The following is a 72089-nucleotide window of genomic DNA, read 5'->3' as shown; positions in this document are numbered from 1 at the left end:
GGGGTCAATGGCAGGACAGGTGAGAACGAGGTACAGTGAGGAGGTTAGAGGCAGAGGAGCGGAGTATGTGGGCTGGGCTGGATAAGGAGAGATGGGAGGTAAGGTAGGAGTGGGCGAGGTGATGGAGAGCTTTGAAGCCAATGGTTAGGCGTTTTTGCTTCATACGAAGGTTGATAGGCAACCACTACAGATTTTTTGGGGCGGGGGGTGAGATACCCAGAGCGTTTCTGTACAAAGATGATCTGGGCAGCAGAGTGAAGTACAGACTGAGGTGGGGAGAGACAGAAGGATGGGAGATCAGAAAGGAGGCCGATGCAGTAATCCAGTCAGGATAGGATGAGAGATGGAACCAGCAAGGTAGCGGTTTGGATGGAGAGGAAAGGGCGGTTCCTGGTGATGTTGTGGAGGTGAGACCGGCAGGGTTTGGTGACAGATTGGATGTGTGGGGTGAACGAGAGAGTGGATTCGAGGATGACACCAAGGTTGCAGGCTTATGAGACGGGAAGGGCGGTAGTGCCATTCACAGTGACGGGAAAGTCAGGGAGAGGACAGGGTTTGGGAGGGAACATAAGGAGTTCATTCTTGGACATATTGAGTTTTAGACGGTGGGCAGACATCCAGATGGAAATGTCCTGAAGGTAAGAGGAGATACAAGCCTGGAGGGAGGGAGAGAGAGCAGGGGCAGAGATGTAGATTTGGGTGTCTTCAGTGTAGAGATGATAGTTGAGGGCATGGGAGTGAATGAGTTCACCAAGGGAGTGAGTATAGACGGAGAACAGAAGGGGACCAAGGACTGACCCTTGAGGAACAAGTGCTCTGCACACAGTAAGCGCTCAATAAATATGATTGAATGAATGAATGAATGAGGAACCCCTACAGTAAGGGGATGGGAGGGGGAGGAGGAGCCTGTGAAGAAGACAGAATGAATGGCCAGAGAGAGATACGGGGAGAACCAGGAGAAGACGGAGTCTGTGAAGCCAAGGTTGGATAGCGTGTTGAGGAGAAGGGGATGGTCCACAGTGTCGAATAGGAGCCATTGGATTTGGCAAGAAGGAGGTCTTTGGTGACCTTTGAGAGGGCAGTTTGTGACTGATTTCTCACTGATTGCCTCCCTGTGTCCAGGCAGAGGAGATACTTCTAAAATATTTGCAGTCCAAGGAAGACATAGAGGAAACAATATTTCAAACAGATATGTCGCTCTTAGAAAAGGAGAAGGAGATTGCAGGTAAGGAGCTGATGAAAGGTAGTGTGGTCTTGTGGAGAAAGCATGGGTAAGGGAGTCCAGAGAACTGGGTTCTACTTCTCATTCAGGCTTGTGGCCTGCACTGTGACTCTTGCTAATCACTTGTTTTCCAAACCTCAGATTCCTCATCTGTAAACTGTAATGACGCCTGTCACGACCCGACCCAGTGAGTTTATTGTGAGGATAAATTGTTAGTGTTAAGGTGGAATTGCTTTAGAAAAAAAATCAAGATCTTTTTATGAAAGGAGCCTTAGATGACCTTGTTAATTCTTCAGGCTTTTGATTTACTGGAACTTGATTCCCTTGGGCTGCTTAGAATTCTGTCCTCTCCTTAACTCTGACTCAAGGCATATGCATTCTGTTGTCTACCGGTTATGGACTTTCTGAGGGAAATCTGTAAGGCCTGTCCAGAAAAGCTTGCTCCATCCAAGAAGGAGCTCTACAAAATAAAGGGATAGGAGGCAGGCACAATGGAGTATTTTTTAATTGTATTTGTTAAGCGCTTACTACATGTCAAGCACTATTCTAACCCCTTAGGCAAATGCAACTTTATCCCATTGGACAGAGTCCCTGTCCCACAGTAATAATAATTAATAATAATATTTGTTAGGCACTTACTATGTGCCAAGCACTGTTCTAAGTGCTTGGGGGAATACAAGGTGATCAGGTTGTCCCACGTGGGGCTCACAGTCTTCATCCCCATTTTACAGATGAGGGAACTGAGGCCCAGAGAAGTGAAGTGACTTGCCCAAAGTCACATGGCTGACAAGTGGCAGAGCTGGGATTCGAACCCATGACCTCTGACTTCCAAGCCCATGCTCTTTCCACTGAGCCACAGTGCTGCTTAAATAATGATGGCATTTATTAAGCACTTACTATGTGCAAAGCACTGTTCTAAGCACTGCGGAGGTTACAAGGGATCAGATTGTCCCACGGGGGGCCTCACAGTCTTAAACCCCATTTTAATAATAATAATGATGGCATTTGTTAAGCGCTTACTACGTGCAAAGCACTGTTCTAAGCGCTGGGGGGATACAAGGCGATCAGGTTGTTCCACGTGGGGCTCACGGTCTTCATCCCCATTTTCCAGATGAGGGAACTGAGGCACAGAGAAGTGAAGTGACTTGCCCAAAGTCACACAACTGACAACTGGCGGAGCCGGGATTTGATCCCATGACCTCTGACTCCAAAGCCCGAGCTCTTTCCACTGAGCCACGCTGCTTCTCTAACACTGAACGCAAGTGTTTAGAGTTTAAGTAGGCGCAAGCGATGTTTGATTTTTGTACTTTTTGTTTTCCCATCAGTGGAAAGGGCAAAGGCTGAGGCTGTAGAGCAGGCAGACAAGCAGCTCCAGGAACTACAGGAGCTGAATCGGCAAATGCTGGAGCAGATGGAGAAAAGTCACCAGGAACATGTGAAACAACTGACCCAGAAGATGAAAGAGGAGAGGCAGCAAATGATGGCAGAACAAGAGGAGACCTTAAATTTGAAACTCAAGGTAATTATGTCCAACCTGCTTATCTTGTATCCACCCCAGGTCCTAATACAGTGCTTGGCACACAGTAAACACTTAATAAATATCATCATTATTATACACAATCCTCATTCCAGCAATAGTCCTTTTCTTCCTCTTCTGGGTTGAGGGTGGTTTGAATTGGTTAGTGGTGAGAGACAAAGGGGAAATCCTATGGGGTTTTCTCTCTGCCTTTTTATCCCGAGTTCTCAGATTCCTTTCATGTTTTCACAGGACCAGGAAAAATTAATTCAGAAAGAGTTCCAAAATGAAAGAAAGCAACTAGAGGATCAGATTCAGAGCCTTCAGGAGCAGGTCGATAGTAGTCGCAAGTCCTGTGTCATACTCTGAAGATCTTTTTCATCTTTTTTCAACCAGTTCTACAGAGAAATTCCAAAGGAAAACTTGTAACACTCAAAATAAGAATAATCAGTATATACTAGGACACGCCAACCATGCATCATAATTACATTTTTCAATGCAGATACCAGCATCTTCCCAATCTTCTATCTTACTTCTATCTTACTATCTTCCCAATAGTAAGCCAATTATATTTACTGAACACTTACTGTGGGCCAGTCACTTCACTTCTCTATGTCTCAGTTCCCTCATCTTTAACATCAATCAATCAATCAATCAATCAATCGTATTTATTGAGCGCTTACTGTGTGCAGAGCACTGTACTAAGCGGTTGGGAAGTACAAGTTGGCAACATATAGAGACAGTCCCTACCCAACAGTGTAAGCACTGAGTGTAAGCACTCAATAAATATGATTGATTGATTAAGTTCTTAACAAATACCTCAATCATTATTATTGAATGCCTGTTGTATGCACAGCACTGTACAAGGCACTTTGGAGCATACAATAAAGGAGAAGCCATAATCCCTGCCCTCATGGATCTCAGGGGCTCAAAGTCTAGAAGATGGGAATAACATTGTGAGCCCGATGTGGACCATGGACTGTGGCCAACCTGCGTACTTTGTATCTACCCCTGAGCTTGGAACAGAGCCTGGAACATAGTAAGCACTTGACTATGAGCCTGTTGTTGGGTAGGGACCGTCTCTATATGTTGCCGACTTGTACTTCCCAAGAGCTTAGTACAGTGCACACAGTAAGCATTCAATAAATATGATTGAATGAATGAATGAATCACAAATACCATAATAAAAAGACAGAAAAAAATTCCCCTTCCTTGGTATCGCAATTAAATACTTTTCGGCACTCATCTCCGCAATGCCCAGGGAGACCTTCCTCTATCAATCAATCAATGGTATTAATTGAGTGTTTACTGTGTGCAGAGCACTGTACTAAGTGCTTGGGAGTGTCTAACAATCGAACAGACACTCCCTACCCACCAGAAGCTTCCAGTCTAGAGGCCTTTAGTTGTTGAGCTGATATAAAAGAGCAGCAGCTCCTGCAGCCGACCCGCACTTCTTGGACCAAGGACGGCAGGCGGTAGAGAGTGAGGATTCGGCGTAATCACACGCTACGATGTTTCCCCCGTGGCACGGGATGGGCCCGGATTGGCTACTATTTTTCTGTGTCTTTCTGAATTATTCTGCACCTGCATGAGCTCTCTAGTAAAGATTTGTAGTGTTGCTATGCTGGTCTCCGTGTGGTTTGTGCTATTCTCAGGGGTGCCCATGAAACCCAAACCCAACCCCACCGCCCTCGAGTTGAATGGGGAGGGAAGAGTTGGGGGGCAATTTAAACACTTCCCCAGCACTTAGCACAGTGCTTAGCTTACCCGTCTAGACTGTAAACATATTATGTGCAGGGAATGTGTCTAGCGACTCAGTTATATTGTTCTGTTGTAGTCTCCAAAGCAGTAAGGACAGTGCTCTGCACACTGTAAACACTCAATAAATATGATTGATCAATTAAGTTCTTAACAAATACCTTAATCGTTATTATTGAATGCCTGTTGTATGCAAAGCACTGTACGAGGCACTTTGGAGCATACAATAAAGGAGAAGCCATAATCCTTGCTCTCATGGATCTCAGGATCTAATGAAGAAGGCAGATAGATACCAATTATATATCACAAATATCGATTCAGATGCAACTGTTTAAAACAAAAACAAACAAAAATGAATGAACGAATAAATAAATGAATAAAGAAAGAAATAAATGGAACAGATCAATATATACACTAATGCTAAGGATAATAGCAATTATTATTACTGATCAACTACCACCTCTATGCTGATGATATCCAAATCTACAACTCCGGTCCTGATCTCTCTCCCTCTCTGCAGTCTCACATTTCCTCCTACCTTCAAGATGTCGCTATTCGGATGGCCTCCCGTCACCTCAAACTTAATATGTTTAAAACAGAACTCCTTATCTTCCCACAGAGAAGCAGCGTGGCTCAGTGGAAAAAGCCCGGACTTTGGAGTCGGAGGTCATGGGTTCAAATCCCGGCTCTGCCAATTGTCAGCTGTGTGACTTGGGGCAAGTCACTTCACTTCTCTGGGTCTCAGTTCCCTCATCTGTAAAATGGGGATGAAGACTGTGAGCCCCCCGTGGGACAACCTGATCACCTTGTAACCTCCCCAGCTCTTAGAACAGTGCTTTGCACATAGTAAGCGCTTAATAAACACCATCATTATTATTATTGTCCTTCCCCTGACTTTCCCATCACTGCAGTCGGCCCCACCATCCTTCGTGTCTCCCAAGTCTGTAACCTTGGCATTCCTTAACTATTCAAGAAACTCCAAGGGGTACCCATCCACCTCTGCATCAAAGAGAAACTCCTCACCATTGGCTTTGAGGCACTTAATCATCTTTCCCCCTCCTACCTCTCCTCACTACTCTCCTACTACAACCCAGCCCACACACTTTGCTCCTCTAATACTAATCTTCTCACTGTACCTCGATAATAAATAATGATTGTATTTGTTAAGCACTTACTATGTGCCAAGCACTGTTCTAAGCACTGGGGGATACAAGGCAATCAGGCTGTTCCATGTGGGGCTCACAGTCTTAATCCCCATTTTACAGATGAGGTAACTGAGGCACAGAGAAGTGAAGTGACTTGCCCCAAGTCACACAGCTGACAAGTGGTGGAGTCGGGATTAGAACCCATGACCTCTGACTCCCAAGCCCCGGCTCTTTCCACTCCCTCCCTCCTCAAATCCACTAATTACTCTCTCCTCTTTCAAAGTCCTATTGAAGGCACCTTCTCTGACTAAGCCCTTCTTTCCTCTTCTTCTTCCTTCGGCGTCACTCTGTAACCTCCCCAGCACTTAGAACAGTGCTTTGCACATAGTAAGCACTGTATAAATGTCATCATCCTTATTAGTATTATTATTATTATTATTATTATTATTATTAATGTCACCTCTTATGCAGCAACACCAACAGATGTGGCTCTTTTTATTTCCTTCATTTTGTGGATCATCTGCACTCTACCTTCAGAGCAAAGCAATGCATCCCTGCAAGTTACCCAAACCAAGTTTCTGCAGTGAATTTGAGGGTCAGTCACAGAGAAGTTAACTCAGTTGCCCCAGGTCACACAGCAGACAAGTGGCAGAGTGGGATTAGAACCCAGGTGCTTCTAACTCCCAGGTTTGTGCTCTATCCATTAAGCCACTGTTGACTGCCATCTTCAGCCTTTCATTTTCCAATGGCTTCTTCCCCAATGCTTTCAAATATATCTGTGTAACCCCTATCCTAAGAAAACCCTTCCTTAAGCACAGAGTTCTCTCCGGTTATATCCTCATCTCCCGCCTACCATTCCTCCCCAAAATTCCGGAGTGAGTTGTCTAAATTTGCAACCTATACTCCCTGTCCTCTAGTTTTTTCAACTCCAATCTCTCTTCTTCCACTCTCACTTGTGGTAAGCCTCAAACAAGCTGCCTTGTTAGTGACTGTTTGTGATCCCAGGAATAACAACATGGCAGAGACTTGGCAAAGGCAATGATGGGTTTTACCCGAGACAGGTGGGAGGCGCGGCTTTCTCTCCCTGTTTTACCCAGTCCTGGGCCAATCAATGACTGCTACATAGAGCCACAGCTGGCCATGCCTAAGGCAGATAAAAGATGGTTGCTTTGAGACCTCCACTCTCTTGCAGGAGGGAAGCACCTGCAGTAGAAGAGCGGAACAAAGAAGCATTGGCAGAATGGGATCCTTTGACCATGCACTGGTATTGGACCTGTACTGAAGTGAGTGTGTATGTGTCACTCCCTTGGTAAAGCTAAGTAAAAACGTTCCCCGGTAAGCTTAGTGATCTGAGGTGTGGTTTGACTTCTATTACGTGTCACCGAGGCTTCCCCCAGTCCAGGAGGGGCCTGGTTGGTAGGAACTGGGGGCTCGGGACACCACTCCACCAAAACTGCTTTCTCAAAGATTACCAATGATCTCCTTCTCTGTTCCAACCTAATCCTCCTTGACCTCTCAGCTGCTTTCAACACTGCAGACCACCCCCTCCTAATAGAAACATTCTTTAACATTGGCTTCACAGACACCATCCTCTCCTAGTTCTCTTCATATAGCTTCGCCCGCTTCGCAGAAACTCTCCCAAACCCTTCTTCTGCCTCCCACCTTCTAAGTGTGAGAGTCCCTCAGGGTTCAATTCTGTGTTCCCTTCTATTCTGCAGTTATGCTCACTCCCCTGGGGACCTCATTCGCTCCCAAGGCTTCAACTACCATCCCAATGCAGATGATTCCCAAGTATATCTACTACTTAATTATTCATGTACTGTGTGCAGGGCACTGTACTAAGCATTTGGGAGAGAACAATATAACAGTAAACAGTCACATTCCCTGCCTGCAATGAGTTTACATTCTAGAGGGGGAGACAGACATTAATGCGAATATATAAATTACAGATTTGTTATGGGGCTGGGAGTGGGGGTGAATAAAGGGAGCAAATGAGAGTGATGCAGAATAGGTTGTGGGAAGAGGAAAGGAGGGCTTAATCAGGGAAGGCTTCTTGGAGGAGTTGTGCCTTCAATAAGGCTTTGAAGGGGGAGGGAGAAATTGTCTGTCAGATTTGAGGAAAGAAGATGCTCCAGGCTAGATTCATTCATTCCTTCAATCATATTTATTGAGCGCTTACTGTGTGCAAAGCACTGTACTAAGTGCTTCGGAAGTACAAGTTGGCAACATATAGAGGCGATCCCTACCCAACAACAGGCTCACAGTGTAGAAGGGGGAGACGGACAAAAAAACAAAACAAAATATGTGGACAGGTGTCAAGTCATTAGAACAAATAGAATTAAAGCTAAAATAGAATTAAAGCTAAACAGATGCAGGATGTGGGCGAGAGGATGGTGGGAAAATAGACAAGATCCAGGTGGAGGGAGAAAGTTTGGCATTAAAGGAGCGAAGTGTGAGGGCTAAGTTGTAGTTGGAGAGTAATGAGGTGAGGTAGGAGGGGGCAAGGTGATTGAGTGGTTTAAAGCCAATGGTGCAGAGTTTTTGTTTGATATAGAGGTGGATGGGCAACCACTGGAGTTTCTTGAAGAGTGGGGAAATGGGTCCTGATCGTTTTGGTAGAAAAAATGATCTGGGCAGCTGAGTGAAGTATGGACTGGAATGGGGAGAGGCAGGGGAAGGGGAGGTTGGCAAGGAGGCTGATGATACAGTAATCAAGGCGTGAGAGGGTGAGTGATTCTATAAACATGGAGGCAGTTTGGATGGAGAGGAAAGGATAGACTTTAGCAATGTTAATCAATCAATTGTATTTATTGAGCGCTTACTGTGTGCAGAGCACTGTACTAAGTGTTTGGGAAGTACAAGTTGGCAACATATAGAGACAGTCCCTACCCAACAGTGGGCTCACAGTCTGGATTCCAGTGCTCTGCACACAGTAATCACTCAATAAATATGATTGAATGAATGAATGGATTGAATATGTACGTTGAGAGAGAAGTCAAGGATAATGCAAAGGTTATGGACTTGTGGATAGGAAGGGTGGTGATGCTGACTACAGTGATGGGAGAGTTAGAGGGTGAACAGGGTTTGGGTGGGAAGATAAGAAGCTCTGTTTCAGACATATTAAATTCGAGGTGACGGGAGGACATCCAAGTAGAGACGTCTTGAAGGCAGGAGGAGATGCGAGACTGCAGAGAGGGACAGGGATCATGGCTGGAGATGTAGATTTGGGTATCATCCACATAGAGCTGGTAGTTGAAGCCACATGAGTGAGTGAGTTCTCCAAGGGAGTGAGCGTAGATGGAGAATAACAAAGCAACCAGAACTAAACCTTGAGGGACACCCACAGTTAAGGGGTGGGAGACTGAGGAGTAGCCCTCAAAGGAGACTTAGAATGAGTGGTCAGAGAAATAGGAGGAGAACCAGGAGAGGAACGTCAGTGAAGCTGAGGTTGGATGATGTTTCCGGGAGAAGGAGGTGGTCAACGGTGTTGAAGGTAGCTGAGAGTTCGGGAAGGATTCTTCACCTTAGCCCTTGGAATTGCACCTCCACAGCACTGACATATAAGTGGCGGAGTGAAGATTAGAACCCAGGTCTTCCTGACTCCAAAGCTCGTGCTCCACCCACTAGGCCACACTGCTTCTACTTGCCACTTGTCTGCTGTGTGACCTTGGGCAAGTCGTTTAACGTCTTTGTGCATCAGTTATCACATCTGCAAAATGGGGATTAAGAGTGTGATCCCCATGTGGGACAGGGACTGTGTCCATCCTGATTAGCTTATTATGCTGATACTTAAGCTGACAAGCAAGGCTGACCTTGGCCAAGACACCTTAACTTCTCTGTGACTCAGTTACCTCAACTGTAAAATGGGGATTCATGCTGGGAGCCCCACGTGGGACAACCTGATTTACCTTGTATCTTACACCAGCGCTTAGAACTTAATACGATTGAATGAATGAATGCCCTTGATTACCCCAACCACATAACAAGCTATCAGCATAAGCATAACAAGTTATGCTTGTTACGCTGATTACCCCAGCGCTTAATACAGTGTCTGGAACATAGTAAGTGCTTAACAAAGACCATAAAAAATAGTACAATGTGTAAACTAGAATGTGCGTGAGTGATAAGAGTGACCGCAATCTCAGTAGTTGACTTGGAGAGAAGAAAATTAATCAGGGAAAGCCTTTTGGAGGAAATGTGATTTAAGAAGGTTTTAGAAGATAAGGAGGAAAGTGGCCTGATGGATTTGTTCTGATGATTTCTATTTGTTCTGATTATTTTGACACCTGTCTACATGTTTTGTTCTGTTTTGTCTCCCCCTTCTAGACTGTGAACCCGTTGTTAGGTAGGGACCGTCTCTAGAGGTCGCCGACTTGTACTTCCCAAGTGCTTAGTACAGTGCTCTGCACACAGTAAGCGTTCAATAAATACGATTGAGTGAATGAATTTGAAGGGTGAGAGTTTTCCAGGCAGGGGAAAATGGCATGAGACAAGAGCCAGTTGGGGGGTTCAAATCCCGGCTCTGCCACTTGTCAGCTGTGTGACTTTGGGCAAGTCACTTCACTTGTCTGTGCCTCAGTTCCCTCATCTGTAAAATGGGGATTAGGACTGTGAGTCCCATGTGGGACAACCTGATGACCTTGTATCTATCCCAGAGCTTGTATCTATCCCAATGCTTGGCACATAGTAAGCACTTAAGAAAAACCGTTATTATTATTATATATACTATAATAGTATAGGGGCAATGAGACTGGGCTGTTGTTCACTGTCCTCTGAAGGGAAGGCAGAGGCAATCCCAGACCACCAGACCTTTCGGCCGGGGACTCCCTTGCCGGTCTGGCTCGTTAAAGACCTGAACACCGGACGGGACTGATCATCTCATGGTAGGAAAACTGTGCCTGCGTTGGGCAGGGTACACTTGTGTTCTTTGCCATAGCTGAATTTTTGATTTTCTGCTGATTTCATGCAGTATATTAAAGTATCTAGTTTCTAAGCTATGGTGATCATTCCCTCGACCTCCCCAAGACGTGAACCCTCTAAGTAATCTCGGGGAACCAGATAGCAGCTGGAAAGTTAAGTTCTTAGTACAGTGCTCTGCACACAGTAAGCGCTCAATAAATACGATTGAATTAATGAATGAACTTGACATAGGCACACAGTACGTGCTCAATACATACTACTGCTCCTATTTTCTGCTTCTATTGTGAAGCAGCGTGGCTCAGTGGAAAGAGCACGGGCTTTGGAGTCAGAGGTCATAGGTTCATATCCGTGCTCTGCCAATTGTCAGCTGTGTGACTTTGGGCAAGTTACTTAACTACTCTGGGCCTCAGTTACCTCATCTGTAAAATGGGGATTAAGACTGTGAGCCCCCTCCCCAGCGCTTAGAACAGTGCTTTGCACATAGTAAGCACTTAATAAATGCTATTATTATTATTATTATTATAATTATCATCCTACTAAGAAGTATGGCAGGAAGATTTTTCTGAGAATTTGGCTCATTTAGGGATACCTGAAATTTACTGAGCACCTACTGAGTGCCAAATAGAAGCAAGGCACAAGTTCCCTGACCTCAAGGAGTTGAAACTCTCTATGGGAGACACAAAAAAATTGTCGAGAGAGAGCAGGAGGTAGAATAAGGAGAAAACAGGTACTAGAACTGAGGTCAGAGTAACAAAAGATGAATAAAAATTGATACCTGAAAAAATTTACAAACATGCATAAACACCATATCATTTACATATGCATACTCTGAATGGTGACTTGTCGGTCTTTTTTCAACCCTCATGTTCCGTCTGTCCCTCCATCCTGCCAGGTTTTTCTCCACATTTTCAGGATCAGCTTCTGCAGTTCTACTCAAACAGCCACCAGCCTGTTTCAAGCTCTCACCCTCTCCTGAGTAATTTATTATATCAGCCTCTTCACTGGTCTCATTGTATTCAACCTCTTCCCTCTTCAGTTTACACAACACTCTGCAGCCCAGATCATCTTCCTACAATTTACTGAAATAATCATAATTATGATCATTAACAGTAATAATGAGGCAGAGACAAGTGAAATGACTTGCCCAAAGTCACACAGCTGACAAGTGGCAGAGGTGGGATTAGAACCCACAACCTCTGACTACTAAGACCATGCTCTTTCCACTAAGCCACGCAATATATAATATTATATTATACTATTGTAAGATCCTCTCATAATAATAATAATTATGATGGTTTTTGTTAAGGACTTAGTAATAATAATAATGATGGCATTTATTAAGCGCTTACTATGTGCAAAGCACAGTTCTAAGCGCTGGCGAGGTTACAAGGTGATCAGGTTGTCCCACGGGGGGCTCACAATTTTAATCCCCATTTTTACAGATGAGGTCCCTGAGGCACTGAGTAGTTAAGTGACTGGCCCAAAGTCACACAGCTGACAATTGGCAGAGCCGGGATTTGAACCCATGACCTCTGACTCCCAAGCCCGGGTTCTTTCCACTGAGCCACACTGCTTCTCCTACTATTCTTGTTGGACATAACGCTGATCTTATTCCAGCTATGCCCTAATCTATCACTAGCAAATAGTTGTTTGGCCTCTGGCATTTGTGATTACAGTGCGGTTTTCTTTGTTCTGTGGTTTTCCTTTCTTCTCCTGATGGCTAAACCGGGGGTCCCTTCCAGAAAGGCAAACAGCAGAGTATAGGGCGAATCAAGAGCTACAAAAATATGAGGAATGAAACAATATCTATTATCATTTGGTCTTCACTGGGAGCCTATCTGTCTGCAATCACAGGAAGTGATATGCCAAAGGGCATTAAGTTTAATACATTGTTCGGGCAAATCCCGCCCGATGCCATCCCTACGTAAGGGATGACCCGGAAATTTTGAAGAAGGAGGCAGACCATGCCAGTTTGCTGATTTATAGAGGTTTATTTTGGGGAAGTGTACTCACAGGCTGGCCCTTAATAACAATAATAATAATAATAATAACAATAATAATAATAATAATAGCATTTATTAAGCGCCTACTATGTGCAAAGTACTGTTCTAAGCTCTTGGGAGGTTACAAGGTGATCAGGTTGTCCCACGGGGTGCTCACAGTCTTAATCCCCATCTCTATATGTTGCCAACTTGTACTTCCCAAGCGCTTAGTACAGTGCTCTGCACACAGTAAGCGCTCAATAAATACGATTGGTTGATTGATTGAATAGCACACCACACCACTCGACGCTATGGGCAGAGTTTATTTAGCTGCCACAAACTATGAGCTCAATCAATACCTATCAATACCTTACGTAAGTTGTTTATAGCTACATCTTGGGAACATGGAGAGAGCTAATCAATACGAGGGGGCTTCGTATAAGCAACCCACTGCAAGGCTACACTGCAAGGTTCATTCAAGCGTATTGAGCGCTTACGGTGTGCAGACCACTGTACTAAGCACTTGGGAAGTACAAGTTGGCAACATATAGAGATGGTCCCTACGCAACGATGGGCTCACAGTCTAGAAGGGGGAGACACAACAAAACAAAACATGTAGAAAGGTGTCAGAACAAACAGTTAAAGCTAGATGCACATCATTAACAAAATAAATAGATAGTAAATACATACAAGTAAAATAGAGTAATAAATCTGTACAAATATATATACAGGTGCTGTGGGGAGGGGAAGGAGTTAGGGTTGGGGGGATGGGGAGGAGGAGAGGAAAAAGGGGGCTCAGTCTGGGAAGGCCTCCTGGAGGAGGTGAGCTCTCAGTAGGGCTTTGAAGGGGAGCCCGCTGTTGGGTAGGGACCGTCTCTATATGTTGCCAACTTGTACTTCCCAACAATGTTGGCATTTGTTAAGCGCTATGTGCAAAGCACTGTTCTAAGCGCTGCAGGGTATACGAAGTGATCAGGTTGTCCCATATGGGGTTCACAGTCTTAGTCCCCATTTTACAGATGAGGTAACTGAGGCTCAGAGAAGTTAAGTGACTTGCCCAAGGTCACACAGCAGACATGTGGCAGAGACGGGATTCAAACCCATAACTTCTGACTCCAAAGCCCGTGCTCTTTCCACTGAGCCACGCTGCTTCCCAAGTGCTTAGCACAGTGTTCTGCACACAGTAAGCGCTCAATAAATATGATTGAATGAATGAATGAAAGGGAGGAAGAGAGCTAGCTTGGCAGATGTGCGGAGGAAGGGTATTCCAGGCCAGGGGGAGGACGTGGGCCGGGGGTCGACAGCGGGATGGGAGAGAACGAGGCCCGGTGAGGAGGTTAGCGGCAGAGGAGCAGAGGGTGTGGGCTGGGCTGGAGAAGGAGAGAAGGGAGGTGAGGTAGCGGGGGCGAGGTGATGGACAGCCTTGAAGCCCAGGGTGAGGAGTTTAGGCTTGATTTGTAGGTTGCGGAGTGGGAACTGCTCCCAATCAGGTAGACATCCTGGGGAAATGGCCCACTGGCCCAGAAGGATCCCCCTCTCCCCCTCGTCCCCCTCTCCATCCCCCCGTCTTACCTCCTTCCCTTCCCCACAGCACCTGTATATATGTATATATGGTTGTACATATTTATTACTCTATTCATTTATTTATTTATTTTACTTGTACATTTCTATCCTATTTATTTTATTTTGTTGGTGTGTTTGGTTCTGTTCTCTGTCTCCCCCTTTTAGACTGTGAGCCCACTGTTGGGTAGGGACTGTCTCTATGTGTTGCCAATTTGTACTTCCCAAGCGCTTAGTACAGTGCTCTGCACATAGTAAGCGCTCAATAAATACGATTGATTGATTGATTGATTGATTGAAGGATGAGACAGTATTCTAGGAACATATAACTAAGAAGCAGAGCAAGGCAAACTGGGTCGGGGCCGGGGCATTACCACCGCGCACATTGTTTATGCAAGGTGCAAACTGAACTCCTTAACATAGCACTGTAGTAAGAACTGAGGAAAAAAATATACAAGCAGTAGACTGCAAACACCTTGTGAACGGGGAATGTAGTCACGGCTGGGAGCCAGAGGATCTGCGTTCTAATCCCGGCTCCACCACATGTCTGCTGTGTGACCTCGGACAAGTCACTTAGCTTCTCTGTGCCTCAGTTCCCTCACCTGCAAAATGGGGGTTAATAATAATAATGGCATTTGTTAAGCACTTACCATGTGCAAAGCACTGTTCTAAGCTCTGGGGGGATACAAGGTGATCAGGTTGTCCCACGTGGGGCTCACAGTCTTAATACCCATTTTACAGATGAGGTAACTGAGGCTCAGAGAAGTTAAATGACTAGACTGTGAGCCCCACGTGGACAGAGTCTGGTCCAACCTGATTAGCTTGTAATGATAATAATAATAATAATAATAATGGCATTTATTAAACGCTTATTATGTGCAAAGCACTGTTCTAAGCACTATCTACCCTAGCACTTGGTACAGTGCCTAACAAGCAGCATGGCCTGGAAGCCAGAGGTCATGGGTTCTAATCCCGGCTCTACCACATGTCTGCTGTGTGACCTTGGGCAAGTCACTTAACTTCTCTGAGCCTCAGGTACCTCATCTGTAAAATGGGGTTTGTTAATCTGTACTTCCCAAGTGCTTAGTACAGTGCTCTGCACATAGTAAGCGCTCAATAAATACAATTGATGATTGATGATGATGATGGGGTTAAGACTGCGAGCCCCATGTGGGACAACAACCTGATCACCTTATATCCCCCTCAGCACTTAGAACAGTGCTTTGCACATAGTAAGCACTTAACAAATGCCATCATCATTATTATTATTATTATAGTAAGCGCTTAATAATTACCGGTAAATACCAGCTGTTATATTAGACTCTCCCAAGCACTCTGTAATCGTACTCTGCACACAAAATCGCTCAATAAACACCATTCATTCCTTCGTATTTATTTATTGAGTATTTATTATTAGTATTTATTATTTAGTATATATTTAGTATTTATTGAGTATTATTTAGTATATATTCAGTATTTATTGAGCGCTTACTGTGTGCAGAGCTCTGTACTAAGCCCTTGGGAAGTACAAGTTGGCAACATCTAGATACGGTCCCTACCCAACAGCGGGCTCACAGTCTAGAAGGGGGAGACAGAGAACAAAACAAAACATATTAACCAATTAAAATAAATAGAATAAATATGTACAAATAAAATAGAGTAATAAATATGTACAAACATATGTACATATATCCAGGTGCTGTGGGGAGAGGAAGGAGGGGGCTCAGTCTGGAAGGCCTCTGGTTGATTGATAGATACAATCTCTGGACCTCCACAGGGTTTACAATCTAAAAGTAATTGGGGGAGAGGATAGATGAAATAGTTTGGATAGAACTCAGACCCGGGAGTCAGAAGGACCTGGGTTCTAATTTCAGCTCTTCCACTTATCTGCTCTATGGGCTGGGTCGTAGTAGGAATTTAGTGAAATAATTTACGCACGGGGAGAGCTGCAGCATGGAGTAGTACATAGAGCACGGGCCTGAAAGCCAAAAGGTCATGGATTTTAATCCTGATTCCACCACTTGTCTGTTGTGTGACCTTGGGCAAGTCATTTCGCTTCTCTATCCCTCAATTACCTCATCTGTAAAATGGGGATTGAGACTGTGAGCCCCATGTGCAATGGATTGATTAGGGTTGTTTTACAACTCCTGCGAAGGATGATTAGAACTTCTACATCTATTTCTTGTTGGGCGTTAAGGACGGTTGATCACTCATGTAGGTGAAGGTATTTTATAAAAAGGAAGTCCTTGCTCTTGAGGCTCACTCCGCACTGGGCGCCTGGCCAGCTCCTTGGAGCGGGGCGGACCCTTGGGACCAACACCCTTGTGTCAACACGGATACAAAAATAACCAAAGCTTGTGTAAACTAAGTTAGAGAAGTTGTTTGTCTTGGACTATAAAACTGGGAAAGACCCGGAACTCACTCGAATCCTCACCTGGGAGTGGATGCACTGCCCAGGGATTTTCCCGATTCTAGAGACTCCGGGTGAGCTGTCCCGGGGCTTCCCAGCTGACATGTTGACCTGGATGTAGCTGATGAATTAGGATCGGTGATGTATGAACCCCTTTGACTTTCCCAATTCTGGAGACTCCGGGTGAACTGTTGTTGACCTGGATGTAGTAATAATAATAATAATGGTATTTGTTAAGCACTTACTATGTGCAAAGCACTGTTCTAAGCCATGGGGAGGTTACACGGTGATCAGGTTGTCCCACGGGGGGCTCACAGTTTTAATCCCCATTTTGCAGATGAGGTAACTGAGGCCCAGAGATGTTAAGTAACTTGCCCAAAGCCACACAGCTGACGGTGGAGCTGGGATTTGAACCCATGACCTCTGACTCCAAAGCCCGGGCTCTTTCTACATCGGTGATATATGAACCCCTTTCTTGTTCTTGTTCTTTATAATTTGTTATGGATTAGTATTTAGTGCTTTACTTATTGATTATAATTGGTTATGGATTAGTATTTAGTGCTTTGCTTATTGATTGTAATAAAGCCTTTAATCTTAATAAAAGGCTCCAGCTGTTTCTGCTTCCCAAACTCTTCTCCGCTTCCTCGGGCAAAACACCATGTGGGACAGGGACTGTGTCCAGCCCAATTTGTTTGTATCCACCCTAGGGCTTAGTACAGTGCCTGATACATTTTAAGCATTCAACAAATGCCATTTAATAGTAATAATTATAATTATAAATGTATATACTATAAATATATTGTATATATTATAATTATTTAATTATAATAATGATAATTGGGATCAGCATAATAATAAGCAGAAGCACGGTTTAGCGGATAGGGCAAGGGCCTGGGATTCAGAAGGTCATGGATTCTAATCTCGGCTCTGCCACATGTCTGCTGTGTGACCTTGAGAAAGTCACTTTACTTCTCTAGGCCTCAGTTCCCTCATCTGTAAAATGGGGATTGAGACTCTGAGCATCACGTGGGACAGACTGTGACCAACTTGATTTGCTCGTATCCACCCCAGCGCTTAGCAGAGTCCCTGGTACATAGTAAGCGCTTAACAAATGCCATCATCATTATTATTATTATTCTCTGTGCCTCAGTTACCTCATCTGTAAAATGGGGATTGAAACTGTGAGTCTCACATGGGACAAGGACTCTGACCAACCTGAGTTGCTTGTATCCACCCCAGTGCTTAGTACACTAAGTACACTAGTGGGTCATAGTAAGTCCTTAACAAATACCATCATCTTATCATGATTGAGTGCAGTCGTATTATCTCACCACCACAACAAAATCACTTATTTGGGCTGTAAGCGCTCAATAAATACTACTGAATGTATCATGCAGGGTTTAATTCATCCAATCATATTTATTGAGCATTTACTGTGTGCAGAGCACTCTACTAAGGGCTTGGAAACTACAACTGAAGCAGCGTGGCTCAGTGGGCTGTAAATCCTGAGCTCCCAGCCAGTGCTAGGAATATATGTAGACCAGGGGAAGGGACTCTGGGATAGGGACTTCTCATAAGTGCTTCATTCATTCAATCATATTTATTGAGCACTTACTGTGTGCAGAACACTGTACTAAGCGCTTGGGAAGTACAAGTTGGCAACATCTAGAGACGGTCCCTACCCAACAGTGGGCTCACAGTCTAGAAGGGGGAGACAGACAACAAGACAAAACATATTAACAAAATAAAATAAATAGAATAAAAGTGATCCATTTCCCCTCACCATCCACTGCTTTCACTTTCAATTTGACTAAGATGTTTACAGAAAACGAGGCTGGCTGGGCTCACAGAAATAACAGCCCAGGAAAGGATTAATGCTAACATCAATATGTTCTGTTTTGTTCTCTGTCTCCCCCTTCTAGACTGTGAGCCCGCTGTTGGGTAGGGACCGTCTCTAAATGTTGCCAACTTGTACTTCCCAAGCACTTAGTACAGTGCTCTGCATACAGTAAGTGCTCAATAAATACGAATGAATGAATCATGCAGGGTTTAATTCATCCAATTGTATTTATTGAGCATTTACTGTGGGCAGAGCACTCTACTAAGGGCTTGGAAACTACAACTGAAGCAGCGTGGCTCAGTGGAAAGAGCACAGGCTTTGGAGTCAGAGGTCATGGGTTCAAATACCGGCTCCGCCGATTGTCAGCTGTGTGACTTTGGACCAGTCACTTAACTTCTCTGTGCCTCAGCTCCTGCATCTGTAAAATGGGGATTAAGACTGTAAACCCCACGTGGGACAACCTGATCACCTTGCATCCCCCCAGCGCTTAGAACAGTGCTTTGCACATAGTAAGTGCTTAACAAATACCATTATTATTATTATTATTACAATTCGGCAACAGACAATAAGTTTTGCCCCTTATGAGGGTGCATAGAGTATTGGACAGAGTTTTGCATCTCAGTGTAATGGTGAGTTGTAGCATGTGGGGCTCTTGTCTGAAGTTGATTGAAGTGAGAGAAGGTGCTTTGGGCAGTAATGTCATTAGTCAACCAGTTTGTCAATCCTATTTATTGAGCACCTATTGTATGCAGAACACTGTACTAAGCACTTGGGAGAGTACAACATAATATAGCAGAGACGCTCCCTACTCACAAGGAGCTCACAGTCTAGAGGAGGAGACAGACATTGATATAAATAAAATTTCAGACGTACATAAGTGCTGTGGGGCTGGGACGGGGGATGAATAAAGGGAACAAGTCAAGGAGACAAAACAGGGAGTGGGAGAAGAGGAGAGGAGGGCTTAGACAGCACTTTCATCACCTTAGCTCCCATTGTTATCAAATAGATCCATTTGGGCCTAAATCCCAGTACCAATTTTCCGCTGGAATGGGACAAAGCCTGGTTCCATCAGGGAAAGTGAATGGGGTAGAGGGGGCGAGTGGTAAATGATTGAGCCCGTCTTCTAGACTGTGAGCCCGTTGTTGGGTAGGGACCGTCTCTATATGCTGCCAACTTGTACTTGCCAAACGCTTAGAACAGTGCTCTGCACTCAGTAAGCACTCAATAAATGATTGAATGAATGAACTAGATAGTCCCATAAAACAGAACCGTTTCTAACAATATTTTCTCCTTAAAGACTAACTGCAAGTTTAAGGTTGAAACCAAAAATTTTATCAACAGAAACTAAGGACTTGAAGACCTGGGTTCTAATCCCGGTTCTGCCACTCGCCTGCTGTGTGACCTCAGTTAAGTCATATATCTTAGTGCCTCAGTTGGCTCAATAGATGGGGATTCAATAACTCTTCTCTCTCTCACTTACTCTGTGAGCCCCAAGTGGGAAGAGGACTGTGTCCTACCTGATTATCTTCTAAATACCCCAGCCAGGCCTCTGGTTCATTGGGGCCTCAGCCAACCCCCAAAAGTGCATCACCTAAACGTATAGTAATACTAATAACAAGAATAACTACGGTATTTTTTAACACTTTGTGCCAGGCCCTGTACTAAAGGTTGAGGTGGATATAAGCAACTCTGGTTGGACACAATCCCTGTCCCATGTGGAGCTCACATTCTCAATCCCCATTTTACCCGATGAGGGAACTGAAGCCCACAGAAGTGAAATGACTTGCCCGCGATCACACAGCAAAGTGGTGGAGCTGGGATTAGAACTCATGACCTTCTGTCTCCCAAGCCCATGCTCTATCCCTACACCAGGTATGAGTCCTTAATAATAATAATAATGATGGCATTTGTTAAGCCCTTACTATGTGCAAAGCACTGTTCTAAGTGTGGGGGGGATGCAAGGTGATCAGGTTGTCCCACGTGGGGCTCACAGTCTTAATCCCTATTTTACAGATGAGGTAACTGAGGCTCAGAGAAGTTAAGTGACTTGCCCAAGGTCACACAGTAGCCACGTGTGACCTTAAATGAACTGCAGCAAGACTGCCTGGGCCATGGTTTGACTCTTAAAGGGGACACTGCCCTTTGACTTGCAGGGAATGAGCAGTAGGAGAAAAGAGTCTAAGTGTGTTAGAGTTTATAGGGACTGGGGAGGGAGGCTTAGACTATTTCTTTAAAATCACTCCCTCTTGAGTCTCCTCTTCCTTCTCAGCCAACCCTCCCCATATTCCTAATAATAATAATTAGTTTAAAAAGATGGTATTTGTTAAGCGCTTACTATGTGTCAAACACCGTTCTAACTTCTGAGGCAGACACAAGCTAATCATCTTGGGCACAGTCCCTGTCCCACACGGGACCCACAGTCTTAATCCCGTTTGACAAATGAGGGAACTGAAGCGACTTGTCCGAGGTCACGCAGCAGACAATAGGCATCAGGATTAGAACCCAAGTCCTTCCAACTCCCAGGCCTGTGCTGTATATTCACCAAGCCATGCTGCTTCTCTAAATCCTCAACTTGTGCTAATTACCACTCCGGCTCCCCAGCTCTTCATTTCATGACTCCATGAGGGTTATCTCTTGGTAGAGGTAGGTCACTAACAGATAATCAGTAGAAAGTGGATTTAGCATTTGAAGAGACAGTTTGGGGACGGACTGTAGAGTCAGACGTCTTTCCTTGGAGCAGAGGTGAGAGGGGGGTGTCACTATGACAGGGTGGTGAGGAAGAGGGACCCCAGCCACCCCACCTTTTCTCAACCACTCACACCGCTTCAGCCCCCTTCACTTTAGGAAAGGGAGTTGGGAGGAGAGGCCTGTCAGGAAATGGCACTCTGTCACGGCCAAGGCCCCCCCAGGCCCCGGCTACCAAGGCCTCTCCTCCATTTTTGCAGGCTCTTTACTCCACTGTCCCTCTATCTCGTCTATCTCACCAATGACCCCATGCCCCTCGTCCTGACTCCGGCCAGCAATGCCCTCCCTCCTCATATCTCGTGGCTCACTGGAAGGAGCCCGGGCTTTGGAGTCAGAGTTCATGGGTTCAAATCCCGGCTCCACCACTTGTCAGCTGTGTGACTTTGGGCAAGTCACTTAACTTCTCTGTGCTTCAGTGACCTCATCTGTAAAATGGGGGTTAAGACTATGAGCCCCATGTGGCATAATCTGACCACCTTGTAACCTCCCCAGTGCTTAGAACAGTGCTTTGCACATAGTAAGCACTTAATAAATGCCATTATTATTATTATTATCTGACAGACAATACTATCCCCTGCTTTAAAACCTTTTTGAAGGCACAACTCTTCCAAGAGGCCTTTCCTAAGCCCTCCTTTCCTCTCCTCCCTCTCCCTTCTGCACTGCCCTGACTTGCTCCCTTAATTCATCCCCACTTCCAGCTCCACAGAACTTTTGTACATAACCTGTAATTTTATATATTTATATTAGTGTCCACCTCCCCATCTAGACTGCAGTCTCATTATGTACTGGGAATGTGTCTGATATATTGTTTTATTGTATGACCTTGGGCAGGTCTTCTAGACTGTGAGCCCAATGTTGGGTAGGGACCATCTCTATACGTTGCCAACTTGTTCTTCCCAAGCGCTTAGTACAGTGCTCTGCACACAGTAAGCGCTCAATAAATATGATTGAATGAATGAATGAAGTCGCTTAACTTCTCTGAGCCTCAGTTACCTCATCTGTAAAATGGAGATTAAGACTGTGAGCCCCACATGGGACAACCTGATCACCTTGTATCCCCCCCGAGCGCTTAGAACAGCGTTTGCACATAGTAAGCGCTTAACAAATGCCATCATTATTATTATTAATTATTATTATTATTGTACACTCCCAAGCACATAGTACAGTGTTCTTCACACAGTAAATGCTCAATAAATGCACATGACTGACGGACTGGTGGCTTTGCAAAGACATCACTGAGGATTAAGAGAGGAGGGCCCCCGTTAGATGATCCATTCCCGGGCCCAGACTTACAGCCCTGAATGTAGCTGACATTGGTTTAAGAAAAGACTAAACCCTGAGTATTATAACTGTTTGAGGGAATTCTCTTCCTACATTATCGGTAACCCACCCTAGGCAATGATAGGATGTCAGTGGGTATTAGACTTCAGAATGAAGAGAGTTGCACAGTCTTTCTTCTCTCTGCAATCTCCAAGTTAGGCTGTAGGGTTAAACCATAGTTGTTAGCAATCACCACTTTTATTCCAAGTGCTCCCTGCTGGGACCATGTCAGCACTAAAAAAAAAACTGCATGGAGAAATGAAATAATTATTTCATAATTCAGGAAACACCCTGCTTCAGTTTCTTCTTCCTTCTTCTTCTTCTCCTTCTTCTTTGTGGCATTTATTGAAAACACCCTGGATATAGGCTTAATAATTACATAGAAAAGTACAACAGAAGCACAAGGTGTGTTCCCTTCACACAAAAACATACTCTATAACAGGGGAGGCAGATATAGACATACAAGTATTTACTATCTGCCCTGTCCTCCACACAACTTTCCTCTTTGTTTATTCAATCAATCATTCAATCACATTTATCGAGCATTTACTGTTTGCAGAGCACTGTCCTAAGCGCTTGGGAGAGTACGATATAAGGATAAATACATTCCCTGCCCACAGTGAGTTTACAGTCTAGAGGGGGAGACCGACATTAATATAAATAAATAAATTACAGATATATACACAAGTGCTGTGGGGATGGGAGTGGGGATGAATAAAGGGAGCAAGTCAGGGAGATGCAGAAGAGAGTTGAAGAAAAGGAAAGGAGGGTTTAGATAGGAAAGGCCTCTTGGAGGTGATGCACCTTCAATAAGACTTTCTTTGTCTTATTCATTTATTCATTCATTCAATCATATTTATTGAGCGCTTACTGTGTGCAGAGCACTGTACTAAGCACTTGGGAAGTACAAGTTGGCAATATATAGAGATGGTCTCTACTCAACAACGGGCTCACAGTCTATAAGGGGGAGACAGACAACAAAACATAAGTCTCATAAGACTGCAACCTTGTTATTTTGCTTGATTCATCTCTCTTAGTCAACTGGCATGTTCAATCTGTTCCCAGATCCTTCCAGGTCTAGCTTCACAATATTTCTAGAATCCATCCCTTCCTCCCCATCCAAATGGCTACTACACCAATCCATATTTATTCATTCATTCAAGCATATTAATTGAGAGCTTACTGTCTGCTGAGCACTGTACTAAGTGCTTTGGAAAGTACAATTTGGCAACAGATAAAGATGATCCCTTCCCAACAACAGGCTCACAGTCTAGAGACAGACAACAAAACAAAACAAGTAGACAGGCATCAATAGCATCAAAATAAATAGAATTACAGATATCTACACAGCATTAATAAAATAAATGGAATAATAAATATGTACATATGTACAAGTGCTGTGGGGCTGGGGAGGGAGTAGGGGCGATGGGGAGGGGAGGAGGAGCAGAGATGTTGCCCAGCTCATTTTTCTAAAGAAAAACCATTGTCATTATCTCCCCACACCTTAGAAATCCCCATCCACCTCCACGTCACAAAGACAGTCCCTACCATCCACTTTAAGGCACTGAAGTCGTTCTCAAAATGCAGTGCAGCAGGGCTGAAGTCAGTCGATTAACGGAATTTATAGAATGCTTGCTCTGGGCAGAACATTCTACCATGAACTAGGGGAAAAATATAGTAGTAGACACAATGCCTGCCCTCAGAGAGTTTCCAGTTTATCAAAGGAGGCAGCCATTATAATATATTACAGCTAGGTGAAGCGGCAGGGTGAAAGACTGTGTGTAAGTGCTGTGGAGGGGATGCAGTGAATAGCAAATGGCTTTAGGGAGGTTAGAAAGTTTCCAGTCCTCTACCAGTCTTGACTATGGGAAGGTGAGTCAAGCAGGGGCCTGCCCATTTCATTCCTACCTTGGCCAGTGGCTAGCGAGTGGCAGGCAATCTGCTACAATCAATCAATCAATCGTATTTATTGTGCGCTTACTGTGTGCAGAGCACTGTACTAAGAACTTGGGAAGTACAAGTTGGCAACATATAGAGACAGTCCCTACCCAACAGTGGGCTCACAGTCTAAAAACCAAACATATTAACAAAATAAAATAGAATAGATATGTACATCCCTACCCAACAGTGGGCTCACAGTCTAAAAACCATATTAACAAAATAAAATAAATAGAATATATGTACAAGTAAAATAAATAGAGTAATAAATATGTACAAACATATTACTATTGTAACCCCCCCAGTGCTTAGAACAGTGGTTTGCACACGGCAAGTGCTTAACTCATCCATTCACTCAACTTGAAGTGCTTAATAAATGCTATTATCGGGACGGAAAGGGAGGGAGGTCATTCATTCATTCAAACTCACCTGTGCTGGGCAGCAGCAGCGTGGGAGAGAGTCGCGGGTGGAGATTCGAGTTTACTGCACGGAAAGAGGCAATGATAAACCACTTCTGTATTTTTACTAAGAAAACTCTATGGGTACACTACCCGAACGATTGCAGATGGAGGTGGGGCGTTCTGGAAGAGATGCGTCCGTGGTGTCACTATGGGGCAGAGATGACTCTGGCATAAAACAAGACAAGACTTGAGTGCATAATTGACCTAGGAGGGAGAGAAAAATAGGGAGGAGAATGAAAGATTAGACAGGAAAGGCTTTTAATAAGGGCTTGAAGAGGGAGAGTGGTGGTCTGTTGAATATGAAAGGGGAGGGAGTTCTATGCAGGAGGGAGGGTGTGAATAAGGTGAGAGAGAGAGAGACAGACATGATCCAGGAGCACTAAGCAGATTGGTGTTAGAAGATCAAAATGAGTGGATGAGGGCTAATGGGAGAGGGAGGATATAATAATAATAATAATAATAATAATAATGACATTTGTTAAGTGCTTACTATGTGCAAAGCACTGTTCTAAGCACTGGGGACAATACAAGGTGATCAGGTTGTCCCATGTGGGGCTCACAGTCTTAATCCCCATTTTAAAGACGAGGTAACAGAGGCACAGAGAAGCTGACTTGCCCAGGGTCACACAGCTGACAATTGGCAGAGCCGGGATTTGAACCCATGCCCTCCAACTCCCGAGCCAGTGCTCTTTCCACTGAGCCACGCTGCTTTTCCTGTGTATGTAAAAGATAGGTAAGGATATATAAGAGGGGGAGAGCTAGTTGAAGCCTTAAAGTCTATGGTGAGTCAGTCAGTTGTATTTATTGAGTGCTTACTGTGTGCAGAGCACTGTACTAAGAATTTGGAAGAGTACAATATAACAATAAACAAACAGATACCCTGCTCACAACGAGCTTGGAGTTTCTGTTTTTTATATGAGGTGGATAGCTAAGCACTGGAGACTCTGGAAGATACTCCTACTTACCCTGTGAGCCCCATGGCGGGCAGGATCTGAATTCAGCGTAACTTGCATCTACCTCAGCATTTAGAACAGTACTTGATGCAGAGTAAGTGCTTACCAAAATACCATTTAAAAAAAGTGGGGAGATGTGCCCAGAATGATTTGTTTTAGAAAAATCATCCAGATAGCAGAGCGAAGTGTGGACTGGAGTGAGAAGAGACAAGAGTAGGAAGGTGAGAGGGGAGGCTAATGCAGCAATCGAGGCAGGGTTAACCCTGTACATATCTATTCTATTTATTTTATTTTGTTAGTATGTTTGGTTTTGTTCTCTGTCTCCCCCTTTTAGACTGTAAGCCCACTGTTGGGTAGGGACTGTCTCTATATGTTGCCAATTTGTACTTCCCAAGCGCTTAGTACAGTGCTCTGCACATAGTAAGCGCTCAATAAATATGATTGATGATAATGATGATGATAAGTGCTTGGACCATTCATTCATTCAATCTTATTTATTAAGCGCTTATTGGGTACAGATCACTGTACTAAGCTCTTGGGAAGTACAATACAGCAATAAAGAGAGATAATCCCTGCCTGCAATGGGCTCACACTGTAGTGAGGGGAACCAGTGTGATGGTAGCAATTTGGAGAAGTGACGGTTTCTAAAGAAGTTGTGAAGCTGGAACAATCAGGATTTAGTGACAATCAATCCATCATATTTACTGAGTGTTTACTCTGTGCAGAGCACTGTACTAAGCATTTAGGAGAGCACAATACAACAGGATTAGTAGGCAGAATATACAGACTGAAGGAGAGAGAAGAATTGAGGATAATATGAAGCAGCGTGGCTCAGTGGAAAGAGCCTGGGCTCTGGAGTCAGAGGTCATGGGTTCAAATCCCGGCTACACCAATTGCCAGCTGTGTGACTTCGGGCAAGTCACTTCACTTCTCTGTGCCTCAGTTACCTCATCTGTAAAATGGGGATTAAGACTGTAAACCCCCCATGGGACAACCTGATCACCTTGTAACCTCCCCAACGCTTAGAACAGTGCTTTGCACATAGTAAGCGCTTAACAAATACCATTATTATTATTATTATTATTATTATTATGCATGAGTCACCTCTGACTTTGCACCTGGGACTCTGCCTTTCGCGTGCAGGTAGGGAAACCAAGGTTGAGGAGCGTTTTATAGTGGATAGAGCATGGGCCTAGGAATCAGAAGGACTTGAGTTCTAAACCCGGTACCTCCACTTATCTGCTGTGTGACCTTGAGCAAGTCATTTCACTTCTCTGGACCTCAGTTTCCTCACCTGTTAAATGTGGATTAAGACTGTGAGCCCTGTGTGGGCCAGGGACTGTGCCCAACCCAAGAGCCCGGACCTGGGAATCAGAAGGTCCTGGGTTCTAATCCCAGCTCCGCCACACGTCTGCAGTGTGACCTTTAGCAAGTCACTTCACTTCTCTGGGTCTCAGTTCCCTCAGCTGCAAAATGGAGATTGAGACTGTTAGCCCCATGTGGGACAGAGACTTTGCCCAACTTGATTAGCTTGTATCTACCCCAGTGCTTGGCACATAGTAAATGCTTAACAAGTAACATAATTTTAAATTTATTATTGTTTATCTACCCTAACTCTTAGTACGGTGTCTGGCATGGAGTAAGTGCTTAATAAATACTCAATAAAAAGGAGTCTTGGGAGAGCAGGAGTCAGGAAGACCCTTGCTGTGGCCAAGAACATTGTCTGTCCTCCCCACTCCCCACTCTTCGCCCTCTGACTTGTTCTTCTAAGAGCAAAGTTGGCTGCAGCCAACAAATGATCACTCTCCCCACCATAAAAGCCTTATTAAAAGCACATCTCCTCCATGAGGCCTTCCCCAAATAAGCCCTCATTTCCTCTTCTTCTACGCCTTTCTGCATCACCCCTGCACTTAGATTTTCATTCTTTAGCACCCCCAACCCCAGAACTTATGACTTGCTTGTATTCCTCTCCCTCCCCATCCCCCCCGCCTTACCTCCTTCCCCTCCCCACAGCACCTGTATATATGTTTGTACAGATTTATTACTCTATTTTACTTGTACACATTTACTGTCCTATTTATTTTATTTTGTTAATATGTTTTGTTTTGTTGTCTCTCTCCCCCTTCTAGACTGTGAGCCCACTGTTGGGTAGGGACTGTCTCTAGATGTTGCCAACTTGTACTTCCCAAGCATGTAGTCCAGTGCTCTGCACACAGTAAGCGCTCAATAAATACGATTGAATGAATGAATGAATGAATGATGTTGTCAAGTTGTCTCCGACCCAAAGTGACTCCATGGACACATCTCACCCAAAATGCCCCACCTCCATCTGCAATAGTTCTGGTAGTGTATCCATTCATTCATTCATTCAATCGTATTTATTGAGCACTTACTGTGTGCAGAGCACTGTACTAAGCGCTTGCAAAGTACAAGTCGGCAACATATAGAGACGGACCCTACCCAACAACAGGCTCACAGTCTAGAAGGGGGAGACAGACAACAAAACAAAACACGTAGACAGGTGTCGAACTCGTCAGAACAAATAGTAGAGTTGTCTTGGTAAAAACACTGAAGTGGTTTACCATTGCTTTCTTCCCTTTATTTTGATGGCATTTATTAAGTGCTTACTACGTGCAAAGCACTGTTCTAAGCGCTGGGGAGGTTACAAGGTGATCAGGTTGTCCCACAGTGGGCTCAAAGTCTTAATCCCCACTTTACAGTTAAGGTAACTGAGGCACAGAGAAGTGAAGTGACTTGCCCAAAGTCACACAGCGGACAATTGGCGGAGGCGGGATTTGAACCCATGATCTCTGACTCCAAAGCCCGGGCTCTTTCCACTGAGCCACGCTGCTTCTTCTGCATAGTAAATTTGAATCTCCACCCCCGACTCTCTCCCATGACTCTGTTGCCCAGCACAGGTGAGTTTTGACTTGTAGCAGATGGCCTTCTACTCGCTAGCCACTGCCCAAGCTGGGAATGGAATGGACAGGCCTCTGCTTGACTCTCCCTCCTTTAGCCGAGACTGGTAGAGGACTGGAAACTCTCCAGGTGCGATCTTGAGGAGAGCACTTAGGTACGTATCCATAATTTATTCATATTAATACTAATATTTGAGAGAAGCAGCGTGGCTCAGTGGAAATAATAATAATAATGGCATTTTATTAAGCGCTTACTATGTGCAAAGCGCTGTTCTAAGCACTGGGGAGGTTACAAGATGATCAGGTTGTCCCACCGGGGGTTCACAGTCTTCATCCCCATTTTACAGATGGGGGAACTGAGGCCCAGAGAAGTGAAGTGACATGCCCACAGTCATACAGCTGACAAGTGGCAGAGCCGGGATTTGAACACATGACCTCTGACTCCAAAGCCCGGGCTCTTTCCACTGCACCACGCTGCTTCTCCAACAGTCAGAAAGAGTCAGAGTCAATGGTCATGGGTTCAAATCCTGGCTCTGCCAATTGTCAGCTGTGTGACTTTGGGCAAGTCACTCAACTTCTCTGTGCCAGTTATCTCATCTGTAAAATGGGGATGAAGACTGTGAGCCACCCGTGGGACAACCTGACCACCTTGTAACCTCCCCAGTGCTTAGCACAGTGCTTTGCACATAGTAAGCTACTTGTACTTCCCAAGCATTTAGTACAGTGCTCTGCACACAGTAAGCGCTCAATAAATACGATTGAATGAATGAATGAATAGTAAGCACTTAATAAATGCCATTATTATTATTACTAATGTATCTCTCCTATTGTATACTATAAGAACATTGTGGGCAGGGAATGTGTCTACCAACTGTATTGTACTGTACTCTCCTAAGCACTTATTGCAATGCTCTGCACAAAGTGCTCAATAAATACATTTGATGGATTTACTGGTTGAGGAGGAGTGGCAGGGAGTCTCTCTCTTCCTCACTATCCTCGCCCCCTCACTTCCCACCCCCTTATCATAGAAACAGCCTGCAGCAAAGCAGAACAGCTCCCTGATGTGGAAACACCCATACACAAACACAAACGCACACACACACCAACACATCACCTCTGCTCTCTTGAGATTTCCAATTTTCCATTTCAGCTAATCCCCAAACTGCCTCTTATTACTTATGTACTTGTCTGTAATGTATTTCTTCATCTTAATGTCTGTCTCCCCCTCTAGACTATAGGCTTATTAAGGGCAGGGAATGGGCAGGGACTGTGTCTGTTATATTGTCATATTGTACTCTCCCAAGCACTTAATACAGTGTTCCACAATTAGTAGGAGTTCAAGAAATACGATTGACTGACTGACAGCCAAAACCCATTTTTCCACTCTCTATTCATTATCTTTTTAGAGACTTCCCACAACCAAGAAATCAAGAAAAGATTTCTTCCAGAGATATTGAGGTGTACAGCTGAGGATTGTGGGGTGTGATTAGCACCTATTAACATTAATAATAATAATAATGATATTTGTTAAGTGCTTACTGTGTGCAAAGCATCTGGTGGGCTGAGGAAAAGAAGGAAGAGGAGGAAGATATTTAAAGGAATAGACAAACTCTGGGACATATAGGCTCGTCTCTGGTATTGCCCATTCCCACAACTTTTAGGCCAGCATCTCCTTTTCAGAGTAAAAATGATGGCATGGAATCCCTCTAGCCTGTGAGCTCATTGTGCGCAGGGAATGTCTGAGGTTATATTGTACTCTCCCAAGCGCTTAGTACAGTGCTTTCCACATAGTAAGTGCTCAATAAACACAACTGAATGAATGGCCCAATGGTTAGAGCATGGGCCGGGGATTCAAACAACTTGGGTTTTAATCCTGGCTCCGCCACTTTTTTTAAAATGGAATTTAAGTGTTTACTGTGTGCCAGGCACTGTACTAAGTGCTGGGGTCAACGCAAGCTAATAATAATAATAATAGTACTTGTTGAGCACTTACTATGTGCCACGCACTATTCTAAGCACTGGGACTGATATACGTAAATCAGTTTGGACACACTGTCCCACATGGGGCTAAAACTCTTATCTCCTTTTTACAGATAACAGGCACAGAGAAGTTAGGTGACTTGCCCAGTGTCCCACAGCAGACATGAGGCAGAGACAGGATTAGATCACAAGTCCTTCTGAGTCCTAGGCCCCTACTCTATCCACTAAGTCATGCTATCCAGGTTGAACACAGTCCATGTCTCACATGGGGCTCGCAATGTTATTCCCATTTTAGAGATGAGGGAACTGAGGGACAGAGAAGTGAAATGACTTGCCCAAGGTTACACAACAGACAAGTGGCGGAACCTAGATTAGAACGCAGGTCCTTCTGACTCCCAAACATATACCCTGTGACTTTCCCATCACTTTAGATGTATATATGTTTGTACATATTTATTACTCTATTTATTTTACTTGTACATATCTATTTTATTTATTTTATTTTGTTAATATGTTTGGTTTTGTTCTCTGTCACCCCCTTCTAGACTGTGAGCCCACTGTTGGGTAGGGACTGTCTCTATATGTTGCCAACTTGTACTTCCCAAGCGCTTAGTACAGTGCTCTGCACACAGTAAGCGCTCAGTAAATACGATTGATTTATTGATTGATTGACCAACATCCTTCCTGTCTCACAAGCCCATAACCTTGGCATTATCCTTGACTCCTCTTTCATTCAACCACACATTCTATCAGTCACTGAGTCCTGTTGGTCTCACCTACACAGCATCGCTAAAATCCACCCTTTCCTCCTCATACAAACCACTACCACGTCAATACAGTCACTCATTCATTCAGTCGTATTTATTGAGCGCTTACTGTGTGTAGAGCACTGTACTAAGCGCTCGGGAAGTACAAGTTGGCAACATCTGGACACGGCTCCTACTCAACAGCGGGCTCACAGTCTAGAAGGAGGAGACAGGCAACAAAACAAAACTATCCCACCTTGATGAGAAGCAGCGTGGCTCGGTGGAAAGAGCCTGGGCTTTGGAGTCAGAGGCCATGGGTTCAAATCCTGGCTCCGCCACTTGTCAGCTGTGTGACTTTGGGCAAGTTACTTGACTTCTCTGTGCCTCAGTTCCCTCATCTGTAAAATGGGGATTAATTCTGTGAGCCCCACGTGGGACAACCTAATCACTTTGTATCGTCCCCAGAGCTTAGAACAGTGCTTTGCACATAGTAAGCGCTTAATAAATGCCATCATCATTATTATTATTATTACTGCATCAGCCTCCTTGCTGACCTCCCTGCCTCCTGTCTCTCCCTACTCCAGTCCATACTTCACTCTGCTGCCCGGATCATTTTTCTACAGAAATACTCGAGACATGTTTCTCCGGTCCTCAAGAAACTCCAGTGGTTGTCCATCCATCTCTGCCTCAGGCTTCTCGCCATTGGCTTTAAAGCAGTCAATCACCTTGCCCCCTCGTACCTCACCTCTCTACTTTCCTACTGCAACCCAGCCCACAAACTTCGCTCCTCTGACGCTAACCTTCTCACTGTACCTCAATCTTATCCATCTCTCCACTTACCTCTTCCCCACATCCTCCCACTGGCCTGGAACGCCCTTCCTCCTCAAATCCAACAGACAATGACTCCTCCTTCAAAGCCTTATTGAAGGCCCATCTCCTCCAAGAGGCCTTCCTTACCTAAGCCCCCCTTTCCTCTTTTCCCTCTCCCTTCTGTGTCACTCTGACGTACTCCCTTCATTTATCCCCATCCTCCTAGCCCCACAGCACTTATGTACATATCTGTAATTAATTTATTTATATTAATATCCTTCTCCCCCTCTAGACTGTACGCTCGTTGTGAGCAGGGAGTGTGTCTGTTTATTGTTGTATTGTACTCTCCCAAGTGCTAAGTATAGTGCTCTACACACAGTAAGTGCTCAATAAATATGAATGAATGAATTCTCTGTGGTAATAATAATAATAATGGTATTTGTTAAGCACTTACTATGCAAAGCACATTCTAAGCACTGGGGGGATACAAGGTGATAAGGGATTTGAACCCATGACCTCTGACTCCAAAGCCTGGGCTCCTTCCGCTGAGCCACGCTGTACCCTTTAGGCGCTTGTTATTAACCCCACCCTCAGCACCAGAGCACTTATGTACAAATCCATAATTTATATATATTTCTGTGTCTTTTGCTGTCGAGTCATCTCCGACCCACAGTGACTCCACGGACACATCTCTCCTAGAATGCCCCATCTCCATTGTTAAGCGCTTACTCTGTGCAAAGCACTGTTCTAAGCACTGAGGGGATACAAGGTGATCAGGTTGTCCCACGTGGGGCTCACAATCTTAATCCTCATTTTACAGATGAGATAACTGAGGCTCAGAGAAGTGAAGTGACTTGCCCAAGCTCACACAACAGACATGTGGCAGAGCCGGGATTCGAACGCATAACCTCTGACTCCCAAGCCCGGGCTCTTTCCACTGAGCCACGCTGCTTCACATAAGGATGCAGCATAAACATTCTGTTTAGGGTCCTGCACTGTCCCCCTCATTTTTTAAAAAAATCATATTTGTAAAGCACTTACTGTGTGACAGGCTCCATACTAAACACTGGGGTAGATACAAGTTAATCAGGCTGGACAAAGTCCCAATCTATCAATCAATCAATCCATGGTATTTATTGAGCACTTAATATGTGCAGAGCACTGTACTAAGCACTTTGGGAGAGTACAGTCAAATAATAATAAGAATAATAATTTTGGTATTTGTTAAGCACTTGTGCAAAGCACTGTTCTAAGTGCTGGGGAGGATATAAGGTGATCAGATTGTCCCATGTGGGGCTCCCAATCTTAATCCCCATTTTACAGATGAGGTAACTGAGGCCCAGAGAAGTGAAGTGACTTGCCCAAAGTCACACAGCTGACAAGCAGCGGAGTCGGGATTTGAACCCATGACCTCTGACTCCCAAGCCCGGGCTCTTTCCACTGAGCCATGCTATGTTCTCTGCCCACAGTGAACTCATAATGTAGAGGGGAAGGCAGAACATGTGTGTATATATATATATATATATATATATATATACATATATATATATATATTTTTTTTTTTTTATGGTATTTGTGCTAGGTCCTGTACTAAGGGCTGGGGTAGATACAAGCTAATCAAGTTGAACACCGTTCCTGTCCCACATTGGGCTCACAGTCTCTATCCCCATTTTACAGATGAGGGAACTGAGGCACAGAGCAGGTAGGTGACAATGTCACACAGCACGTCTGTGCTGATGGTGGGATTAGAACCCAGGTCCTCTGACTCCCAAGCCCGTGTTCTAAAGTGCTTAACACAGTGCTCTGTACACAGTAAGTGCTCAATAAATACGATCCACTGCCTGACTGACTTCCCACTAGGCCACAGTGCTTCTCATCCAGGTAATTACTCCACAGAATTGGTGAGATAACTTCCCCAAGTCAAATCTAACAGACCACAGCCCTTGCCATATTCAAAACCCTCCCCAAAACCCACTTCCTCCAACATGCCTTCCCTGATTAATTCTCGGCTTCCCAAATCATATAAACTCATAAGCCATCTCTAGCACTTATGTACTTCCTCAACACACACCTCTATACGTTTATTTGATTGTACATTCAATTACTGGGTTCTAATTCCGGCTCTGCCACTTGTCTGCTGTGTGACCCTGGGCAAGTCACTTAACTTTTCTGTGCCTCTGTTACCTTATCTGTAAAATGCAGATTAAGATCGTGATTCCCATGTGGGCCATGAACTGTGTCCAACATGATTTGCTTGTATCTACCCCAGGCCTTAGTACAGTGCCTGGCACATAGTAAGTACATAACAAATACCATTAAAAAAACGAACAAACAAAGCAAAACATAAAGATTATTATGTCTAATTTTTCCCTTTCATTTGTATCCTGTCTATTGTACTCTTTACAGTGCTCTGCACACAGTAAGCGCTTAATAAATATGATTGAATGAATGAATGCTATGTGACCTTAGGGAAGTCACTTCACTTCTCTTGGTCTGTTATCTCATCTATAAAATGGGGATTAAGACTGTGAGCCCCATGTAGGACAAGGGCTGTGTTCCACCTGATTAGTTCATTTCTACCCCAGTGCTTAGAACAGTGCTTGACACATAATAATAATAATAATAATAATAATAATAATGGCATTTATTAAGCGCTTACTATGTGCAAAGCACTGTTCTAAGCACTGAGGAGGTTACAAGATGATCAGGTTGCCCCACAGGGAGCTCGCAGTCTTCATCCCCATTTTACAGATGAGGTAACGGAGGCACAGAGAAGTTAAGTGACTTGTCCAAAGTCACACACATGGTAAGCACTTAACAAATACCATTATTGTTATTCATTCAATAGTATTTATTGAGCACTTACGGTGTGCAGAGCACTGTACTAAGAGCTTGGGAGAGTACAATACGACAATAAACAGATACGTTCCCTGCCCACAGTGAGTTTACAGCATTATTATTACTATTATTATTATATGAAGGGGTAGGGAGCTCCAAAAAGGAGGCAAGATGTGAGCAAGAGTTAGATGGCAAGAGAGATGAGATCAAGGAAGCAGCATGGCTCAGTGGAAAGAGCACGGGCTTGGGAGTCAGAGGTTGCGGGTTCTAATCCTGACTCCCCCACTTGTCTGCTGTGTGACCTTGAGCCAGCCACTTAACTTCCCTGTGCAGTTCCCTCATCTGTAAAATGAGGATTGAAAGTGTGAGCCTCTCGTGGGTTAGCTTGATTACCTTGTATCTACCCATTGCTTGGCACTTGATAAGCGCTTAACAAATACCATTATTATTATTATCGTTATTATCAAGACACAGTAAGTTGGTGTTAGAGGAGTGAGGTGTCCAGAATGGGATATAGTGGGAGGAGAGCCAGACTAGCTAAATTAATAATAATAATAATGATAGTAATGGCATTTGTTAAGCACTTACTATGTGCAAAGCACTCTTCTAAGCGCTGGGGAGGATACAAGGCAATCAGGTTGTCCCACGGGGGGGCTCACAGTCTTAATCCCCATTTTACAGATGAGGGAACTGAGGCACAGAGAAATTGTGACTGGCCCAAAGTCACACAGCTGACCAGTGGCGAAGCTGGGATTTCAACACTGTGATGTGTGATCTGCCAAGCTATTGCCAAAATAGCTCAGTTGGGAGAGCATTAGACTGAAGATCTAAAGGTCCCTGATTCGATCCCGAGTTTTGGCACGTGTTGTATTTCTTCTAGACTGTGAGCCCACTGTTGGGTAGAGACCGTCTCTATATGTTGCCAACTTGTACTTCCCAAGCGCTTAGTACAGTGCTCTGCGCACAGTAAGCGCTCAATAAATACGATTGAATGAATGAATGAATCTGAGAGAAGGAGGGTGGCCTAATGAGTCAGGGGACATGGGTTCGAAACCCAGCTCTACTACTTGCCTGTTGTGTGACTTTTAACAAATCACTTAACGCTCTGTACCTCCGTTTCCTCATGAGTAAAATAAGGATTAAATATCTGTAATCTCACCCACTTAGACCGTGAACCCCATGAGGGACACCAACTGGGTCTGAAATGATGGATCAGATTGAGCAGATCTGATTTGATCTGATTGTATTGTATTGACCCCAGTGCTTACTAACAGTGTCTGGCACAGAAAAGGGACTTAACAAGTCTTGTCTTAAACTGTTTTCTCCGACCCACAGAAAGCAATCTTTCTGATAGTGCATCTGCAGAGTTTTCTTGGTAAAAAGCCGGAAGTGGTTTACCATTGCCTCCTTTCACACAGTAAACTTGAGTCTACGCCCTTGACTCTCTCCCGTGCCCCCGTTGCCCAACATGGGTGAGTTTTGACTTTTTGCAGATCGCCTGCCACTCGCTAGCCACTTCCCAAGATAGGAATGAAGTGGATAGGCCTCTGCTTGACTCTCCCTCCTGCAGCTGAGACGGGTAGGGTACTGGAAACTCTCCAGGTGCCATCCTGAAAGGGCACTTAATGAGTACCGAAATAATAATAATTATTAGGATCTTGCCAACAGAGGCAATAATAATAATAATGATGGCATTTATTAAGCGCTTACTATGTGCAAAGCACTTTTCTAAGTGCTGGGGAGGTTACAAGGTGATCAGTTTGTCCCACGGGGGGCTCATAGTCTTCATCCCCATTTTACAGATGAGGTCACCGAGGCCCAGAGAAGTCTATTTATTTTAAGTCTATTTAAGTTGTCTTAAGTTGTCTATTTATTTTATTTTGTTAATATGTTTTGTTTTGTTCTCTGTCTCCCGCTTCTAGACTGTGAGCCCACTGTTGGGTAGGGACCGTCTCTCTATGTTGCCAACTTGTACTTCCCAAGCGCTTAGTACAGTGCTCTGCACACAGTAAGCGCTCAATAAATACGATTGATTGATTGATTAAGTGGCTTGCCCAAAGTCACACAGCTGACAAGTGACAGAGCAGGGATTTGAACCCATGACCTCTGACTCCAAAGTCCGGGCTCTTGCCACTGAGCCACGCTGCTTCTTGATAATTGCTGTACTCCGATCTTTCATTTTTCTTCCTGAAGGAGGTGATGATGGTGGTGTCTTTGAGGTCCCGCGTCATCTCTTCAGTGTCCCATATGTAGAGAAAGGATTTGTGTAATTGCTTTTGCTGAGGGTCTGATAGATGTTTATAGATCTCAGCAAGTATGCCATCAGATCCAGGTGCTTTACAGCAGCATGGCCTAGTGGAAAGAGCCCATGCCTCGTAGTTAGAGGACCTGGGTTCTAATCCCAGCTCTGCCACAGATCTGCTGTGTGACCTTGGGCAAGTCACTTCACTTCTCTGGGCCTCAGTTACCTCATCTGTAAAATGGGGATTAAGACTGTGAGCCCCGTGGGACACAGACTCTGTCTGAACTTATTACCTTGTATCTATGCCGGTGCTTAATGAATACTATTGGCTCAGTAGAAAGAGCCCGGGCTTTGGTGTCAGAGGTCATGGGTTCACATCCCAGCTCTGCCAGTTGTCAGCTGTGTGACTTTGGGCAAGTCACTTAACTTCTCTGGGCCTCAGTTCCCTCAACTGTAAAATGGGGATAAAGACTGTGAGCCCCCCCCGTGGGACAACCTGATCACCTTGTAACCTCCCCAGAGCTTAGAACAGTGCTTTGCACATGGTAAGTGTTTAATAAATGCTATCATTATTATTATCATTATTACTCTAAACTACTGAGTGATTCATTCATTCAATCATATTTATTGAGCGCTTCCTGTGTGCAGAGCACTGTACTAAGCGCTGGGGAAGTACAAGTTGGCAACATATAGAGACGGTCCCTACCCAACAGCGGGCTCACAGTCTAAAAGTGAGTGATTTCCTCAGTAGCTGGAACAAAAGTCATTTAACTTCTCTAGGCCTCAGATACCTAATCTATAAAATAGGGATTAAGAGTGTGAACCTCATGTGGGACAGGGACTGTGTCCAAACTGATTAACTTGTATCTACCCCAGTGCTTAGGAACAGTACTTGGTACATAGTAATAATAATAATAAATAATGATGGCATTTGTTAAGCACTTACTATGTGCAAAGCACTGTTCTAAGCGCTGGGTTAGGTTAGATTAGTGGATCAGGTTGTCCCACAGTGTGCTCACAGTCTTAATCCCCATTTTATAGATGAGGGGACTGAGGCCCAGAAAAGTGAAGTGACTTGCCCAAGGTCACACAGCTGACAATCGGCAGAGCTGGAATTTGAACCCATGACCTCTGACTCCCAAGCCCGTGCCCTTTCCATTGAGTCACACTGCTTCTCTATAATAATAGCATTTGTTAAGTGTTTAATATGTGCAAAGCACTGTTCTAAGCACTGGAGGGATGCAAGTTGATCAGGATGTCCCATGTGGGGCTCACAATCTTAACCCCCATTTTACAGATGAGGGAACTGAGGCTCAGAGAAGTTAAGTGACTTGCCCGAGGTCACACAGCAGACATGTGGCAGAGCCGGGATTCGAACCCATGACCTCGGACTCCCTAGCCCAGGCTCTTTCCACTGATCCACGCTGCTTCTCTAGTAAGCACTTAACAAGTACCATAAACATTATTGTTATACCATATCTTCACATGTCATTTGTTTCTCTATGGTTTGAAGGGACACATCCTCAAAAACAATAATAAAAATTATTGTTTAAGAGCTGGGGTAGAAACAAGTTAATCAGGCCAGACACAGTCTCGGTCTCACACAGGAGTCACAGCCTAAGTAGGAGGGAGAACAGGTATTGTGAATCCCCACTTTACAGTTGAGGTAACTGAGGCACGGAGAAGTGAAGTGGCTCGCCCAAGGTCACACAGCAGACAAGTGGCGGAGCCAGGTTTAGAATCCAAGTCCTCTAAATCCCGAGCCCGTGCTCTTTTCCACTAAGCCTTTAGTAGTAGTTTGGGTTGTTCATTCAATCAATGGCATTTATTGAGAATTTACTGTGTGCCAAGTGTTGTCCTAAGCACTTGGGAGAGAACAATACAATGGAGTTGGTAGACACATTCCCTGCCCACAGCAAGCTTACAGCCTAGAGGGGGGCGAGAAAGGGGTGAATTCTACAGCTTTTGCGGTGGTAGAACTGACAGAATTTGGCGAATCTTCCCAGCAAAGGAATATTTGGGTTAAATAAGAGAGGTGAGTCAAGGATGATGTCAAGGTAACATGGGCTTGTGATAGAGAGGTTGGTGGTAATGTCTACAGTAACGGGAAAACCAGAGGGAGGAGAGGATTTAGGTGGGAGGACTTTTCTTCTAGACATGTTGAGTTTGAGGTGCCTGTGGGACATCCAAGTAGAGAGCCAAAGGCAGGAGGAAATGAAAGAGAAGGAGAGAGGTTGGGTGTGGAAAGGTAAGTCTGGGAATTATCTACTTAGAAATGGTAGCTAAAGTCTTGGGAGAGATTAATCCTTCTAGGGAATGGGTGTAGATGGAGAATAGAAGATTCTCAGAACTGAGCCTTGAGAGACTCTCATTGATTGAGGGCGGGAGGCAAAGGAGAAGCCTGCAAAAGAGATTGAGAAGGAACAGCCAAAAAGATAGGAGGAGAACCAGGAGAGGACAGTGTCAGTGAAGCTGAGGTTAGATAGTGTTTCCAGGAGAAGGGAGTGGTCCACAGTGTCGAAGAGCAGCTGAGAAGTCAAGGAGGATCAGGATGGAGTAGAGGCCGTTGGATTTGGAAAGAAGGAGGTTGTTGATGACCTTCGTGAGGGCAGTTTCCGGGGAGGGAAGGAGAAGGGAGCCGGATTGGAGGGAGTCAAGGAGAAAATTGGGGGAGAGGAAGTGGCGACAGCAGTGTAGGCCTCCGCTCAAGGAATCTTGAGAGGAATGGAAGGAGGGAGATGGGGTGATAATTGGAGGGTGCAGTGGAGTCTAAGGAAGTTTTAGGATCGGGGATATATGGGCATGTTTGAAAGCAGGGGGGAAGGAGCTACTGCAGAACAAGTGCCTGAAGATGGTGGCCAGGGAGAGAAGAATGGAGAGGGCAAAGATTTTAAAGTGTGAAGGGATGAGGCTGGAGTCACAACTAGAGGGGTGAACTTTAAGAAAAGGTAGGAGATTTCCTATTGAAATCAATCAATCATATCTATGAGCCCGTTGTTGGGTAGGGACCGTCTCTATATGTTACTGACTTGTACTTTCCAAGCGCTTAGTCCCGTGCTCTGCACACAGTAAGTGCTCAATAAATATGATTGAATGAATGAATCTATTGAACGCTTACTGTGTGCAGAACACTGTACTAAACACTTGGGAGATTACACTATAACAGAGAGGGTAGACACATTCCCTGCCCACAACAAGCTAATAGTCTAGACGGGGAGACAGACATTAACGCAGATAGATGAATTAAGGATATGTATGTAAGTAGGGAAGCAGCATTGTGTAATGAATAGAGCACAAGCCTGGGAGTCATCGGTCATGGGTTCTAATCCCGCTCTGCTACTCATCTCCTGTGGGAACTTGGGCAAGTCACTTCACTTCTCTGTGCCTCAGTTACCTCGTCTGTAAAATGGGGATTGAGACTGCAAGCTCCATGTAGGACACGTGCTGTGTCCGACATGATTAGCTTGAATCTACCCCCAGCACTTAGTACAGTGCCTGGCACATAGTAAGCGCTTGGCAAATACCATATAGAGAAAAAAAAGGAAATTAGGTCTTAGTTGGGGAAGGCTTCTTGGGGGAGATATGATTTTAATAAGGATTTGAAGGTGGGGAGAGTGACTGTCGGATATGAATGGGCAGGGAGTTACAGGCTGGTAGCAGGATATGGGTTAGCAGCAAAATAAATGAGATCCAGGTACGATGAGTAGGTTGGCATTCATGGAGTGAAGTGTGTGGAATGGGTTTTAGTAAGAAATCAGAGAGGTAAGGTAGGAGGGGAAGAGCAGTTTTCTCTAGTGGGTAGAGCACTGTCTATGGAGTCAAAATGACATGGGATTTTATCCTAACTCCACCATTTCTGTGCTCTATGACCTTGGGCAAGTCTTTTAACTTCTTTGTGCCTCAGTAACCTCATCTGTAAAATGGGGATTAATTTGTAAACCCAAATTGAGACATGGACTCATGTATCTACCTCAGCACTTAAGTAAGGACTTAAATACTATTCAAATAAAAAGATCACGGCCTCATCATATCCACATCATCAGTCTACACAGAAATACAGCATGGCTGCCTTGAGAAGCAGCGTGGTTCAGTGGAAAGAGCACAGGCTTTGGAGTCAGTGGTCATGGGTTCAAACCCCGGCTCCACCAATTGTAAGCTGTGTGACTTTGGGCAAGTCACTTAACTTCTCTGTGCCTCAGTGACCTCATCTGTAAAATGAGGATTAAGACTGTGAGCTCCCCATGGGGCAACCTGATCAGCATGTAACCTCCCCGGCGCTTAAAACAGTGCTTTACACATAGTAAGCGCTTAATAAATGCCATTATTATTATTATTAAATGCATGGGGATCATAAACTAGAAATATGGATGTGGTCACACCCTTAAGGGTCTTGAAGTCTAATTTGGTGGAAAGTGAAGAGGGCAGAGACCGTAGACTAACAGTGATGGGATAATATTTTGTATTTGCTACACAAAACGTGACTCCTATTTTTACCCCTGCACTATCGCAACTGAGAGTCCCAAGGCACAGGAGGAATGTGGCCTGTAAATAAATCCACGTATCGTGGAATGAGTTGTTGGCAATGCTTCCTAATCGGAGCATCTCCCTTGTGTTTCCAGGTGACACGTCCCATCAGTCATGGCCACCAAGGAGATCATGCCCACCCCATTATTTCTAATTGAGAACTTCAGTAATGGCCAGCTGGCAGTGAATCTGAAGGCTTTGGCCATCCTATCTGGCATTTCCCAGCCTGTGGTGGCGGTGGCCATCATGGGCCCTTATCGCACTGGGAAATCCTATCTGATGAACAAGCTGGCGGGACAGAAGAAGGGTGAGTAACCTGCTCAGAACTACAGCGTTCTTTCACTCAGAGGTGTCCCAAAGCGCCTCAGTGATCAGGGAAACAGAGCAAGAAGCAGTTTCTCCTTCCTGTTGGCCTCAGTTTTTGTTAAAAATTATGGTATTTAAGCGCTAACTGTTATATTACCAAGCATTATAGTAAGCACTGGGGTAAATTCAAGATAATCAGGTTTGGATGCAGTCCCTGTCCCACATGGGGCTCACAATCTAAGTAGGAGCAGAATTTAAGCCCCATTTTACAGATAAGGAAACTGAGGAGCAGAGAAGTGAAGCAACTTGCCCAAGGTCATGCAGCAGACAAGTGGCAGAATCGGGATTAGAACCTAAATCCTGCGGCTTCTAGGCCTATGCTCTTTCCACTAGGCCACGCTTTAGGAAGAGTCAAGACCCTCTTCCACTGAAGAGAGGAAATGAGGCAAAGATGAACTGTGTAACTCTTAGGATACACTATAAGATCATTACTACTACTAATAATAATAATAATGGCATTTATTAAGCGCTTACTATGTGCAAAGCACTGCTCTAAGCGCTGGGGAGGTTACAAGGTGATCAGGTTGTCCCACGTGGGGCTCACAGTCTTAGTCCCCATTTTACAGATGAGGTAACTGAGGCACAGAGAAGTGAAGTGACTTGCCCAAAGTCACACAGCTGACAATTGGCAGAGCCGGGGTTTGAACCCATGACCTCTGACTCCAAAGCCCGGGCTCTTTTCCACTGAACAAAGAGCAAGAAGCAGTTTCTCCTTCCCGTTGGCCTCAGTTTTTGTTTAAAATTATGGTATTTAAGCGCTAACTATTTACCAAGCATTGTAGTAAGCACTGGGGTCAATTCTAGGTTTGGGGTAATTTCCTAGGGAAAGAAGTGTAAAGCTTCTCACAACTCTCTGTTTTCTTTGAAATGGCAGCCAAGTTTGTAATTGGAGGAATTTAGACTCCTGGGTTAATTTCCATTGCAATCAAACAACCCTGCCACTGTAGATCATTTCAGATGCTGTCTCATCATCAACCATATTTTTCTCACCACCACAGGATAGGTTATTTCCTGGGTACCATCAGCAAAGATTGGCAACTAATAGTCACCCAACGCCCCTGTGACCTCACTGGGCATGCAGTTTTCCATTTTCCTTTGCAGGCTTCTCTCTGGGCTCCACGATGCAGTGTCACACCAAGGGAATCTGGATGTGGTGTGTTCCTCATCCCGCAAAGAAAGACCTCACTCTGGTTCTGCTGGACACCGAGGGGCTGGGAGATGTGGAGAAGGTGAGGAAGCAGGAGACCATCACTCCATTTCTGGTTAAACCCCTTCCTCTAAGCAGCAGCCCAGCCTGGACTCTGGTGAACCGCTCTAGATAAAGGCTTCATTGGGATTGGGAATGTTTTATCCCGGACATTGGATCCAGATTAACCATTTTGCACTCGGTATATTTTTTCATGGTACTTATTAAGCGTTTACTGTGTGCCAGGCATTGTACTAAGTTCTGGGGTAGATACAAGCTATTCAGGTTGGACACATTCCCTGTCCCACATGGGGCTCACAGCTTTAATGCTCACATGAGAAGCAGCGTGGCTCAGTGGAAAGAGCACAGGCTTTGGAGTCAGAGGTCATGGGTTCAAATTCCGCTCTGCTAATTATCAGCTGTGTGACTTTGGGCAAGTCACTTAACTTCTCTGTGCCTGTTACCTCACCTGGAAAATGGGGATTAAGTCTGTGAGACCCTCATGGGACAACCTGACCACTTTGTAACCTCCCGAATGTTTAGAACAGTGCTTCGCGCATGGTCAGCACTTAATAAATGCCATCATTATTATTAATCGCCATTTTACAGATGAGGTGGCTGAACCACAGAGAAGCGGAGTGACTTGGTTAAGGTCACACAGCAGATATGAGGTGAAGCCGGAAACAGAATCCGTGCCCTTCTGACTCTCAGGCTTGTGCTCTACCCATTAGACAACACTGCTTTCACATAAAACAAAGAAAATTGGCATTACCCCTAGGGTTATTGACACAAATATTGCACATTGTTAGACAAGGTTTGTTCATTGTATTTCCCTCGATCAAGAATCCAGGCCTCAGACTGACTTTCACCCTCCAAGCGTTTGTTCTAGGGGTCCAGGAAGAGCCAGGGATGTTGTATTTGGGTCACATCCAAAGGTTTGTTCTGCTTTGTAGGGAAATCCCAAGAATGGCTTCTGGAACTTTGCTTTGGCTGTTTTCCTGAGCAGCTCACTTGTCTACAACAACGTGGGCACTATCAATCAGCAGACCATGGACCAGCTCTAGTATCCTTGCAGTGTTTTGGGGGAAATCACCAAGGCCAGATCAGAGTCTGACTCACTCCTCCCTGGGTGCCCTTCTCCTGAGTTGATTTAACTGAGAGCGAGAAGCAGAGTGGGGGCAGTTAGGGATACAGAGGGAGCAGAGGATGGAAAGAGGGATGATAGGACATAGATGTCTCTCCCTTTTCCTTAGCTGGGTCCCCAGTTATGTGTCAGAGCTGACAGAACACATCAGGACCAAAGCTGGGCCCAATCTCTATGGGGTAAATGGCTCAGCAGGATTTGTGAGCTTCTTCCCGGACTTTGGACTGTGCACGATTTCTCCTTGGAGCTGAAACTGGACGGTCACCCCATCACTGAAGACCAGTACCTGGAAAACACCCTTAAACTAAAGACAGGTCCTCAGGTCATGGGTGGGATTCTCAGATTGAGTAGCGAACCTCCGGAAAGGAATGAAGAGGGCTCAGCTCTGGCCAAAATGTAGAGCTTTCCAGCAGCACTCCTTTATTCTGAGAGAGGAGTTTGTTTAACTTGAGAACAACTGTAGCCAGAAGTCTGGACTCCTGTATTACTATTTCATGATTTTGGAACTTTCCAGTCCCATTGTTTCTATTTTTCTCAGTCCAATGATTAGTCACTCATAAACGCACCTCCTAAGGGATATGAAAGGATGTTGGATGAAAGCTAAAGAAATGCAGGAAATGGACACAGTTTGGATCCAGGGACCCACCTTGCTTCAGTTGTACAGCCTTTCTGTTTTTCCTCCCTCAGAGACTGAAGAGAAAGCCAAATTGTTTAATCCGGCAATTCCTTCCGACCCAGAAGTGCTTTGTGTTTGTCCCACCGACAAGCTGGAAAAAGCTCAGTAAGCTTGAGGGGCTCCAGGAAAGTGATCTGGAACCTGAGTTTGTGCAACAGGCAGAACGCTTCTGTTCCTACATCTTCCAATATGTCAAGACCAAGATGATCCAGGGGGGTGTAGTAATCAATGGGACTCATAAGTGTCCCTTACCCCAAAGCTTGTTAATACCATTATTACTACTTCAACCTATAATGAAACATTGGCATAGAGATGAGAGAGCCCCAGTTGTACTCTTTCCTATTGTGTTTTAGGACTAGCCCCACTTTTCATCCTGCTGACTTCTTCTGAAAACTATGTGAAGACAGTTGATATCGATCCTAAGTACCATCGACTCCAGTTTGGTAGCTTTTCCAGTCTTTTCTCCCACTCCCTTCTGCATCAACCAGGTTTGTTCCCTTTATTCATTCATTCATTCAATCGTATTTATTGAGCGCTTACTGTGTGCAGAGCACTGTACTAAGCGCTTGGGAAGTACAAGTTGGCAACATATAGAGACGGTCCCTACCCAACAGTGGGCTCACAGTCTAGAAGGGGGAGACAGACAACAAAACAAAGCATATTAACAAAATAAAATAAATAGAATAAATATGTACAAGTAAAATAAATAAATAGAGTAATAAATATGTACAAACATATATACATATATACAGGTGCTGTGGGGAGGGGAAGGAGGTAAGGTGGGGGGACGGCGAGGAGGGTGAGAGGAAGGAGGGGGCTCAGTCTCCTTCAGCCCTCCCTCAGCCCCATAATTCTTATGTACATTATCTGTAATTTATTTCTTTTATATTAATGTCTGTTTCCCTCTCTACACTGTAAGCTTGTTGTGGGCAGGAAGCATGTATACCAACACTGTTATATTGTACTCTCCCAAGCATTTAGTAAAAAGAATAATTTTGGTATTTGTTAAGTGCTTACTATGTGCAAAGCACTGTTCTAAGCGCTGGGGAGAATACAAGGTTGTCCCATGTGGGGCTCACAATCTTTGCACTCAGTAAGTATGAATACAATTGATTGATGGATTGATTGATTAATTTTTAATGGTATTTTTTAAGTGCTAACCAAGTGCCAAGCGCTATACTAAGCTCTGGGGTAGATACAAGACAATTAACTCCCACATGGGGCTCACAGTCTTAATCCCCATTTGACAGATGAGGGAACTGAGGCTCAGAGAATAATAATAATAATGATGGCATTTATTAAGCGCTTACTATGTGCAAAGCACTGTTCTAAGCGCTGGGGGGATACAAGTTGATCCGGTTGTCCCATGTGTGACTTTTCCAAGATCACACAGCGGACAAGTGGCGGAGTTAGGATTAGAACTCAGGTCCTCTGACTCCCAAGGTGCATGCTCTTTTCCACTATTCTCTGCTTATTGTCCTTGTCCTGAACACAAGGCCTACAGTTCATATCCATTACAATATTTCTGTTTACTTGGGAAATTCTACTCACAAGATTCCAAGATATTCCTACTGTCTGATGGATTGAAGAGTTGGAGGAGAATGAAAGCAATGGGTTTGTAAATGTTTGGACAAGAATAGGATGGGTGTGTTGGGAAGGTAAGCAGCGTGGCTCAGTGGAAAAGAGCACGGACTTTGGAGTCAGAGGTCATGGGTTCAAATCCTGCTCCACCAATTGTCAGCTGTGTGACTTTGGGCAAGTCCCTTAACTTCTCTGTGCCTCAGTTCCCTCATCTGTAAAATGGGGATGAAGACTGTGAGCCCCCCGTGGGACAACCCGATCACCTTGTAACCTCCCCAGCACTTAGAACCGTGCTTTGCACATAGTTAGCGCTTAATAAATGCCATCATCATCATCATCATCATCAATCAGTGGCATTTATTGAGCACCTTTTTGGTATTTGTTAAGAGCTTAACTATGTGCCAGACACTGTACTAAGCACTGGTGTAGATACAAGCTAATCACTTTGGACACAGTCCGTGTCCCACATGGGGCTCCATTTCTTGATGCCTATTTTACATCTGAGGTAACTGAAGCACGGAGAAGTGAAGTGACTTGCCCAGGCAGCAGACACATGGAGGAGCAGGGATTAGAACCCAGGTTCTTCTGACTCCGAGGCCTATGCTACACTGTGCTACACTGTGTGCAGAGCACTCTTCTAAACATTTGGGAGAGTATGATACAGTAGAGTACATAAGTGTGGTCACTTTTCTCTAGGAGCTTACAATCTAGTTGGGGAGATTAGATATTTATCTTTCTATTTATAGAGAAGTAGCATAGCTCAGTGGAAAGAGCCTGGGCTTTGGAGTCAGAAGTCATGGGTTCAAATCCCAGCTCTGCCCAAGTGTAAGCTGTGTGACCTTGGGCAAGTCACTTCACTTCTCTGTGCCTCAGTTACCTCATCTGTAAAATGGGGATTAAGACTGTGAGTCCCCCGTGGGACAACCTGATCACCTTTTAACCTCCCCAGTGCTTAGAACAGTGCTTTGCACATAGTAAGCACTTAATAAATGCCATCATCATTATTATTATTATTTATAGTTTTACTGTCCACTGAATTCTTTTCTCCTCCACCAAGTCTTAGAAATAATCATTATAACTGTGGTATTTATTAAGCATTTACTACAGTCCACTCAAGAGCGCTATACTAAGCACTTGGGAGAGTACAGTACAACAGAGTTGGCAGAAACGTTCCCTGCCCACAGCGAGTTTACCGTCAGGCTTGCACTGCCAAGCACTGTACCGAGCACTAAGAGAGATACGAGATGATCTGGCCAGACACAGGCCCTGTCACAGTCTAAGTAGGAGAGAAGATAGATATTTAGTCCCCATTTTACAGATGAAGAAACTGAGGCACAGAGAAGTTAAGGGATTTATCCAAGGTCACAGAGCAAGGAAGTGGCAGAATTAGAACCCAGGACCTCTGACTCCAGGACCTGTGACTCCACTAGAACACGCTGCTGTGCATGCGTCACTCTTCAGATGTACGGCTCTTTAAGTAGAGTCCAGAGAAGCAGTGTGGCTCAATGGAAAGAGCCTGGGCTTGGGGGTCAGAGGTCATGGGTTCCAATCCCAGCTCTGCCACTTGTCAGCTGTGTGACTTTGGGCAAGTCACTTAACTTCTCTGAGCCTCAGTACCTCATCTGTAAAATGGGAATTAAGACTGTGAGCCTCACGTGGGACAACCTTGATTACCTTGTATCCACCCCCGCTCCCAGTGCTTGGCACATAAGCACTTAACAAATACCAACATTATTATTACTTGTAGACCTTTGATGAATATTAATTGAACATTTGTCTAAATCAGGGGTTCCAGAGTATCATGAAGGTAATACTTTTTTTTTTATCTCAGAGCAAAAAAAAAAAAAAAAAAAGGCATTTAGTGCTTGGCATGTAAGCGCTTAACAAATACCAACATTATTATTACTTGTAGACCTTTGATGAATATTATTTGAACATTTGTCTAAATTAGGGTTCCAGAGTATCATGAAGGTAATACTTTTTTTTATCTCAGAGCAAAAAAAAAAGGCATTTCTGAGGAACAGGAGGAGTGGGAATTCTCTCTGGGGATGTCAGCCTTCCAGGGCTAACCATTCAAGTTATTCCCATCCCCCTGACTTTCTCATTTGTCTTTATTTTCAGCAGGGCTGGGAAGCCTAGCAGTGACCTATGTAGAGGCCTTCTCCAGTGGCGCTGTGTCCTGCATGGAGAATGCAATGTTGGCTCTGGCAGAGATTGAGAACGCAGTTGCAGTTCAGAAGGCCATAGCCTGCTATGAGAAGCTTTTAAGTCGCGTGAAGTTACCCAAAAACACCCTGCAGGAGCTGCTGGACTTTCATGAGGTCAGCGAAAGGAAAGCCATTGAAGTCTTCATGCATCATTCCTTCAAGGATGAAGGCCACAGGTTCCAGAAGGAGCTATAAATACGATTGAATGAAGTGAATGAATTGAACATACATATTCCCTCCCCTCAAGGGGTTCACGGCCTTAGTCTCCCCTAATTAGGCCCTCTTTACCCCAATCCCCTCTCCCTCACCTCACCCTCATCTGCACAGAATGTATGTGCATATCCATGAAAGATTTATGTTATGTTAATGTCTGTCTCCCCCTCTAGACTAGAAGCTCACTATGGGCAGGGAATGGGTCTACCAACGTGTCTATCTGCGTATTGTACTCTCCCAAGCGCTTAGTACAGTGCTCTGCTCCCAGTAAATGCTCAGTAAATGATTGATATTTAGATAGGTAGTAGTAGCAGTAGTTGTGTTTATTAGGCACATTCTGAGCAGTACACTGCAATAATAATAACAATAATGGCATTTATTAAGCGCTTACTATGTGCAAAGCACTGTTCTAAGCACTAGGTACTAAGTCCTACAGTAATGATAATAATGACAATAATGATGGTATTTGTGAAGCACTTACTATGTGCCAAGCACTCTTCTAAGCGCTGGGGTAGATACAAGGTAATCAAGTTGTTCCGCGTGAGGCTCACGGTCTTATTCTCCATTTTACAGACGAGGTAACTGAGGCACAGAGAAGTTAAGTGACTTGCCCAAAGTCACACAGCTGACGAGCAGCAGAGCCAGGATTAGAACCCACATCCTCCGACTCCCAAGCCCGGGCTCTTTCCGCTAAGCCACGTTGCTTCAGTGAAGTGATCACACCGGTGGCTATTAGACATCGTCCCCGCCTTGAAAGCTCACAGTCTAAGATTCAAGTGTGGATAGTGAACTGGAGGCAGACTAATAAGGGCAGGTGACGTGATTAATCACTAGAACAAGATAAAAGGAAGGCAAATACAGCAAATAAAAATAAAACCCAGTAGAGTGTTGTGTGTAGATAAGCCGAATTTCAGGCTCCTCACAGCTCAGAGCCTAAAAGTTGCACCTGTAGCTCAATGACAGCTAGAGCAAAGTCATACTTCACATATCTCCCCCTCCTCAATGTGCACCCCTCAGTCGGCTTACCTCTTTCACTGAACTGTAAGGTCCTGCCTCATGGGAAATAGGCCAGCACCTCCACACCCAAATGCCCTGGAAATTCCCATCCGCCCCCTCTTCTCCTGTCAGAAGAGTGAAGAAGCAGTGGGCATACCCTTAAGCACTTTGCCATTCGTCATTCATCCATTCATTCAATCGTATTTATTGAGAGCTTACTGTGTGCAGAGCACTGGACTAAGAGCTTGGGAAGTCCAAGTTGGCAACATCTAGAGACGGTCCCTACCCAACAGTGGGCTCACAGTCTAGAAGGGGGAGACAGAGAACAAAGCAAAACACATTAACAAAATTAAATAAATAGAATAAATATGTACAAATAAAATAGAGTAATAAATACATATATATATATACAGGTGCTGTGGGGAGGGGAAGGAGGCAAGGCGGGGGGATGGAGGGGAGGAGGGGGAGAGGAAGGAGGGGGCTCAGTCTGGGAAGGCCTCCTGGAGGAGGTGAGCTCTCAGTAGGGCCTTGAAGGGAGGAAGAGAGCTAGCTTGGCGGATGGGCAGAGGGACGGCATTCCAGGCCCGGGGGATGATGTGGGCCGGGGGTCGACGGTGGGACAGGCGAGAACAAGGCCTAACGGTGAGGAGATTAGCCTCAGAGGAGCGGAGGGTGCGGGCTGGGCTGGAGAAGGAGAGAAGGGAGGTGAGGTAGGAGGGGGCGAGGGGATGGACAGCTTTGAAGCCCAGGGTGAGGAGTTTCTGCCTGATGTGTAGGTTGATTGGTAGCCACTGGAGATTTTTGAGGAGGGGAGCAACATGCCCAGAGCATTTCTGGACAAAGACAATCCGGGCAGTGGCGCGAAGTATGGATTGAAGAGGGGAGAGACAGGAGGATGGGAGATCGGCGAGGAGGCTGGTACAGTAATCCAGACGGGATAGGATGAGAGCTTGAACGAGCAGGGTAGCGGTTTGGATGGAGAGGAAAGGGCGGATCTTGGCAATGTTGCGGTGATGAGACCGGCAGGTCCCACCACTCCCGACTCCCCAGTAATAATAATAATCATGACATTTATTAAGCGCTTACTATGTGCAAAGCACTGTTCTAAGCGCTGGGAAGGTTACAAGGTGATCAGGTTGTCCCGCGGGGGGCTCACAGTCTTCATCCCCATTCTACAGATAAGGTAACTGAGGCCCAGAGAAGTGAAGTGACTTGCCCAAATTGGCGGAGCTGGGATTTGAACCCACAACCTCCGACTCCAAAGCCCGTGCTCTTTCCACTAAGCCACGCTGCTTCTACTGGACTGCTTTCTGGTCTTATGTTGCTGAGGTGTCTCCAACCCAAAGCGACTCCATAGCCAGATCTCTCCCAGAACGCCCCACCTCCATCTGCAAACATTCTGGTAGTATATTCATAGAGTTTTCTTGGTCAAAATACCGAAGGGGTGTACCAATGCGTTCTTCCATGCAGGAAATTTGAATCCTCTCCCTCAAGCCTCTCCCATGCTTCTGCTGCCCGGCACCGGTGAGTTTTGGCTTGTAGCAGATGGCCAAGCTAGGAATGGAATGGCTAAACCTCTGCTTGACTCTCCTTCTCATAGCCAGACTGGTAGAAGACTGGAAACTCTCCAGGCGCCATCCTGAGAGGAGGTTCTTATGGACTCCATCTAACCGAAATTTTTTTACGGTCTGTCTCCCCTTATTGCCCTTAATGAGCAGGGATCATCTAAACTTACTGTGTTCTAGCATACTCTCCCAAGCGCTTAGTCCATTGCTCTGCACACAGTAAGCCCTTAATAAATAAATTGATTGATTGATTGACTGGATGACAGAGACCTACCTGGAACTCCCCCACTTTATTTCCAACAGACCAAGGGCTCTCTGTTTTCCAAAACCTTGTGCGATGACGCGAAGCAGCGTGGCTCAGTGGAAAGAGCATGGGCTTTGGAGTCAATGGTCATGGGTTCAAATCCCGGCTCCACCAATTGTCAGCTGGGTGACTTTGGGCAAGTAACTGAACTTCCCTGCGCCTCAGTTTCCTCATCTGTAAAATGGGGATGAAGACTGTGAGCCCCCCGTGGGACAACCTGATCACCTTGTAACCTCGCCAGTGCTTAGAACAGTGCTTTGCACATAGTAGCGCTTCTTCTAGACTGAGCCCACTGTTGGGTAGGGACCATCTCTATATGTTGCCAACTTGTACTTCCCAAGCTCTGCACACAGTAAGCGCTCAATAAATACGATTGAATGAATGAATGAATGAACAAATGTCATCATTATTATTATTATTATTATTCACGCACAACCATGCGTCCGGCAGGTTCTGCCCTTCTGGAAGACAGGCGTCTGGGCAAAATGACCTTAAGGTCCCTAACTGCTCTTTAATAACATCACTTCATATGCAGCAACACCAACAGATGTGGCTCTTTTTATTTCCTTTCATTTTGTGGCTACTGTGCACTCTCTCTTCAGAGTAGAGCGCAGCATCCCTGCAAGTTACCCATCCTGTGTTCCCGCAACAAACTTAAGGGGCGGTCCATTAATTTATACTAGGGTGTCAGCTCTTGTCAGATCTGGAAACAATCAGTCCAACAATGTTATTTATTGAGCACTTACTGTGTGCAGAGCACTGTGCTAAAGACTTGAGAGACTACAGTAGACTTAGTAGATATGATCCCTGCTCTCAGGGAATTTACAATCTAGCGGTGGACATGTTCTGCTGCATTGGATGCATGCATGAGTGAGTGAATAAATTGATGGATGAGCGGATGGGTGAATCAGTCAATCAGTCGATCAATCAATGGCATTTATTGAGTGCTTACTATGTGCAGAGCATTGTAGTAAGCACTTGGGAGAGTACAACAGAATTAGTGGATTAGACCATAACAAGTTCACGTTTAGAGGGGGATGAATGGATGATGGTTTTGACACCTGTCTATTTGTTTTGTTTTATTAATAATAATAATAATAATGATGATGAAGGCATTTATTAAGCGCTTACTATGTGCAAAGCACTGTTCTAAGCGCTGGGGAGGTTACAAGGTGATCAGGTTGTCCCACTGAGGGCTCACAGTCTTCATTTTGCTGTCTGTCTCCCCCTTCTAGACTGCGAGCCTGTTGTTGGGTAGGGACCGTCTCTAGATGTTGCAGACTTGTCCTTCCCAAGCGTTTAGAACAGTGCTCTGCACACAGTAAGCGCTCAATAAATGTGACCGAATGAATGAATGGTAGTTGTTAGGCACTTACTATGTGCCAGGTACTGTACTAAGCATTGGGTTGAACACAGTCTGCATCCCATGTGAGCTCATAGTCTCTATCCTCATTTTACAGGTGAGGTGACTGAGGCCCAGAGAAGTGAAGTGACTTGCCCAAAGTCGCACAGCAAACAAGTGGAGGAGCCAGGATTAGAACCCATGACCTTCTAACTCCAGGACCCCTGCTCCATCCAGATTATGCCATGGGTTGGGCAGTGCTGTGACCCAAACTGAGGCTGTCTTGCTCCTCTCCCTCCTTCCCTTCTCTTCTTCCTCCTTTCCCCATAATTACTGGGTCATTTCCTAGGGTCCCTCGCCTGCCTTAGCAGAGAAGCATTCATTCATTCATTCATTCATTCATTCATTCAATCGTATTTATTGAGCGCTTACTGTGTGCAAAGCACTGTACTAAGCGCTTGGGAAGTACATTCATTCATTCAATCATATTTATTGAGCGCTTACTGTGGGCAGAGCACTGTACTAAGCACTTGGGAAGTACATTCATTCATTCATTCAATCGTATTTATTGAGCACTTACTGTGTGCAGAGCACTGTACTAAGCACTTGGGAAGTACAAGTTGGCAACATATAGAGATGGTCCCTACCCAACAGCGGGCTCACAGTCTAGAAGGGGAAGACAGACAACAAAACATATCAACAAAATAAAATAAATAGAAGAGTAAATATGTACAAGTAAAATAAATAGAGTAATAAGTCTGTACAAACATATATACAGGTGCTTTAGGGAGGGGAAGGAGGTAGGGCGGCGGGGTGCAGTGTGGCTCAGTGGAAAAGAGCAGGGACTTTGGAGTCAGAGGTCACGGGTTCAAATCCCAGCTCCGCCAATTTGGGCATCATTTCACTTCTCTGGGCCTCAGTTACCTCATCTGTAAAATGGGGATGAAGACTGTGAGCCCTCCATGGGACAACCAATCACCTTGTAACCTCCCCAGTTCTTAGAACGTGCTTTGCACATAGTAAGCGCTTAATAAAATGCCATCATTAGTAGCCCCCAGACCACCCCTGAGGGGAGGATGGTCAGGCGGATGGGTAAGGGGAATGAGGGAGGAGGAACACAGGCGGCTGGCCCACCAGCTCTGCCACAGACACACGCCATGCCCACGGCGAGGACTGTCTCTATATGTTGCCAATTTGTACTTCCCAAGTGCTTAGTACAGTGCTCTGCACATAGTAAGCGCTCAATAAATATGATTGATGATGATGATGCAGGGCTACCTATGGCCAGCTTGAGGATGGAGCCGATCAATTGATTTCCGGGCAGGAAAAGGGCAGCTTTGGATGTTGGTCTGAAAGAGGCGAGTGGGCTCGGGTGCCAAGCAAACGATCAGACATTTCTCTGAATCATTGGAGCTCTCCTTTCAGTTTCTATTTGAGCTTCTTTCTAAATATAACCTGGTTTGGAATTCGTTAGGTGCATTTTGAAATCCTGTAATGTCCTAAGGCAGAGGAGCGGAGTCGCCTGCGGAAACGTGGTCAAGGAGAGGAAAGGAAGGGGAGGAAAGGAAGAGTAAAAACCAAACTTCGAATAAATAAAGGAAGGGAGAGAAATCATTGGGACGTAAAGTGGAATAGTTAAGAGCTGCTTTTAACTTTCTCCTCTGAGAAGCAGCGTGGCTCGGTGGAAAAGAGCCCGAGCTTTGGAGTCAGAGGTCATGGGTTCAAATCTTGGCTCCGCCAATTATCAGCTGTGTGAGTTTGGGCAACTCACTTCATTTCTCTGGGCCTCAGTTACCTCATCTGTAAAATGGGGATTAAGACTGTGAGCCCCCCGTGGGGTAACCTGATCACCTTGTAACCTCCCCAGTGTTTAGAACAGTGCTTTGCACATAGTAAGCGCTTAATAAATGCCATCATTATTAGAAATCTTCTTTCAAGAGGCTTCCTTTCCCCTCCCTCTCTCTCAGCCCAATCCTCTTCCTCTCCTTCCTCATTCCCCAGTTTTAGAAGCTGGGATTAGTGGAAGGAAGGGAGCGCCCAAGGAAGGAAGCAATTGTGTTGCCTGCAGGTCTTGGAAAGGCAAATGAGGAGTTGGGGGTGGCTCTCTTTGGGGGAGGAAAGTCAGTGTGGAGCTGCATTACTCAGCATGAATGCAATAAGTGTGTTCTTCTGTGATAAAGGCTGCTCTCGGGCTTTTCGTGGAATCTGAGAAGCGGCAATCGGGTGGTGTTACGGTAGGGTGAAATTTTGTTTAAACCAACAGTCTTTTGGGGCAGCTCTCTGGGTCCTTTTGCTTGGTTTTTCAGCCTGTTGTTTCCTTCAGATTGCCTTTTCCTGTGGCAAAAGCTAAACATCGTCTATAGCAATAACATTACATTTAAGGCAATAATCTATGAAATCTAGTTCCTTCAAATGCCAGGGGTTCGAAGATCCCTGAGTTCCTGGCTAAGAGTGTGTTGTTCATGAGAGACTTAACTACTAAAAGCTTCATCAAGAATGAGATTATTTGCAATAATAATAATAATAACAGTGGCATTTGTTAAGCGCTTACTATGTGCAAAGCACTGTTCTAAGCACTGGGGAGGATATAAGGTGATCAGATTGTCCCACGTGGGGCTCACAGTCTTCATCCCCATTTTACAGATGAGGTAACTGAGGCACAGAGAAGTGAAGTTACTTGCCCAAGGTCACACAGCTGACAATTGGCAGAGCCGGGATGAGCAGTAGAAACAGAACAGATGAGGGGAGGCAAAACCATAATACAAAGAGATGGGTTTTAAGCTTGACTGAGCTAGCCTGTGGACTGGACGGGAAGAGGATTGCTGCGAAAGGGCTCGGGGGTTCTGGACAGCGTGAACTCCCTCAGTTTCAAGCCCGACATGGTCCCTGTTGGAAAAGGGCCTGGATAGTAGAAGAAGAGGGAAAGGTGAAGCCACCTGGGAAGATAGAAAGCTCATTATGGGCAGAGAACGTGTCTGCCAACTCCGTGCTATTGTACTCTCTCAAGCGCTTAGTACAGTACTCTGCACAAAGGAAGTGCTCAACAAATACTATTGATGATGATTGGAGGCGTTTGTTCCAAAGCACGGTGGGACTGTGGCTCGGGATGTGGCGATTGCTTTTCTGGCACTGGGACTGCAGTTTTTGAACTTATTGAAGAAACTGCAGTTTCTAGGATCAGGAAGCAGGAAGAAATTTAGCCCTTTTTCCAAGACCTACTTAAAAGGGAAAAAGCAAACTTCCAAGGAAGCTCCTAAAAAAAATTAAAATTTTAAAGGGCATCTGAAGTGAAGATTGATTAGGAAATAAATATATCAATCCTGAGCTTTTCCTCAATTTTGAAGATTTTGAGTTACGGCATCTTTCAATGGGATCAGCGTTCCTGATGTAAGATTAGGCTGCTGATCAAATCGTCTAGAACACAATTAAATTCTAATGGGTTTAAATCACTCAATCGACTTACCCGCTTTTACCTTTTTTAAAAAAATGATATTTGTTAAGCGCTTACTGTGTGTCAAGCACTGTTCAAAGCTTTGGGGTAGGTAAAAGTTAATTACGTCAGACAGTCCCTGTCGCACATGAGGCTGACAGTCTAAGTCAGAAGGACATCAGCTATTTAATCCCCATTTTACTGTTGAGGGAACTGAGGCACAGAGAAGTGAAGTGACTTGCCCAAGGTCACACAACAAGCAATTGGCAGAGCTGGGATTAAAACCAGTTTCTCTGACCCCCAGGCCTGTGATCTTTCCTTGTCTTCCTCCTCCTCTTCCTCCCCCTCCTCCTCCTCATCATCAATAGCACTTATTGAGCACTTACTCTATGCAGTACACTGTACTAAGCTCTTGGTAAAGTGCAAAACAATAGAGTTGGAAGACACGGTCCCTGCCCACAAAGATCTTTCGGTCTAGAGGAAGAGCCAGGCGTTCATATAGATAAATAATTTTTAATATATAGTTTATAGAAAAGTACATAAGAAGCAACGTGGTTTAGTGGAAAGAGCGCGGGCTTGGGAGTCAAAGGATTTGGGTTCTAATCCTGGCTCCGTCACTTGTCTGCTGTGTGACCTTGGGCAAGCCACTTAACTTCTCTGTGCCTCAATTACCTCATCTGGAACATGGGGATTAAGACTGAGAGCCCCACGTGGGACAACTTGATTACCTTGTATCTACCCCAGCGCTTAGAACAGTGCTTTGCACATAGTAAATGCTTAATAGACTGTGAGCCCACTGTTGGGTAGGGACTGTCTCTATATGTTGCCCACTTGTACTTCCCAAGCGCTTAGTACAGTACTTTGCACACAGTAAGTGCTCAATAAATACTATTGAATGAATGAATGAATAAGTACCATCATTATTATTGTTATTCTCTGTGCCTCAGTTCCCTCATCTGTAAAATGGGGATTAAGATTGTGAGCCCAACGTGGGACAATCTGATCATCTTGTATCTACTCCAGCATTTAGAACAGTCCTTGGCACATATTAAGCGCTTAACAAATACCATTATTATTATTATTATTATTATTATTATTAAGTGTCATGGGGTTGAGAGTAGGGCAAGTATTAAACGTCCAAAGGTCACAGATCCAAGTGTATAGATGACACAAAAGGGGAGGGAGCTGGGACAAGAAGGCTTCACCCAGAAAGTGCTCTGCACATAGCAAGCACTCAATAAATACAATTGATTGATCGATTGACAGAGGGAGAGGGTGTTCCAAGCTAGAGGGAGGTTGTGGGAAAGGGGTCGGTGGTGAGATCAGAGAAGCAGCGTGGCTCAGTGGAAAGAGAACGGGCTTTGGAGTCAGAGGTCATGGGTTCAAAACCCAGCTCCACCAATTGTCAGCTGTGTGACTTTGGGCAAGTCACTTCACTTCTCTGTGTCTCAGTTCCCTCATCTGTAAAATGGGGATTAAGACTGTGAGCCTCCCGTGGGACAATCTGATGACCTTGTAACCTCCCAGTGCTTAGAACAGTGCTTTGCACATAGTAAGCACTTAATAAGTGCCATCATCATAAATGAGATTGGAGCACAGTGAACAAGCTGACTCTAGAACAAATGTGTGGGGCTGGGCTGTAATAGGAAATCGGTGAGATGAGATAGAAGGGGGTGAGCTGACTGCTTTAAAAGCAACAGTAAAGAGCTTCTGTTTGATGTGGAGGTGGGTGGGCAATCGCTGGAGGTTGTTGGGGAATGGGGAGGCATGGACTGACCTGATCATTTTTGAGAAAAATGTTCCATGTAGCAGAATGAAGTACGGACTGAGAGTGGGACAGGCAGCAGGGAAGTCAGAGAGGAGAAAGATGCAGCGTGAGAAGCAGCGTGGCTCACTGGAAAGAGCATGGGCTTTGGAGTCAGAAGTCATGGGTTCAAACTCCGACTCTGCCAGCTGTCAGCTGTGTGACTTTAGGCAAGTCACTTCACTTCTCTGTGCCTCAGTTTCCTCATCTGTAAAATGGGGATTAAGACTGTGAGCTCCACGTGGGACAACCTGATCACCTTGTATCCCCCCAGTGCTTAGAACAGTGCTTTGCACATAGGAAACACTTAACAAATACCATCGTTATTATTATTACTGTAAAGATGCAGTAGTCAAGGGGAGATGGGTTAATTGCTTGGACCAGTGTAGTAGCAGTTTGAATGGAAAGGAAAGAGCAGATTTTAGCAATGTTGTGAAGGGAGAATCAAGAAAATTTGGTGATGGATTGAATAAGAGGGTTGAATGAGAGAGATGAGTCTTGAAAACGTCATGGTTAGTGGTCTTTGAGGTAGAGAGGATAGTGGTGTTGTCTACAGTGATGGGAAGGTCATGGGGAGGACAGAGTTTAGCTGGGAAGATAAGGAGTCTGTTTTGGTCATGTTAGGAGGACATTCAGGTGGAGATGTCTTGAAGGCAGGAGGAAACACGAGACTGCAGAGAGGGAGAGAGAACAGGGCCGGAGTTGTAGATTTGGGAATCATGAATCACCTGTATTGAGTTGGTGGTTGAAGCCATAGGAGCCGATGAGTTCTCCAAGGGAATGGGTGTAGATGGAGAATAGAAGGGGACCCAGAATTGAGCCTTGAGGGGCCTTGAGAAGGAGTGGCCAGAGAGACAGGAGGAGAACCAGGAGAAGGCGGTGTCACTGAAGCTAAGGTTGGATAATACTGTGTGCAGAGGAGAAGGGTGTGATTGACAGGGTCGAAGACAGCTGAGAGATCAAGGAGAATTAGTACGGTGTAGCGGTCACTGGATTTGGCAAGGAGGAGATCATTTGTGACCTTTAATAGGGCAAATTCTGTATTAAGAGGGTGGAAGGCAGGTTGAAGGGGATCAAGGAGAGAACTGGAGGAGAGGAGAGATAGTGGGTGATAACAACTCTCAAGAAATTTGGGGAGGAATGGTAGGAGGGAGATGGGAGAATAACTGGAGGGAGCCTTGTGGTCAAGAGAGGGGTTTTTTTTAGGATAGGGGCTATGTAAGTGTGTTTGAAAGCATCGGGGAAGTAGCCACTGGAAAGTGAACAGTTGATGACGGCAAGAGCTCCGAAGAGCTTAGTACAGTGCTCTGTACACAGTAAGCACTCAATAAATACGATTGCGTGAATGAATGAATGACTCTAGACTGTAAGCTAATTGTGGGCATGGAACCCGTCTGTTATATTGTAATAATAATAATAATAATGGTATTTATTAAGTGCTTCCTCTGTGCAAAGCAGTGTTCTAAGCACTGGGGAGGTTACAAGGTGATCAGGTTGTCCCACGGGGGGCTCACAGTTTTAATCCCATTATACAGATGAGGTAACTGAGACCCAGAGAAGTGAAGTGACTTCCCCATGTCATACAGCTGACAATTGGCAGAGCTGGGATTTGAACCCATGACCTCTGACTCCAAAGCCCGGGCTCTTTCCACTGAGCCACGCTGCTTCTGCTTCTACTCTCCCAAGGTCTTAGTACAGCGCTCTATACAATAAGCGCTCAATAAATACGATTGAATGTCTGACAGGAAGCAAGAGCCTGGGGCCTACTGGAGATGGTGATGACATTTTGGCTTCCCCATACAACTAAATCCTTCAAATCTGAGAGGTACAAGTTATAGGAAGAGAGAATTGCCCTGAAAATGTCAGGAATCCAATAATAAATTGTTGCCCCAGTATGAACATCACTTTTGTGTTTCCAGTTTCCTCATCCCATTAATCACGACCACCAAACTGGTCAGGCCCACCCCATATGTCTAATTGAGAACTCCAGTAGTGAGCAGCTAGTGGTGAATCAGAAGGCATTGGAGATCCTGTCTGGCATTTCCCAGCCGGTGGTGGTGGTGGCCATCGTGGGCCTGTATCGCACTGGGAAATCCTATCTGATGAACAAACTGGTGGGACGGAAGAAGGGTGAGTAGCCTGCTCAGAGCTACTGCATTCTCTCACTCAGAGATCATCATCATCATCAATCATATTTATTGAGTGCTTACTGTGTGCAGAGCACTGTACTAAGCGCTTGGGAAGTACAAATTGGCAACATATAGAGACAGTCCCTACCCAACAGTGGGCTCACAGTCTAGAAGGGGGAGACAGAGAACAAAACCAAATGTACTAACAAAATAAAATAAATAGAATAGATATGTATAAGTAAAATAAATAAATAGAGTAATAAATATGTACAAACATGTATACATATATACAGGTGCTGTGGGGAAGGGAAAGAGGGAAGATGGGATGGAGAGGGGGACGAGGGGGAGCGGAAGGAAGGGGCTCAGTCTGGGAAGGCCTCCTGGAGGAGGTGAGCTCTCAGTAGGGCCTTGAAGGGAGGAAGAGAGCTAGCTTGGAAAGAGATCTCCCAAAGAGCCTCAGTGATCTGGGAAACAAAGAGCAACCGGCAGTTTCTCCTTACCCTTGACTTGTATTTTACTTGTATATATTTATTCTATTTATTTTATTTTGTTAATATGTTTTGTTTTGTTCTCTGTCTCCCCCTTCTAGACTGTGAGCCCACTGTTGGGTAGGGACCGTCTCTATATGTTGCCAACTTGTACTTCCCAAGCGCTTAGTACAGTGCTGTGCACACTGTAAGCGCTCAATAAATACGATTGATTGATTGCAGTTTTTGAAGGAAGAGTCAAGACACTCTTCCACTAAAGAGAGGAAATGAGGCACAGATGAATTGGATAACTCTTAGGATACACTTTTAGATCATTATTAGGGGTGGGATATTTTTCTAGGGAAAGGAGTGTAAAGCTTCTCACAAGTCTGTTGTTCTTTGAGGTGGCAAACAAGAGCGTAATTGGAGAAATTTGTCCTCGTGGTCTCTGGGATTAATTCCCATTTTTCTAGTGGCAATTAAACAGTCCTGGCACTGTAAATCATCTCAGACCACCTCTTATCACCAATCATATTTTTCGCCCATATTTTTCTCCCCACCACAGGATGGGGTGTTTCTCGGGTACTATCAGCAGAGATTGACAACTAACAGTCACCCAACGCCCATGTGGTTTCATTATGCATGCAGCTTTCCATTTTCTTTTGCAGGCTTCTCTCTGGGCTCCACGGTGCAGTCTCACACCAAGGGAATCTGGATGTGGTGTGTTCCTCATCCCACAAAGAAAGACCTCACTCTAGTTCTGCTGGACACAGAGGGGCTGGGAGATGTGGAGAAGGTGAGGAGGCAGGAGACCATCACTCCATTTCTGGTTAAACCCCCTCCTCTAAACAGCAGCCGAGCCTGGACTCTGAGTGAACTCTTGATAGTGATAACCCACAGCTCTTTATTATCTTTATTACCCGCACCCTCCGCTCCTCTGCCGCTAATCTCCTCACCTTACCTCGTTCTCGCCTGTCCCGCCATCGACCCCCGGCCCACGTCATCCCCCTGGCCTGGAATGCCCTCCCTCTGCCCATCCGCCAAGCTAGCTCTCTTCCTCCCTTCAAGGCCCTACTGAGAGCTCACCTCCTCCAGGAGGCCTTCCCAGACTGAGCCCCTTCCTTCCTCTCCCCCTCGTCCCCCTCTCCATCCCCCCCATCTTACCTTCTTCTCTTCCCTACAGCACCTGTATATATGTATATATGTTTGTACATATTTATTACTCTATTTATTTATTTATTCATTTTACTTGTGCATATCTATTCTATTTTGTTAGTATGTTTGGTTTTGTTCTCTGTCTCCCCCTTTTAGACTGTGAGCCCACTGTTGGGTAGGGACTGTCTCTATATGTTGCCAACTTGTACTTCCCAAGCACTTAGTACAGTGCTCTGCACACAGTAAGCGCTCAATAAATATGATTGATTGATTGATTACCTCCTCAGAACGCTTCCTCCACTTCTGTATCTGAGCTGAGGAGTGGGCCTACCTTGTGTTTCTACAGTTCATTCTCATCCGCTGGGACTCCGCCCTCTCATCCCCACAACGACATTATATCTCCATCCTTACTGACTCTCGTGCCCATTATCCACGTCAGCTGTTTCAAACATTTAACTCCCTCCTCAAAACCCAATCCTGCTGCCCCTCAATCCCCTGCCCCTAATGGCCTGGCCACTTCGTGAATAAAATTCAAACCACTAGGCATGATCTCCCTAAAATCTCTCCTGCTCCTCTCCAACCCCTTCCTCCTCCTGGCCCTTTCTTTGACTCGCATTCATTCATTCAATCGTATTTATTGAGCGCTTACTGTGTGCAGAGCACTGTACTAAGCACTTGGGAAGTACAAGTTGGCAACATATAGAGACGGTCCCTACCCAACAACAGGCTCACTATCTAGAAAGGGGAGACAGACAATAAAACAAAACATGTGGACAGGTTTCAAGTCATCAGAATAAATAAAAGTAAAGCTGGATGCACCTCATTAACAAAATAAATAGAATAGTAAATATGTACAAGTAAAATAGAGTGATAAATCTGTACAAACATATATACAGATGCTCTCCCATCTTTCCCAACAGTAACTCCTGCCTCCTTTCAAAATCTATTCCCTCCTCCTGAGCTTCCGATCTTATCCTTTCACACCTTATCAAAACACTTGTCCTCTAGCTTCTTAATAATTAATAATATTAACAATACTTGGTAAGCACTTACTATATGCCAAGCACTGTTCTAAGTGCTGGGGTGGGTACATGTTGATCAGGTTGGACACAGTCCCTGTCCCACATAGAGCTCATAGTCTTAATCCCCATTTTGCAGATGAGGTAACTGAGGCTCAGAGAAGTGAAGTGACTTGTCCAAAGTCACACAGCAGACAAAGTACAGTGCCTGGCTTGTTTTGTTGTCTTTCTCCCCCTTCTAGACTGTGAGCCCGCTGTTGGGTAGAGACTGTCTGTATATGTTGCCAACTTGTACTTCCCAAGCGCTTAGTACAGTGCTCTGCACACAGTAAGCGCTCAATAAATATGATTGAATGAATGAATGTGGTAGATCAGGGCTTAGAATCCAGGTCCTTCTGAGCCCCCAGCCTGTGCTCTATCCACTAAGCTATTCTTGACCCACAATCTTCAGTGATTCTCTTTCCAATGGCTTTTTCCTCACTGATTTCAAACATGTCCGTGTATCCTTTATCTTAAAAACACCTTTTCTTGGGCACACAGACCCCATCTTCCTCCTACCATTCCTCTCTAAACTCCTTGAGCAAATTGTCTACACCAGCCATCTATGCTTCTGTCCATTCTTTCCATGACCCTCTCCAATCTCTCTTCTGCCCCCTCCACCCCATCCAAACTGCCCTATCAAAAGTTACCAATGATCTCCTTTTCGCAAAATCCAGGGCTTCTGCTCCAACCTAATCCTCCTTGACTGCCATTTTCTACTAGAAACATTATTAATATTGATTTCACTGTCCTCTCCTAGTTCTCTTCCCATCTCTTTGGCCACTTCTTTGCAGAATCTTTTGCAGGCTCCTCTGCTGCCTCATTCATTCAAGCATGTTGATTGAGAACTTACTGCATACAGAGCACTGTACTAGACAATAATAATGATGGCATTTGTTAAGGGCTTACTATGTGCAAAGCACTCTTCTAGACTGTGAACCCGCTGTTGGGTAGGGACCAACTCTATATGTTGCTAACTTGTACTTCCCAAGCACTTAGTACAGTGCTCTGCACACAGTAAGCTCTCAATAAATGCGATTGAATGAATGGATATTCTAAGCGCTGGGGAGGCTACAAGGTAATCAGGTTGTCCCACGTGGGGCTCACAGTCTTCATCCTCATTTTACAGATGAGGTAACTGAGGCCCAGAGAATAATAATAATAATAATAATAATAATAATAATAATAATGGCATTTGTTAAGTGCTTACTATATGCAAAGCACTGTTCTAAGCGCTGGGGGGATACAAGGTGATCAGGTTGTCCCGCATGGGGCTCACAGTCATCATCCCCATTTTACAGATGTGGTAACTGAGGCTCTGAGAAGTTAAGTGACTTGCCCAAGGTCACACAGCAGACATGTGGTGGTCGGGATTTGAATCCATGACCTCTGACTCCAAAGCCTGGGCTCTTTCCACTGAGCCACGCTGTTTCTCAGACTAGATGTCTGAGAGAGTACAATACAACAATAAGCAGACACATTCCCTGCCCACGATGAGCTTGCAGTCTAGTGTAGGGGATCAGGTCATTCATTAGGGGCAAGAAATGGTGTTGGGAAGGGGTACAGGGGGTTTGAGAAGGGAGTTGAAAGTTTTACAGCTGTACTGGACTGTCCCGAGAAGCACTGTAGCCGAGTGGATAGAGTATGGAGTTGGGAGTCAGAAGGACCTGGCTTCTCATCCCATCTCTGCCACTTATCTGCTGTTTAAGTTTGGATAAATCACTTAACTTCTCTGTACCTCAGTTACCTCATCTGTAAAAATGGGGATTAACACTGTGAGCCCCATGATTAACCTGTATCGACCCCAGCACTTAGTACAGTGTCTGGCATGTTGTAAGTGTTTAACAAATGCCATAAAAAATATAGTACAATGTCTAAACCCTTCTCAGGGTCACACCTGGAGAGTTTCCAGTCCTCTACCATCTCAACCACAGGAGGGAGAGTCAAGCGGAGGCCTACCCATTCCATTTCTAGCTTGGCCAGTGGCTAGCGAGTGGAAGGCCATCAGCTACAAGTTAAAACTCACCTGTGCTAGGTAGCAGTCGCATGGAAGAGAGTCCAGGGCAGAGACTGAACTTACTGGGCAGAAGGAGACAATGGTAAACCACTTCTGTATTTTTATCCAGCAAATTCTATGGATACACCACCAGAATGATTGCAGATGGAGGTGGGGCCTTCTGGGAGAGATGTGACCAGGCATCACTATGGTCAGAGACGACTCGACAACATAAGACAAGATAAAACCATGTATAATCTAGGAGTGAATGCAGTCTCAAGATAGGAGATATGATATTGAGAAGCAGCATGGCTCAGTGGAAAGAGCCCAGGCTTTGGAGTCAGAGGTTATGGGTTAAAGTCCCGGCTCCGCCAGTTGTCAGCTGTGTGACTTTGGGCCAGTCACTTCACTTCTCTGGGCCTCAGTTACCTCAGCTGTGAAATGGGGATGAAGACTGTGAGCCCCCCATAGGACAACGTGATCACCTTGTATCAATCAATCAATCAATCGTATTTATTGAGCACTTACTGTGTGCAGAGCACTGTACTAAGCGCTTGGGAAGTACAAGTTGGCAACATATAGAGACAGTCCCTACCCAACAGTGGGCTCACAGTCTAAAAGGGAGAGACAGAGAACAAAACCAAACATACTAACAAAATAAAATAAATAGAATAGATATGTACAAGTAAAATAAATAAATAAATAGAGTAATAAACATGTACAAACACATATACATATATACAGGTACAAACATATATACATATGTAACCTCCCCAGTGCTTAGAACAGTGCTTTGCACATAGTAAGTGCTTAATAAATGTCATTATTATTATTATTACAATATAACAGACAGGTTCCATGCCCACAATGAGCTTACAGTCTAGAGTCATTCACTCATTCATGCCATCGTATTTATTGAGCGCTTACTGTGTACAGAGCACTGTACTAAGATCTTGGGAGCTCTCACCATCATCAACTGTTCACCTTCCAATAGCCACTTCCCCAGTGCTTTCAAACACACTTACGTAGCCCCTATCCTAATAAAACCCTCTCTTGACTACAAGGCTCCCTCCAGTTATTCTCCCATCTCCCTCCTACCATTCCTCCCCAAATTTCTTGAGAAAGTTGTTATCACCCACTGTCTCTCTTTCCTCCAGGTCTCTCCTTGATCCCCTTCAATCTGGCTTCCACCCTCTTAATACAGAATTTGCCCTAATAAATGTCATTATTATTGTTATTATTATTATTATATGACTTGGAGAGAAGAAAATTAATCAGGGAAAGACTTTTGGAAGAGATGGGATAGAAGCGCTTAGAACAGTGCCAGCGCTTAAAACAGTGTTCAGCACTTAGAACAGTGCTTGGCACATAGTAAGCGCTTAACAAATACCATCATCATTATTAAGAAAGGTTTAGAAGATAAGAAGAAAAGTGGCCTGATGGATTTGAAGCAGGGAGTTTTCCAGGCAGGGAAAGATGACATGAGTGTGGGCCTGTTGTTGGGTAGGGACCGTCCCTATATGTTGCCAACTTGTACTTCCCAAGCGCTTAGTACAGTGCTCTGCACGCAGCAAGTGCTCCATAAATACGATTGAATGAATGAGTGAAGAGTCTGAGGTGCAAAACTAGCGAGAGAGGGGCAGTGAGAAGGTTCAGTTCAGAGGAGTGCATAGCGAGGGCTGGAGAAAAGATTTCTGGCAGAGAGTCTTGAAAAATAATTTGGTATTGATTGACTGCTTACTCTGTAATGAGCACTGGGGTATATACAAGATAATCAGATTGGACACAGTCCTTTTCCCACACAGGGCTCTCAGTCTGAAGCTGGAAGAATGGGTGTCTTTTAGACTGTGAGCCCACTGTTGGGTAGGGACTGTCTCTATATGTTGCCAACTTGTACTTCCCAAGCGCTTAGTACAGTGCTCTGCACACAGTAAGCGCTCAATAAATATGATTGATTGATTGATTGTATCATTTTCCCATTTTACAGATGAGAAAACTGAGGCTCATATCACTAATCAGTTTGTTCCCGGTTACCCAACAGGAGAGGGGCAGAGATGGGATTAGAAATTGGATCCAGACTGAGCCCTCTTTTTCCTCTCCTCCTCCCCATCCCCCCAGCCCTACCTCCTTCCCCTCCACACAGGACTTGTATATATATTTGTACAGATTTATTACTTTATTTATTTTTCTTGTACGTATTTACTATTCTATTTATTTTGTTAATGATGTGCATATAGCCATAATTCTATTTGTTCTGATGATTTTGACACCTATCTACATCATAATAGTAATAATAATAATAATAATAATAATAATAATGACATTTATTAAGCACTTACTATGTGCAGAGCATGTTCTAAGCGCCGGGGCGGTTACAGGCTGATCAGGTTGTCCCACGTGGGGCTCACAGTCTTAATCCCCATTTTTACAGATGAGGTAACTGAGGCACAGAGAAGTTAAGTGACTTGCCCAAAGTCACACAGCTGACAATTGGTGGAGTCAGGATTTGAACCCATGACCTCTGACTCCAAAGCCCGTGCTCTTTCCACTGAGCCACGCTGCTTCTCATGTTTCATTTTGTTTTGTGGTCTGTCTCCCCCTTCTAGACTGTGAGCCCGTTGTTGGGAAGGGACCATCTCTGTAGGTTGCCAACTTGTACTTCCCAAGTGCTTAGTACAGTGCTCTGCACGCAGTAAGCGCTCAAGAAATACTATTAAATGAATGAATTGGCATCTCCATTTTCTTTGAACTAGGCCACACAAGGCGAGTACGGGAGGGCTTTTGGATAAAAAAGCCAAAGCTTAGGAGTTTTTGCTTAAAGAGGAGAGAAATGGTCATCATTGGAGGTTGTTAAACAAAGGAGAGATGAAAGCAGAATAAAATTTATCTTGTCTCTACCCCAGCCTTTGGTGGAGTGTTTGACCTAGAGTCAGCATTTAACAAATATGATTATCACTATCATCTTCATTATTATTATTATTGTTAACGACAGTAAGGATTACTATTATAGTAAGCTGTTGTGTAGACTGAAAAGGGAAGAGGCTGAAGGCAATGAAACCAATGAAGAGGCTGATATAATAAACTACTCAGGAGATGGGAGACATTGAACCAATGTGAGCCCACTGTTGGGTAGGGACCATCTCTATATGTTGCAAACTTGTACTTCCCAAACGCTTAGTACAGTGCTCTGCACATAGTAAGCGCTCAATAAATACGATTGATGATGATGATGATGATGTTAAATACGATTGAATGAATGAATGAGTAGAACAGAAGAAGCTCATCCCCAAAATGTGGAGAAAAACCTGGCAGGATGCAGGCACAGACTGAACTTGAGGGTTGAAAAAAAGACTAAGTCACCATTCAGAGTTTGCATGTGTAAACAATATGGTGTTTATGTATATCCGTAAATTTATTCAGATATTCAATTATTTATTCATCTTTTGTCATTCTGACCTCTGTAACTAGAACAGTTATTGTTATTTCCTCATTCTGTCTCCTGCTCTCTTGACAATTTTCTTTGTGTCTTCCACTAGAGTTTCAACTCTTTGAGGGCAGGGAACTTGGGTCTTGCTTCTATTTTGCACTCAGTTAGTGCTCAGTAAAATTCACATATCTTCAATTGGGCCAGATTCAGGGAAAAAATTTTCCTGCATGCATCCTAGTAAGATGTTAACAGAAAATAGAAGTAGCAATAGTATGCACTGAGTATATACTATGTGCATAGCCTGTAGTAAATGCTGGGAAAAAAATAAACGAGTGATAGAGTGTAAGCTCCTTGTGGTCAGGAAATGTGTCGTGGCCTAATGATGATGATGATGATGATGGCATTTGTTAAGCGCTTACTCTGTGCCAAGCACTGTTCTAAGCACTGGGGAGGATACAAGGTGATCAGGTTGTCCCACGTGGGGCTCACAGTCTTAATCCCCATTTAACAGACGGGGTAACTGAGGCACAGAGAAGCTAAGTGACTAATGGAAAGAGCCTGAGCCTTGGAGTCAGAGGACCTGGGTTCCAATCTCAATTCCACCAATTTCCTGCCACATGACCTTAGATAAGTCATTCATCTTCTCTGTGCCACAGTTCCCTCATTTGTAAAATGGGGGCTACAACTGCAAGCCTCCTGTGGGACATGGACTGGTCCAACCTGATTAACTTGTATCTACCTTAGCATTTCCTACAGCGCCTAGCATATAGTAAGCACTTAACAATTACCATTAAAAAAAAAGGTGTTATATTGGACTCGCCCACGTGCTTAGTAATAGTTTTCTGCAAACAAAAGTACCCAATAAAAACCACTGATGGATTGACTGATACAATCCCTGGACCTCCTCAGGGTTTACAATCATGTAAAAGTAATCGGGGAAGAATTTAGATGAAATAACATGGACAGAGGTCAATCAATCAATCAATCAATCAATCGTATTTATTGAGCGCTTACTGTGTGCAGAGCACTGTACTAAGCGCCTGGGAGTGAGAAGGCCCTGCGTTCTAATTCCGACTCCGCCACTTGTGGGCTGGGTTGTGGTTGAAATTCAGTGGGGTAAATTGGGAGGAGGGAGAGATGGTCAAGTGCAGTCTTATTATCTTGCCACCCCAGCACACCATTTATTTGGGCGGGGTCCACATTAAATCCTGAGCTACCAGCCGGTGCCAGGACTATATGCGAAGAGCAGGGGAAGGAGCTCTGACATACTGATTTCTTGTAATTGACCTGTTTCTCATCACCATCATCTACTTTCAGTTTCAGTTTGACTCAGTTGTTTACAGAAAAATGAGGCTGGCTTCTGCTCAAGGAAATTGCAGCCTGAGAAACGATTAATGATGAAATCAGGCAGGATTTAATACCCGCCCCGACAAGTGCATCACCTTACAAAAATGACCCTAAAGAGATGAGTTCTTAAAACAGCTGCGGTAAGGCCAACTGGGCTATGATTTGGCTCTTAAAGGGGACACCAACCTTTAAATTTCAGAGAATGAGCAGTAATTAATAATAATGATGATGGCATTTGTTAGGCTCTTACTATATGGCTTACTAAGTGGCTTACTCCGCCACTTGTCAGCTGTGTGACTTTGGGCAAGCCACTTAACTTCTCTGGGCCTCAGTTCCCTCATCTGGAAAATGGGAATTAAGACTGTGAGCCCCCCGTGGCACAACCTGATCACCTTGCAACCTCCCCAGCGCTTAGAACAGTGCTTTGCACATAGTAAGTGCTTAATAAATGCCGTTATTATTATTATTGTTATGTGCAAAGCACTGTTTTTTATGGTATTAAGCGCTTACTATGTGCAAAGCACTGTTTTTTATGGTATTAAGCGCTTACTATGTGCAAAGCACTGTTCTAAGTGCTGGGGAAGTTACAAGATTATCAAGTTGTCCCTCATGGGTCTCACAGTCTCAATCCCCATTTTACAGATGATGGCATTTGTTAAGCGCTTACTATGTGCAAAGCACTGTTCTAAGCACTGCGGAGGATACAAGGTGATCAAGTTGTCCCATGGGGGGTCTCGATGAGGTAACTGAGGCACAGAGAAGTTAAGTGACTTGCCCAAAGTCACACAGCTGACAATTGGCGGAGCCGGGATTTGAACCCATGACTTCTGACTCCAAAGCTCGTGCTCTTTCCTACTGAGCCACGCTGCTTCACTGTTCTAAGCGCTGGGAGGATACAAGGTGATCAGGTGGTCCCACGTGGGGCTCACAGTCTTCATCCTCCTTTTACGGATGAGGTAGCTGAGGCCCAGAGAATTGAAGTGACTTGCCCATGGTCACACAGCTGACAAGTGGCAGAGCCGGGATTAGAACCCACGACCTCCGACTTCCAAGCCCGGGTTCTTGCCACTGAGCCACGCTGAGTTGGGAGTCTTCCTTTCCTTGGAGGCTTAGATAGTTTCTTTAAAATCACTCTCTCTTCAGTCTCCTCTTCCTTTTTCTCATCCAATCCTCCCCTCATCCCCAGTAATAATGATGGTATTCGTTCAGCACTTACTACGTGTCAAGCACTAGTCTCTAAACTCTGGGGTCTTCTTCTTCGAATGCCGTTGAGTCTTAGTACAGTGCTCTGCACATAGTAAGCGCTCAATAAATACGATTGATTGATTGATTGATTTTCTGACTCATAGTGACTCCGTGGACACATCCTCTCTATTTATTTTACTTGTACATATTTACTATTCTTTTTATTTTCTTTTGTTAATATGTTTTGTTTTGTCATCTGTCTCCCACTTCTAGACTGTGAGCCCGTTGTTGGGTAGGGACCGTCTCTGTGTGTTGCCGGCTTGGACTTCCCAAGCGCTTAGTACAGTGCTCTGCACATAGTAAGCGCTCAATAAATACGATTGAATGAATGAATGAACTTCCCATCTTCTGCTGTTGTCGCTGTGGTATGTGCATCCATAGAGTTTTCTTGGTAAAAAATATGGAAGCGGTTTGCCCCTGCCTTCTTCCACAAGCTCTGGGGTAGGTATGAACTAATCAGCTGGGATACAATCCCTGTCTCACAGCCTTAATCCCCATTTTACAGGTGAGGGAACTGAGGCCCAGAGAAGTGAAATGACTTGCCTATGTGCAGACAGGTGGCAGAGCTGTGATTAAAAGCCAGGTCCTTCTGACACAGGTCTGTGCTCTAACCACTAGACCAC

The 72089-nt window shown here is 44.7% G+C and overlaps 1 protein-coding gene, 2 non-coding genes and 1 pseudogene across 3 annotated transcripts in view; 3 read left to right on the top strand and 1 right to left on the bottom strand.

Annotated features, from left to right (window-relative positions):
- The window catches only part of LOC119926712 (guanylate-binding protein 1-like), a 25131-nt gene extending 21756 nt beyond the window's left edge, over window positions 1-3375 (top strand). Inside the window, exons 9-11 of the mRNA XM_038745030.1 lie at window positions 1123-1225; window positions 2548-2741; window positions 2991-3375. Coding sequence (XP_038600958.1) covers window positions 1123-1225; window positions 2548-2741; window positions 2991-3107 — 414 coding nt within the window. The 3' untranslated portion in view covers window positions 3108-3375. The remainder of the gene's footprint in view (window positions 1-1122; window positions 1226-2547; window positions 2742-2990) is intronic.
- Window positions 3376-28698: 25323 nt separating this feature from the next.
- LOC119927561 lies at window positions 28699-28837 on the bottom strand. The gene has a single exon (XR_005450554.1). It is a non-coding gene; the product is annotated as a small nucleolar RNA SNORA7 (small nucleolar RNA).
- Window positions 28838-35850: 7013 nt separating this feature from the next.
- TRNAF-GAA lies at window positions 35851-35923 on the top strand. Its single transcript has one exon. It is a non-coding gene; the product is annotated as a tRNA-Phe (tRNA).
- Window positions 35924-41942: 6019 nt separating this feature from the next.
- Window positions 41943-49362, top strand: LOC119926868 (annotated as a pseudogene).
- Window positions 49363-72089: the final 22727 nt, after the last annotated feature.

Source organism: Tachyglossus aculeatus, chromosome 4 (assembly GCF_015852505.1).
Source record: "Tachyglossus aculeatus isolate mTacAcu1 chromosome 4, mTacAcu1.pri, whole genome shotgun sequence".
Lineage (NCBI taxonomy): Eukaryota > Metazoa > Chordata > Mammalia > Monotremata > Tachyglossidae > Tachyglossus > Tachyglossus aculeatus.
The sequence above is the reverse complement of the archived record's forward strand: the minus strand, read 5'-3'. Positions and strand labels throughout refer to the sequence as shown.